The sequence below is a fragment of the Melanerpes formicivorus genome, unplaced genomic scaffold, assembly GCF_026170545.1.
Source record: "Melanerpes formicivorus ecotype bairdi unplaced genomic scaffold, bMelFor1.0.p_v2 SCAF_23, whole genome shotgun sequence".
Taxonomy (NCBI): Eukaryota; Metazoa; Chordata; class Aves; order Piciformes; family Picidae; genus Melanerpes; species Melanerpes formicivorus.
In genome coordinates, this window is record NW_027142375.1 from 10,425,533 (window position 1) to 10,497,621 (window position 72,089).

Sequence of the window (72,089 nt, forward strand, 5' to 3'; positions counted from 1 at the left end):
TTACTATTTTCTTCAACTAGGGCAAAGGTACAAAGTTCTTCTAATTCTTGTCTCAGTGCTTCTCAGTATCATCCAAAAAGAACAATTTTGTTTTTCAAGGGAGGAATCTGAGACCAGGACTCTCACTTACTGTACACTCATTTTCAATGTTTTACAAGTGTCAAACATACAGATACCTCGGGCTGTACTAAAATAGAATGAGACTCGTGAGGTACAAAAAGACTGAGGGAGAAACTGCGTAGGTCCATTTCTGGCCATCTCTTTAAAATACTAGCAAGAAAAAAGTTGAATTAATATGGATACAATACTTGGGGTACACTTTTTTTTACTTCAAAGCATAGCCATGAAATAATATTCTAATAAATGATAGTTATATTGTCCACTACACAACCAAGTCTTTAAGGCACATGTTCCACTGTCCTTTCTGCTTTAGGCATTACAGAACATCAAGAGATTGAATAATTAAGTTCAACAGAACCATGGGGGATTAAAACTGTGTTGCTGGGAGGTCATAGATTATGGCTGGGGACTGAGAGGTATATAACTGAGTTTTCAACAAAAAGCAACTGCAAATGCTTCATATGAAGAGTTCTGTGTATTCTCTTTCCTTCTTGCTTTCACTCTCTGTTCCCTTCCTACAGACAATAACACTTAAGAGTAAGTACAAAATTGGTTTTGAGTATTCATATGCAAATCAATAATTATACAACTTAAAGTGAGTCAGCCAATATTGAAGACATTTTTGTTCTGGGGGCATGAGCACTGCAAATAACAGAGCAGTGCAGATCTTAATTGATTGCTTCATGTCACAAGTGTTGTATCGTTTGTTTATCTGTGGCACCTAGAAATGTAAGCATGAGGGCAACCATATTAATGATGGTGTTTTATTCTAGTCACAGTGACTTCATGTCCTTTGCAGGCAAAATATCCTTTTCAAAATGCTGAGATGGTTAAAAAAAATAAAAATCACAGTGCCTGATAGTTCAAGAAGCGTGAGTTACATGATACTTTTTAAGTAAATCTATCTTCTCCACAATAATTTAGGATGCTTTTCTATGTATGGTGTTTCAGGCTGTGATGGCATTAGAGACACATTCAGGGGCTGCTTAAATTTTGAGCAGACAGTAGCTGAAATTAACAGATTTCACACTATTGTAAAAGGAGTTACAGAGTGGTCCTCATAGGGGGCCACTGACTGTACTAAAATACCTCTATAAGAATTGCCCTCACATCAAGGATCTGTGCCAGTTTTTAAAGACTTTGTATATTGTTGCTAAGGTTTTATTATAGAGGTAGAAATTCATGCAGTTTTCTTTGTTTCTTAGTGTTTACTGTGTTTCCATTTTGTTGCATACTTGTCTCATGATTCAGCTCCTAGAAATAGCCATATTCTTCTGGGCTTCTAATGCTCTAACATCTTGGCTCTCACAGCAAACAAACTTATTTAGAACCAAGTTGCCCTGCCTTCAAAAAACATTTTTGAAAGTTTTTTTTGAGTTGGAGTTGCATTAATCTGAAGGATAGAGTCCCCTCAGCCTGTTTAGCATTATACCTCATTCAATAGACAGTTTAATGGATGATCCACAGCAGTACATTACATTTTTGAGCTCTGGGAATTACTCTGCACAGCCCAAGATTGGGGACTGGATTTGGTGGCTGAAATCCAAAAGCTTTTTCCTTTTTTTTAAGTACCAAATGTTGCCTCTTGCCAAGTGGGATCATTTTTCCATCTGTTGAAGGGTTTTCTGCCCTTGGTAACAATATTCAGTTTCTCTGGCTCCCTTAGTCTCACACTAGTATAAAATACAAGTAACAGAAGTTAGTGGTGATGGCAGTAAGCAACGGAAGTCAATGGCAATGGGGAATCAGACCTCTAGGTGTGAAGGACAGGAGAAAGCCTGTCTGCACCTTGAGTGGTTTAATATAATCTCCATTGTCTCCATCTCCTTTTAGTACATGATGACTCATGTGAAAATGATTGGGAGATCTTTTGCTGTGATGCTTTCTTGACTAACATTTCAGCTGTCTTTGAAAAGTTGGGAGAGAATTGTGCTCTGATGGGAGCCCTCAAGAACAGCATTTATTCCATATCCTGAAGGACTCTTGAGTACAAACCCCTAGTTTTCAGTGTGCAGTGTGCTAGGCCCAAAGTCATCACTGGATCTTGACAAGCCCTGACCTTCACAGAGCAATAATGTGAGCAACAGGAGAATCAACTGTAGATGGGCTGGGCTGGTGACAGCTGAGCTTGGCCAGGCACAGCTGGCTGCCCCAGAGGGGGATCGGGTTGGGACAGCAAGTACATCAAGCTGACATACTGGGAATTGTCGAGCTACTGAACGGGGCACAGAACTTGCCACAACTCAGTCTCAGGAAGACTATTTTGTCTTGGGTCCACAGAGTTTAAATCTCCACAGTGGAAGACAGAAAAGTCTTTATAATGTTTATAAATGCAGATATACCAAAATGTCAGAGATGTATATTAGTATGTGAAATGTACAGGCGCCAAAGAAATTGCTGCCCTGGATATTCCCCAATAGCTGGAAAATGTATTAAGGAATAATTGTGTGTGGCTATTTTTGTCACAACACATTTCAGAACAGCTGTCATAACACTGGGAATTTACTTCCAAAAATGTATTAAAAAAAAAATCCCCATCATCTAGCAGCAAATGACTTAAAATCAGAGACTACAGTGTGCAGAGGCATGTTCCAAAAGCACACAATAGAATAAACTTCTGGTTATTATTGGGTTAATCAGCAGTGTTCTGGAAAGTACCAAAAATTGCATGTAACTGTTTCAAAAATCACAGGGATATTTTGAACATTTCCACTGGGTCAAAGAAAAAATAGCTATACATCCTTTTTAGGTGACTGCATTCAGGAGATTGGTCTTGCCAGAGTGACTTAACATATCCATTATTGCAATTACAATTCAGTGATAATTACTCTGTAGAATTCCAGTGTTCTATTACCACAGGTGAGAACCCACAGAGAAAGCCAGCATCCTGCATCTCCAGGGCCCTGGGATGAGTGTCTGTGATTTTATAATTTCCAGACTTGTTACATTGGGTAGGTTAAAGAGCCCTTTCTTTGCTGATTAAAATGAAGGACTGTCATTGATATATCAGATCCAATGCATCTAATTAACATGGAAAATATGTTTGACCTGCACTGGTTATAAATATTTGCAGGCACTACACCAAAACTTAAAAGCAATTTGTGCTTTATGAAAGTCTATTTAAGGTTCCCCTTTGAATAGAAAACAACCAACCAAACAAAAAACCAAACAGAAAACAAACCCCTCACACAACACTCATCTTTAGAATTGGAATATCAAGCCTCTGGGATCAGTATGTGACCAAATCCATCTTTGCAAACAGCATTCCTTCATAACGATGACCATGATAAGGCCTACATTTCTGTTTAGGAGATTGCACAACAGTGTAAAGGGCAAATGCACTTCAATTTCCCAACACTATTTTCTGTCTTCTAGTTCTCAAATGTAGCCCCATATAGGAAGACAAAATATTTGTCACCTAGAAAATGAAGGAAATAACAACTGATGGATAAAGGAAGTGAAGAGCTGAGGTTCTTATGGGTCAACGTGGGCATCAAAGCTCTTTGAAGTTAGTGGAAAACTCTCAGCAGAATTCAAAGGACTTTCAATTCAGGACAATTTCTTCTACACTGCTTTACAGTATTGCACTTTGCTTTTGAGTTGAGTTTTGAGTTTAGTGTAGGAAAATAAACTAACAGCAGGCTGTATACAACCCAAGGCCAGAGAAATGGTGGGCCAAGTCCTCATCATTGCTCTGTGGCTGGCAAGGGGGGAAATACTTAAAATACTTCTCCAAATCTGGTGATTCGGTGGTTTGAACAGCCAAGTGAAATCTCTGAATGGTATCAATGGATCAAGAGGTACAACTGAGTGATACTCAGCAGCACTCAGCTGCTGACACAATGCTTCGAGGCTGTAGCCATCAGTGCTATAGAGACCATCACCAGTGCAGGAGTTCAGACAGACTTGTAGACTGTTTTAGGACCAAGAAGACAGAAACATGAGATAACAAAACCTTTCTTTCTGTGTATTGGTCTCTGAATATGATAAAATCAGGAGAAGCCTTGCATTTGTCCATTAAGAAGACCTGAGAGAGGCATATTGTAGGGATATGGTACTTCTTTCAGATACCTTTCTGGTTCTGACAGTAACAAGCTTTTGAACCAAGGAAAGAGACAAAACAAACCAAGTACTCTCTGTAATTACCTTCACAAAAAACCAAATCAGCCAAATAAATCAGTTTTTCCACGACGATCTAGAAGCTAGATGAATAGCTTCACTTTCCATCTTGTGGCTCTAAGAAGGAGGTCTGGGGAGGAGGACAGGCTTGTTAGCCTTTCACACTTACCTGTGGCTTGCCTGTACTTGAAATGACAAAGATTGGCTGTTTCAGCTAATTCCCAGTTCTTGCTTATTGTTACTGAGGTAAAAGTGATATGACAGAACATCAAGCTCTGTGTTACAAAGTTTTTTGTTAGAGTACTCTGGTCCTAGCTCCTATCCCTTCTTTGAGGGAATTGACAACTGCAGGAAGAAGAGGAAGGACACTTCCCATTATGGCATTTGGGGTAGAAGAGTACCATGCCATAAATAAAAGAGGAGAGTTGAAAGAGAAAGAAAAAAGGTAGTACTTTTAATAACTGTCACTCAAAATCTGACATTCTTTCCATTATGCCCTCATCTGCACCACATGGGAGGATCTGTTTTGCCTTCTTTATAAACTTTGGCCACCCTCAGTGTAATGTTGATGCTCTAAATGTGGCAAAAGTCAGTGTTGCCTGCACTGATAGAGAGATCTAAGACAGCTCTGCAATAGACTTTGATTTCCAAAAAATACTGAGCTGCAACACTTAGAGGGTCTTCAGGTTATCCAAAAATAACTAATAATTTATTTCCAAATGTTGATGTGCCTTTGTTCAGTGACAGCTTTCTGGAGGCGAATGCTACAGGATAAACTAATGAGCCATTTCTTGCAACACTTTCAGTTTGGGTTCAAACCGGAAAGCACAGATCCAAGTTCTGCTGCCTTGGGGACTTTTTTCAATGTGAGGTTTGGATCCAGCCCACTATAAAGAGCCACTGTACATGCAAAATTCTGAGACTGCTGTAGGTTTGGACTCTATCCGCTGTCAAAGTTCAGAAGGTTCTGTCTGAGTATTTTGATACAGGCCTGTCTCCATTTTAGTTTTGGAAACACACCAAACAAACACACACACAAACAAAAATACCCTCCAAAAACTCAATTCCAAATACACATACAAAAGAAAACCCCCTGGCAAATATGCATGTGCAGAAACAATTTCAGGACTCCGTCCTCCAGCCCTCATGCACTGACACCCATTGTTTTCAATGGGCTTCATGTGCGAGCAATTGTGCACCTGGGAACTACTGTTTGCAGGATCAGGCTGATGCAAAATAATATGCTGATGAAAACTTAAAAGGTAGCTATAACATTTGATTGGATTGGTAGAGACTTAGTAAAGAGGCTGTCTGGATGCAAGCTATTGTCACTCTCATTTTAAGAGGCATTTTTACACGGTTACATTTCTCTGCCCTTGCTTTCCAGGGCATCTCCTGCTTCCTCTTCTAGGAGAAGACAGCTTGCAAATGCATGTTAACAAATTCAAATGCTACAAATGAATTTTACAGTCCTCGGTGCTGGTTTTTCTCACCTCATGAATCCAGCAGTGTCTATGAATTTGTCGGGTTGTTTTGGGGGGATGATCTCATCTCCCAGCTTTACATATTCTCTAGTTTCGTTTTTCCTCTGCAACTCCTTCCATACACTCAGCTAGTGAGCCAGACTTTCCAGAAAAAGACAAACTACTATTGCATGTCTTCCTCCTCCTTTCTTTACGTTTGCTGCTTGAGTTCATCATCTCATTGTGGGGCAGTAGCTTTTTTTTTCCAGGGGTAGTATTTATTCCTTATCTTTTTATACTTTACATACTTTTTACGCTCTCAAAAGCAGAATTTTACTATTCCACGGAACAAATAAATCCCAGGCTTCCAAAAGGGATACAATGGAAGCTTCAGCTTCACAAGCACAGCTGCAAATGAGGCTCTAATTGCCAGCTTAGGAAAAGGGCTGAAAATCTCTTGCCAGTGAGAGTGCAGTAGATTGGAGAGGTCAAAGCAATAGAGAATGTGCTTGTCTTCCACAGGGTATTGTATAGAATGTTAGGAAACATTCCCAGGAATCATAATGTATGTGATGTGTGACCAAATTTATTTCCATTTTTCCTTGTAGAGACAATGAAAAGCAAACCAGTACTTCTTCCTTTTGTTATCAAATCTTTAGTTGGTGAGTGTTTTACTACCTGTGGGCTCTTTGTTTTGTACAGGTTTTTTTTCTTCAAAAAAGTGAAGGGAAACATTTGTAAAAAATATTTGTTGCAAACTTTTTTTTTTGTTGGTGTGAAGCTCAGAAAAAACCTTTGAAAGTGTCAGGAAATAGTTCTGGAAGTTAAAACAGTTGCTGGATCAATTATAAAAGACCTTAAGGAGAGCTGCTAAAAAAGCCTCCCTCAAATTTCCCTTTAGCCCAAATTTCCTATTTCTGTTTCAAAGCATGAGTGTCAGAGAGATTCTCAACATGAGTCCACCAGGCCTTATTTCACAGGAATGAAACAGCATTTCTTTTTCCTCTGAAGAGCTTTTCTTGGAAAGAAACACAGTGTTTTGTTAGTTTGAAAAAACAAATGAACAAACCAAACCACCCTCCCCCCAAAAAAAACCAAAACCCAACAATGCACAAACAAACAAGCAAACAACCCAGCCAAAAAAAGTTTCACAGGGAAAACAAACAAACAAGCAAGAAATGTACAACCACAAATGGTTAAAGATTTACAAGCCTATAACCAGCTCGCAGGAGGGTCAGATATTGGGGTATGTTATTGCAGTTTCCATAATAGGGGATATTATTAGCTCAGCCTATTCTGGTATTCCAATGGGATGTCAAACGAGATATTAAGGAAATATTTAATTATATAGCAGACAGGCTTCTCTGAACTAAATCTCTCAACCTTTTGCAGCTGACTCATGGCTTGATCCTGAAACATTGTGTCTTTGACACTGCTGCGGAGACTGCCAAGAGCTGGATCAAGCTGTGCCAGCTGTTAGGGTAGTTGTGATATGAATGTATTCCCAGAGGCCATTTGCTTTATTTTGAGTTTCACTATACCCTAGTTACGTATTCATTCAGGTTGTCTGCTCTGTGCACTTAAGGGCAATGCAGTTCAGGAAAGCTATGACAAGAAGTGTCTCAAAAGTCAAAATAAGTAATTACATCAAGAAAACATTGCCAGGACTTTTTTAATGATTTTTTTTTTTTTTTGGCTGTGGCTTGTTACCTATATTTAATAATGATCAAAAAACCCCAGGAAAAGGCAGAAAGCAAAAACCCCACAAACATCCAGACAACATCAACAAAACAACACAGCAGTGTAACAATAGTTTGGTTTAGTTATAACACAGAAAAATGCAAAAACTATTTCACTGCTAATTTTGCAGACAATAGAGAGTGTGATAACATTCGGTATTCTATTACGTTATGAAAAGCCTGGGTGCTGCTTTTCTCACTCAGAAGTGTTTGGAAGGAGACAGAAGAAATAGAAATCACAAGGCCTATAGCGCTTCTGACTCTCCTGCTAAGAACTGTCAACATGAAACAGGAACTACAAGGCCAAAGAGCAGGCATGAACTTTTAATGACTGTCAGCCAAAGAAGGCAGAATAACTGACATAAAATTTTGACTGTGTTTCATCGGTGAAAAAAGTAACACTTCATTTTACCATCAGCCTGGGGGATTTATTGTCATAGAATGCCAAAACTCTACACAGGTTAAAAATTAGAGTAATTAATTCAAAGAAGAAGAGTCCATCAAGGGCTATGAAACATGAAGGTAATAACTATCCCTCAAGAACTCCTTAAAGACATCATCTAAGAAGAATGTTGTGTGACAAACATCACAACATACTACTTCTTATACAGGAACAGGAGAAGAGAGAGTGTTCTTCCTAGTGCTGTTGGTGTGGGGAGGTGTATAACAGTTCCTAAGTGACAAAGAAGCAAAACTGAACATGATTGTGTTAATACAAAGAGGAGAGAGAGGGAAATCATTGCTCTGGCTGCTGGCTCAATAATAAGGTCCTTGAGGTGTTTGCTGCTTGTTCTTCCATCCCATTTCCCTAGACAAGATATACCAAGGTCTCTTGACTGTCTAGGCAGTTATTCTTTCTGTGGCACCAGTCCAAACAGCCTAGTGACAGAAAAGATTTTGTTTATCTCCTTTCAGTGTGTACCTGTACTGTCTTTATGGTTTGTGAACTTGTTTCTGTTGGTATTTTATTGCTAGCTAGGCTTCTGCAGCAGGGGATATCCATAGACCACATCAAAGAAGAGCAAAATGTTATTTACAAGTGGGAACTACTACTCTAGCAGTAGTAACTACTTCTGTAACATCTGTTGTTCTTGAAAGCAAGGTCTGCATTTTATACACAACCTATGTATGAGAAGGGGTTGATTCTTCCTGAAAATTTCTGCATCTCAGCAAAGCCAGCAAGGTGTAAGCTAACCCCTAGAAAAGGAAAATGAGAGGAGTCTCAGAGATGGTCCTGCATGGGTATCTTCCAGAGAATAAAACACGCTGTGCAGCGCATTGCCAGGGCTCCTTGCTTCATTTCTTCCCATTCCTTCCTCATGCTGTTTGCCTGACCCTCATGCCCACATGGGCCAAATGCACACACTCAAATAAAAATCAAGGACACAACAGTGGTGAACAACTGCTGTTTCCTTTTGCCATCTGATCACAGTTTAGCCATTGCTGCATACTGTTTTCTGCCAGTTGTTAACAAAGGTCCAATTAACAACATTCATTCTCATGTTGCCTAATTGGTCATGTCTTTGGTGAAAATAACTGATCCTGTATTTCAGACAGAAGTTATTTTCAGTAACAATTATCATCCCATTTGTGTGGTAGATGGGGAGTAGGAACTGACACAATTTATTTCTCTGGCAACAAATAATGGTTGATAAGTAAATATTTGAGGATATTATTCAAAAGTTCAAATTAATTTTTGCCTTTGTCTTTTCCACATCTTACTGGCTATTATGATCTTGATGCTTAACTGCTTTATATATAGCCTCCTCCCACTCTCAAGAAGTTCTGTTGCATTTTCGTGACCGAGTAATGCCATTCATTGCTTGAGGTAGGTAACAAGAACTGTGCATTCCTTCAAGAACAGGAACATCCCCAAAGGCTTCAAATTCTGCTTTGAATTTGGAGTTGAAGTTTAAAATCTGATTATAGCATCTTCTTTTTAAATGTGCTTTTAAGTCTGTTAGCATGTGGAAAATGTTTTCAGTTAGAAAAACATAGTTAATGTATTTATTCCTACAAACCGAATACGTAACACGTGGTACAAGAAACCTTTGTATGTATGAAAGCTAGCCATATGAATTTGATTGCTCCTGCTGTTTCTTATGTGGGCTTGCTGCTGATGTGGCTAAACACAGTGATGTGGCTAAGTATAATTGGGTCCATTGCTTGGCCATAGTCAAGGGTTTGTGAATGCATATCTCTTCCTACAGGCTCATGGAACTACTCATATCTCTTTCTCTATGGTCATGGAACCACTTATGTTCACGTAAGGACCACGCTTTACATTCCTTTTAATTTTATTTTCTTTCCCTCTGGGTCATCTTAATGTCACCTTGTTAAAGAGTCTGTTACTCTACATGGGATTAGTCAAATTCTTGCCTCATCTTAGAAAGTGTAATCTTCATATAGTTCCTTGGAGGTATGTGGAGCTTCTTCAAATTTATGACAATAAAAGGAAAGGGAAAATTCTGCCTTTTAATGCTCAATCTATTTTGTATGAGCTCCCTTAACTTGCAGATAAAATCTTAAATGTACATTCAGTTTACTGAATGGTATTGAACCTTGTTAAGAAATACTTCTTCTCCTTCTTGTTGTTACTATTATTGTTGTTGTTATTCTTTATTATTACTTTTAAATAGAGTTAAGCTGAGGAGGCCATGGCCACATGCCCCTTTTGGGCCACTGACATCAGAAAACCTGGTACGTGGATTAAGACAAGAGTAAGAAAGGGGAGTGCTAGGACAGGGGCATTCAAGGTCAGGGCTGTTTTGATGAGTTCATCTTGATTCCTTGAGTCCTCTTCACTGTGGGTGGTAACTGAGTGACCCTAAGTGTTTACAGCTGAAGTCATCTTTAGACAGGTGGACTTATTTTGATTCAATTTCCTTGAATTCCACTATAGTTCACATTTTTCTGTTGCAGCTTCATGTAGATAGATACTTACCAGACACATTCCAGTATCTCTTTTATGATTTCCTACATTTAAGAGGTGTTGCATAGTGACTCATAGATGCTTTATTAAAAGAACACAACAAAACAAGCAAAAGGCAACAAACCCCACAAACCTCAAAGACTTTGGGTTATGTCTCTAGGGTAGTACTCATGTGGGGAACAAAATCTCTCAAACAAGATGATCAGTCAATATCTAGATGGTGATTGTAGGCTGCATTGCATGGTGCATCTTTAGCTGGATTAGGTGGAACTGCCCAAACTGTGAGAGATTTGGTCCTGTGTGACCACTCCAGCATGTTCTGATCCATTGGTAGTGATTATCTTAAACTACTTGCCAAACATCTCCCAGTTGGTTTAACTACATGACCAATTATGCAGCTGCAGTTTCTACTGTTTATAAGTATCTTGTCTAGGTACAGTTTGGACACTTCTGCTGCAGGAATTGCCTAAAGGGGGCTCCTTAGTGTCCATGTTCTTCACCCAGTGTATTAATGAACTATTAAAGCATGCCAGCAGTGCCTATCTGTTGGTCTAGGCACAGTAGGAACTTCTTGGTGGGATCTCAGGACTCCCAAAAATTTGTCCCAGGAAGTACTTTGTAAATGTCATGGAGGCACCCACAAAACCAGACACAATATCTACCCAAACTGTGAACTTTTGTAATCAAAATTGCTCGATGCTGCTTCCAACAAAACTTGGATATGGGTTGGGAATAGACTGATATGCAACCAATTCTTTAAGCTTTCTCAAGCTTTAAGGAACATTCTTTCTAGAAAGATGAAGCAAAATGTACACACACTCACTTGTAAAGGGAAAAACCTCCCACTATGCCTTCTCTGGGAGGGTTTGTGTAGACAAAAGAAATGCTGAGCAGCTCTGCAAGGGACTGTTTTGATACAGACTGGAATTTTAGCTGTCTTTGTACTGAAATTTGGAGATGGCTCATACACATTCTTCTCACTGCCCAGAAGTTAGGCAAAGAAGAGAAAGGCAGTCAAGCTTCAGAGCAGAATAGAGACAATAAAAAAAGGCAGAGGTTAGAAAATAACAGAAACACCATTTGAGAGAAAATGAAAACAGTTGCTACATAACTTGAAGGCATTTCAGCTTCTCAACTGGTTGCATGTGTAGACAGCTTTGACACAAATATTTGCACGCTTAGATTTATAACAAAATGTTGCCCGCAAGGATGACGTGCGTTATTGTAGACTCAGGCACTGAGGTAACCAAGCCAAAATAGCAGCAATAGAAGGCATTTTGGGGGCACATGAGTAGCATGTGTGCACAGCTGTGCTTACCCATCGTCCCATCTACACGCAAGCACGCTCACGTGTAATTCAAATGTGCCTGCCCTGGGATTGTTCCCAAGCTCCTCACACCTTACGTGATCTATACAGAAATGTGGATGCATGAATATATGCATATAGGTGCTTGTGTGTTGGTAGTAAATGTGTATTCACATGTTCCATGGCTGGTCCTGGTGTACTTCCCTCTTGGACCTGTAACCTCTCTTACTGTGTGCCAGGGACAGCAGGGGCCACTAGTAGAGTAGTGCGGGGGTCTGGGGCTGCGTCCACTGGGATTTGGGCTTCCTTATCACAAATGGCAGCAGATCTGAATGCAGGGCCACTGGTGGCTACAGGTTGGACTTGATGATCTTTGAGGTCTCTTCCAACCTTGGTGATACTGTGATATTCAGCCACAGCTACTCACATGTGCTGCTGCCTTCTTTTGCCAAACAGTACCCGAGAGTGAGCAATGCTGCTGCACAGAAGGGCAACAAAACTGGTGAATGGTCTAGAGAGCAAATCTGGGATTGGTACATCTGGAGAAGAGAAGGATGAGTGGAGACCTTGCTGCTCTCTACAACTCCCTGAAAGGAGGTTGTAGTGAGGTGAGGGTTCAGTCTCTTCTGTCTAGTATCAAGTGATAAGATGAGAGGAAATAGCCTGAAATTGTGCCAGGGGAAGTTTAGATTGGATTTAGGAAAAAATTCTATACTTGAAAGAGTGATCAGGCACTGGAACAGGCTGCCCAGGGAGGTGGTAGAGTCATCATCCCTGAAGGTGATGAAGAAATATGTGGACATGGCACTTCAGAACATGGTTTAATGGCCATGGTGGTGTTAGGCTGATGGTTGGACTTGATGACCTTAGAGGTCTTTTCTGTGTTCATATATTAAAGAAGCCCTACTTTCTGTTGGGGGTGGGGTTAGCTGAGAGCTGTTAGCTGGGAAATTTGGAAGAGGATGTACAATTTAATGAAATTTAAAATCATTTAAATGCCTAAGGCATGCAGAATGGGAAGTGACTTTATAGGTTGGATATGTATGTGACATATGGCTTCCAACACAGAAGTGACTGTGTGTCTGCAGGATGAGCGCTTGGAAAAGCTGGTGCTGGGTTGGAGGTGGGCCAGGCCCCCACTGCCCCTGCCATGGTGTGGAGGAATCTTTGCATCTAGGGCTGACACGAAGCACAGCTCCAGGTTCAGCTTCCCCAGCTGCTGAGCTTTCTAAATCTGGAGTTTTGTTTTGAAGCCACCTCCTGTAATGACGAGAAGATTACCTGCTGTGCCTTACACGTGTTTTTTCTATGACACAAAAAGGATTGGCAATACTGCAGATTGTTTCTGTTTCTCTTTTTTTTTATTCTGGTCTTTTGGCTTTTTCTCTTGTTTGGTTGGTTTTTTGTGGGTTTTGTTTAGAGTTTTGTTGTTGTTGTTTTTACAAGCCTGTCAGTTTTTCTTCATGCTTTTCCATTTTTTCTTTTTCCTTTTCTCTTTCTACTGTAAGGGTGGACATGAGTGAGACTCCTAATACTTAAACCCTAAATTTGAGGTCACTTACTAAAATATTTACTGAGCTTCAAAGTCTGGCCTATTTAAAAATTCCTCTATCATGACAAGACCTTAAAGCACAGATGTCATGATGCTGTTTATTAAAATCTGCTCTTGCAAAATTGAAATCAATATAAACACTACTCAACTACAACCTAAGCTTGATCATTAATTTACTCCATGAAAAGTTACCTTAAAGGAAAATTGGATTGGCTTCAGCTCACCTTGCTTAAATCATCTCCAGTGTAGAAATTCACCTCAGGCTTGTCACCATAGCCTCCTTATATGGTCAAGAGAGTGAGAGAGGCACATTCTTTATGAGATTTATTTGGCCAATTTTAGACTAAGAGAAATTTCACCATGGAAGATCCCACTCTGTTGCATGACTTGCTGTGAGGTGACTTGCTCTTAAAGCTGAACAAAACTGAAATGGAAAGACATCAGTAGTTTGAAATCTGATTCATTAAAATCAGTCATAGAATAGAACTTAAAGAGTTGATTTGATCTGATTGCCATCATGTAGTTTGATTGTTTAACACTTTCTGACACTGATTTCTGCATTGTCTTTTTTAATCCCAACAGAAGATCAGCTACAGAAAGGTGTCATTTATTTTTCTTATCTATTATTTGAAGTAAACATATTTGGGTCCATTATGCTCACTGCAAAAAGCCTATCAAGCATCATTTTCCCACCATCCAGATGCACTTCTTTAAAATCTTGGTTGAATAATTGTTTAGTGTGATTTATCTTACATTTATAGACCTTTACCTAGGTAACTTTTAACTAGTCTTAGTAGAACAAGCTCCTGAAATCTCTCATTGAAAACAAGGTAGGTTGGATAAAGAGACATGATCATCAATAGATTTTTTTAACCAGTGGTTTGACTGACAGCTGTCAGGAGCCATTGATTTGCTGTGTTATGAACATTTTTCCTAGTTTTTTTCTTGGATAAAATCTGTGTATAACTAAAGTCTGTACCTATTTGTCAACTTTATGAACCTACATCCTAGCAAAGGCATGGAAATCAACAAAATAACTCACCAATGTCGAGATTTAAACTCAGATGCTCCAATATACACATGTGCATAAGAGAAACCCTGCTCATGACTGCAGTGCCTTTTGGTTCTTGTGACAGTTTAAAACTGTTAAACTGTCTTCTAAACGTCATGCTTTTCTCAAGTGTGTCACAAGTGGTCAAACAGTAACAATGGAGTAAGAATAAGCTGTTATATGCTGACAAACATTGGAGAACCACTAACCTGCTGTCACAGGTGAAGAGAAAGGCTGTGGTGTAGGGTGCAGGCAAGGAGAGCATTTGGTTCACAGTCTCCTTGATGGAAATTTAATGTCCTTCAGCTCCACTTTTGTGTGAGATGTTAAAGGTGCCCTGATTATTACAGCTGGTTGAAAAGTTTCCACTGTAACACTTCTCTGTTGGAAAATGCTGATTTTACAGAATTGAAACGTTTCACAGGAACATGTTGATTCCATTCAAGGTTTCAATGGAAAGCAGGCAGGCAGGCTGTTCAGGAGCCCTGTACTCCTCTGGCTCCCCTCTCACCAGACAACTGCTTATTCAGCTTCCTAACACCCAACTAGTCCATACCTTGGGAATAGGGTACCTGAGGGGAGGAAAATTTAAACAGGGGACCACTGACCCTCAGGTAGCCTTTCTTGAGTAGTATTTATTTGGAAATTTTCTTTACAAAACCATAAATTCTTAAAGAACAATTACAATCACTTCTTTCCACAGGAGAGAAACTCTCTTTGCTAGCCTGACCTACCAGTGGGGTGGCAGTATTGTCATTCTCTGCTTTCTTTTGCTTGTGCATGACATGTTCACAAGTGTGATCTTAGGTGGCAAGTATCCAGTACAGTCACACTGAAACAGTGATGCAGTTGTCAGTGCCAGAAGTGTTTATTCTCTCTGATGGGCACAAAAAAGGGATGTATTCACTGGGCAGAATGTTGTTGTGATGAAATGAATTCACAATTTCATCTCTGGGTGAACTCAGAATTATCCCAGCAGAAACATACCAAATTAATATTATTAATTTAATTATTCCAAAATTGCTCAGGTGAGGATAGCTAAGCTCATTTCTCCCTCATCCAGCCTAGGAAAATAGATTAAAAAAATTAAATTGTTTAATAAGAAGTGTGTTTTAATAATTGCGATATACACCATCAGAATTTCTAGGCTCAGCTGAAAGAACTGTTTCTAAATTGTGGTTAATATGTCTGCTGGGTTGAGCTTTGCTGTTATGGTCATAACTTGAGCTTAGAATCCTGGTTGGAGTCATGTATGATGGACACCTGTAGAAATCCACCATTGCTCATGTATCTCTTAAGACTGTGTCTTCATGCTCTTGGGATATGCCAGTTGTCTCACTCTACAGTCAGACTGCTAACATGTAACTAATGCACAAGCCCTGTGAGGAGAGGCTGAGGGAGCTGGGATTGTTTAGCCTGGAGAAGAGGAGGCTCAGGGGTGACCTCACTGCCCTCTACAACTACCTGAAAGGTGGTTGTAGCCAGGACAGGGTTGGTCTCTTCTCCCAGGCAACCAGCACCAGAACAAGGGGACACAGTCTCAAGCTGCACCAGGGGAAGTTTAGACTTGAGGTGAGGAGAAAGTTCTTCACGGAGAGAGTCATTTGTCATTGGAATGTGCTGCCCAGGGAGGTGGTGGAGTCACCATCCCTGGAGGTGTTCAAGAGGGGCTCGGACGTGGCACTTGGTGCCATGGTCTAGCCATGAGGTCTGTGCTGACAGGTTGGACTCGATGATCCTCGAGGTCTCTTCCAACCTTAGTGATACTGTGATACTGTGATACTGTGATTTTAAAAAATAGAGGTGATATGAACCCACCTGTGGGGAAATACACAAGCTATGGGTGTTTATGTGGACACTGAGATGTCACACTGCTGATCCTTTCTGTGCTGTTTCCTCAGGTTTGGTAGATGGCGTACTTACAGTGCATCCAATCAGTCATTCAATAAATAATGAAGCCTGCATATTAAGAAAAGTTTAACAAATAAGTGCTCATAATGAAAGTCAGTGTTGTGGGTTGTTTTTTTTTTTCTTTTCATGGTTTTGCTGGTAGTCTTGCCTTTTGATCTGGGAGCTGTTAGGAGCCATTCCACCACAGATGAAAGGAGTTTAGAAAATTCCATATCATAATGCAGTTAGATCAGTAATTCATGGAGCAGGTAATTCAAAATGACTTGCCAGTCCTTTGATTACACACGGTTTATGACTATTAGCAGTTTCCCCTTTCAAATTTGTATGCTTCCATACTTCCTTTCTGACCTTTTTTTCATCATTTATAGTCCAATTTGGTAGTGAAAAACCATAACTGGTGCTCAAGTGCATGGCTGTCATTCAAACCCCAATGCATTACTGAGCAGTCTGACATTTGTGACTATGAAAAAAACAAAACATTAAGCAGGTGTACAGAACACTAACCAGGTCCCTCCAACAATGCTTTATGGGATTCACAACTTGCCTCCAGGCTATAAACCCGATTCAGCCTGAGTTTTCAAGGTATATTTAATCTTGATATTTACACTCCCAAACATATCTTGCAGTAGAACACAACTGCAGTATAAATGACACAAACACATTTCAAACGGAAGGTCACAGGAAGAGAAGTGTTACTGTAAGAGCTTTGCTATGACCTGTGTTCTTTGAGGTTTAACAATTATCTGTCCTCAGTTTGCAAAATCAAGGGCTGCATCCTTAGCTTCAGTAAACTAGTTTGCTCACAGGGGTTCTGGCTCTAACAGCTTCTGACTAGAGGTATAAGGGAGTAAGGTTCAAATTAAAAGAAACCAAAAGAAATGCTGTTTAATCACTTTCAACGTAGTCATCTGCTGTACAGGTGTGCACATATCACATTTTATTTCAGTTATACTTACCAGGTTTCTGGAAACTGATGTTGCAGCTTCACAAAGGTAGAGAGGGTTCTACAAGCTGGATGAATAACATCAGGAAATCTGTTAAAAGTAGTTACAGCTTTGCCTCTAAAAGGCTAATAGAATGTTCAAGTTGCTGAAAATGGACCCCTAAAAATATTGCAAATATTAAAGCATTCAAGTAGGAATAAGAACTGTGAGTCTGAGAAATAAATAATTCTCTAAGGTGCTCAATTAAAAGATTCTCTCTCTTTCTCTCTTTATTTTTTTTTTTTTTAGTACATGAACATTAAAACTGTTCACAAAGTCCTCCCATGGTATCCCTTCTAGCTTCCAGTAGTCAGTGCTAGGAACTTCCTTTGCCAGAGGTGCATCCGGATCACCGTGCTTAATAGCCATTGATAGACATATCCTTCATGAATTAGTCTAATCTCCTTTTGAATTCTGTTATAGTTTTGGCTTCTGCAGCATCCTGTGTTAATGAGTTCCATGATTTAATTGTGCATTGTAATGAAAAGTGCTTCCTTTTGTTTGCCTGAAAATTGCTGCTTAAAGACAGCGGGGACACTTGCCGGCTGTATATACTCCCTTTTGTGCAGCAGCCAGAGCTGGTTACTCCGTTTATAGTCTTAACAAGGTTTTTGTTTCTTATGAAGGCAAAATCCATAGCCAATAAGGGTCAGAGAATGGCATGTTGAGATTGCTTCAGTATTGATGTATAAATAGCAGAATATACAGGCAATTCAACTGTCAATATTTTATTTTGGTATTACACCTGGGTTTGGCATGGCACTTGTGAATAAAAAGGCAGTAGTTCTGTAGAGGACTGATGCTTTCAGCACATGCACATATGCGCTTACATACTCATCACACAGCTTTTAAAGTGATGTCTGCTCGTGCAATTTGTGTACCAATTTTTGCAGAGATGCAGGGAGGAGATTTTGTGGGCAAAAATGTGAAAAGTGCATGGAAAGTGTGGAAAAGACCACACAGAAAAACCATTTGGAAAGTAAGCGCTGGTGGCAGCTCATGAGCCAAACCAGAGAAAAGTAAGTGGATGTTTGCCTCCTTCTCACCTTCTCTTTTGCTTTGTACAGGGTTGCTAGCTGGTGTCCATGCCCTTCATGAAATTTCTGACACATGGACAGCTCCACATCAGCAACAGAAAACGTGAGATAACTTACATGTTCACTGCTCATGTGATGATATGAATTCATCATCTCTGCCTTTTTGGTTTCTTGGAAAAGATGAAAAAGTTTTGTTCAACTGTATGGGTAAAAAAGTGTGTTGTTTTAGGATTATAGCATATTTTTTGTGGTTCCAGATAAAGGCTTCCCTGGGTTTGCCATTTTCTTCCTCTATTAATACGAAAAATTAAGAAGATGGAAGAAGAAATATACAACCAAAGATCTTAAATTTAAAATTCAAATAAATAAAATGCATAAAATACTTCAATATTTTTTTCTAGAGTCTCTTTAAAATGAAGCACAAGGCCTTAGTGAAATATAACATTTTGATAATTTTTGGACAAACCTTTTTCCAAATCTAAGTGACCTAAGTATAAGATTGTTATTAAAGATTTTTTTCATTCTCTCTTCAGCTGTTCCCCTGCCTCACTGTATGTTGCTCTTTCCTTTTTCCCTAAGTTCCAGTCATTTTTACCCACAGGCCTACCAAACATTCAATATGGAGCCTTGGTCTGCCTGTGTCAAAGCCTTGCTGAACAACCTGGATGGAGGTCTCTAGGTACAGATGAAACCAAGCCAAAATTTGCTCCTAACTTGAGAGGAAAAGGCTTGTTTCCAAGAAGTCAAAAGCTAAGTATAAAACTACAGGAGGGTTGGACTAGATGATCTTTCGAGGTCCTTTCCAGACCCTAACATTCTGTGCTTCTGTGCTTCTGTGTTTTACTCTTTTTCCCCCTTTCTTACCTGATTTCCTTTTAGAATAGAATAGAATAAACCAGGTTGGAAGAGACCTTCAAGATCATCACGTCCAACCTATCATCCAACCCACCTAATCAACTAAACCATGCAACCAAGCACCCTATCAAGGAGGGCACTATCACTAGGTAGTGATAGGACTAGGGGAAATGGAATGAAGCTGGAGGTGGGGAGATTCAGGCTGGATGTGAGGAGGAGGTTCTTCACCATGAGAGTGGTGAAACCCTGGAATGGGTTGTCCAGGGATGTGGTCGAGGCCCCGTCCCTGGAGGTGTTTAAGCCCAGGCTGGATGAGGCTCTGGGCAGCCTGATCTAGTGTGGGGTGTCCCTGCCCATGGCAGGGGGGTTGGAACTAGATGATCCTTGTGGTCCCTTCCAACCCTGACTGATACTATGATACTATGATACTATGATAAATTCAAAGACTGTTGTTGTTAGAAGACCTTAAATTTATCTCCTCTTCAAAGCAAGTAATATTTGATTTCTTAATGTTTCTACACCTCCTACCACAGCAAAGCCCTAGTCCTCACTAATGGTGAATGCAATTCTGCAGAAGAGTAAGAGGTTGGACAATCTGAGGCTGACCTTAGTGCTTTGGACCTCACTCTACTCCATTAAACTGGTTCCTGGGGGCTGAGGGTGGTGAATCAGAACTGGAACAGCTGAGTAAGGAGCTGTACAGAAAGATCATTAGCCCTCTGAGCTGGGCTCCTTTTCTGTCCAAATGAACAATCTTAGGGAGTAAACTGTCTGATAAATCCCAACTGCCCAAAGGCCCTCAGGTTCCTGACACAGCAGAGTTAAAATCTGGTTCTGCATAAGAAAGAGATCATCTTCAGGAAAGAAAGGAGTGCCATTCTATTAAATCTACTTACTAGTTATAGTATTTTAGTAGATATTCTCTTACAGGAAAAGGGGAAATTAAGGTTTTCAAGAATTACACTAAATTAAAATAAAAAGTATTATAGCTTCACCAAGTGGAAAAGAAGTAAACAACAAAAGGAGAGCTTCTATAATAATATGATAATGCAATAAGATGAAATATAATGCATAAAAAGAGGTAAGCAGTGTCTTTTTTTCCAAGGTACAGAAAATGTTTACTTGGTTTGACAGAACAACTTTATACTCTCAGAAAAAAAAAAAATGCCTTTTTTCATGCCTTGGAGCCTAGCAAGCTTAAAGCAAAACATTTCCTAAACCTAAAATTCAAAGTTTTTAAATATATATTTATTTTTTTAATGGTAAAAAAATAAACCCAGAAGGCCTAGGCTTCTGTTCAGGTTATTTGGTTGCTCCTTGCAGGTGTTTGGGTTTTTAAATGTTTGGGCAGAACACCAATAATTTGGTTTACAGATTACAGTGTTCTCCAGTTTCCTGCACGTTATTGCAGTGTGGAACAATGACATTACAACAACCCATGTCTGCTAGTAACCTTTTTTTTCCCCCCCCAGTCTTGTTACACCGTGTGTCTCTTTGCAAACCATTGAAATGCGTCTTGGCCAGTTACTTCAGCTGTTTACCTAAGTAGCTACAGGACATCTGTTTCAAGATAGGTTACAGGCACGTCACATTTCACCTTCCTGAAGGGGAAGAGCACAGGAAACTTAATTTTCAAGTTCAGCATTGCCAAAGTTTTCTGATTTCCATAAAGATGCCAGAGAGTGACATCATAGCTAGTGCCTCCCTTTGCTTAATGGCTGGAACTCCATTGCGTGGTGGAAATGTTGCGGGAGGACGACTGATCTTGACTTTCACCAGTGCCACACTAAGCAAAAGTAACAAATGCTGTCATTGCTTAAGCTTGTGAAAAAATATTTGTAGTCATGGTTGTAGCTGGAGCCAAAGTCAGAGGCACTGAACCAGAACCTCCATAGAACCCAAACTTTTCTGAGGTCACATGTTATTTTATTTATTTGTTTTAACGTGACTAAGTAGGGTTTTAATCATTTACCATGATCCATGTTCATAACAGTCCTGTGGGTTCATGAGAAAACAATTCCTTGGTGTTTTAAAATATGATTTCAATTAAATATAATTATTCAGAACAAATGTCTTCACCTACCATATCATGTAACTGCAAACTGTGCTTCTGCTCTCAAGTCTGTTATAGTGAACATAGGTTAACTGACCACGAGAAGCAATTGACAGTGGCTTTGTGACAAACAAATACATTCAGAAACAAGACTGAAAAATCAGCCAAATCCTAAAATACTGGATTTTGGGCCACAACTGTGACAAGTATCACAGTATCACAGTATCACTAAGGTTGGAAGAGACCTCGAGGATCATCGAGTCCAACCTATCAACACAGACCTCTTGACTAGACCATGGCACCAAGTGCCACGTCCAATCCCCTCTTGAACACCTCCAGGGATGGTGACTCCACCACCTCCCTGGGCAACCCGTTCCAATGCCGAATGACTCGCTCGGTAAAGAACTTTCTCCTCACCTCGAGTCTAAACCTCCCCTGGTGCAGCTTGAGACTGTGTCCCCTTGTTCTGGTGCTGGTTGCTAGAGAGAAGAGACCAACCCCTTCCTGGCTACAACCACCTTTCAGATAGTTGTAGAGGGCAATGAGGTCACCCCTGAGCCTCCTCTTCTCCTGGCTAAACAATCCCAGCTCCCTCAGCCTCTCCTCATAGGGCTTGTGCTCAAGGCTTCTCACCAGCCTTGTTGCCCTTCTCTGGACACATTCAAGTGTTTTGATGTCCTTCTTAAACTGAGGGGCCCACAACTGGACACAGTACTCAAGGTGTAGCCTAACCAATGCAGAGTCCAGGGGCACAATGACTTCCCTGCTCCTGCTGGCCACACTATTCCTAATGCAGGCCAGGATGCCATTGGCCTTCTTGGACACCTGGGCACACTACTGGCTCATGTTCAGGCGGCTGTCTCTACAACTGAACATAGGCCACTTGCTGCAAGGATGCCTTCTCAACTGAATGGTGCATGGTGGAACTGATTATTAGTGATTTTAGTTATAGCATGGCAAGCACTGTAGGAACTAGATACATTTTTGTTTCCTTTTTTTTTTTCCCCAGTGCCTCTTCTCAGCCACTCAGTCTGTGGAAAGATGTGGCCATGTTCTGCTCAATACCTGACATGCTTCTCAGAAATGGCTCCATTTCAAATGTAAGTGAAGTGATCCTTGCACAGAAGGCCTAATTTACAGAACTACTGAACCTTCACATTTCTGATGGACATCAAGGTGAATTGTTGTTTTTAATCCCCTTCTGGATGATTCTGTCTTATATAGAATAGAATAGAATAGAATAGAATAGAATAGAATAGAATAGAATAGAATAGAATAGAATAGAATAGAATAGAATATACCAGGTTGGAGGAGACCTTCAAGATCATCGCATCCAACCTATCATCCAACCCACCTAATCAACTAAACCATGCAACCAAGCACCCTATCAAGTCTCCTCCTGAACACCTCTAATGATGGTGACTCCACCACCTCCCTGGGCAGCCCATTCCAATGGGCAATCACTCTCTCTGTGTAGAACTTCTTCCTCACCTCCAGCCTAAACCTCCCCTGGTGCAGCCTGAGACTGTGTCCTCTTGTTCTGGTGCTGGCTGCCTGGGAGAAGTGACCAACCTCCGCCTGTCTACAACCTTCCTTATGGTAGGTTGTATTGGTGATTCTTTGGGTAGAAAAGGGCTACATGGTACATCTATGTACCACATAGATGTTAAATCACAGTGAAAATCCTAATGAAAAATACAAAAGAACAAGGAATAGTGCAACTTGTAAAATAAAGCTTTCACAAAGCACTATAAGTTATCCCAGCTTTACAAGAAGAGTTGTCATGAGCCATCTTTTTAATAACTTTAGGAAATATTATGTTACAAATGTTACAAACATATATAAAGACACACTGAATGTTATGTCAAAGTTAAGGGTCTGGCTTTTTTAACCTCAAAACTAAAGATGATGTGACCAGACTGCATTCATAAAGGAAATCCTGATAGACCCTTAACTCTTGTGAAGCCAGTGATTACTGGCATAAAGAAAAGAAGCAACACGTTCTGAAATAAAGCTACATAGTTTATAGATTTCTAAGATTTAGATTAAACCAGGACCTTTTTCTGTGTTTATCAACAGCATTTAAAAAAACAAAACCAAAACAACAACAAACCTCAGCCAGTAAGCAAACCTGCAATACCACAAACCAATCAATAAAGTTTAAAAGCTTCAGTGAATCTAACCTATAACAGGTCCTTGTTTGGAGAACATGCTCAAGAAACACATGTGCCTTTAAGAGGTCTTGAAAGAATTTACACCCATGGACCATTACCATTTCCAAACACCCTGCAGCTTTACCAGCCCAACATGTGCTGACTGTATATCACCCTGACCCTTTCACTAAAGCTCTTTTGACTGGAGTGCTTTTAATACCCACTTTCTCAGCTGAGCTCAGGAGTGATTTGTTTTACATGCCACATTAATCCTTTCCACATTTTCTGGATGAGGCAACCACAATTCCACTTGTGAGGTGTTTCTAAAACATAGTTATAGGAATAAAGCAGCAGGGTCCCAGACTTGACAACTTCCCTTTGGGCAGCTGACAAAGTGGGCTATCATGGCTGGTGCTGGAGCTAGCAGTTGTGCCCAGCAGCGAGGGTGGGCTGCTCTCCGTGGTTAGTTGGAGGCCCAATTATTGTTGGCAATTCAGTCACAATTAAAACCCTGTAGGGATCTTTGTAGATTTAATGTCCAATGAATGCTGATGCGGATTAATAAAATCCAGTTCGTCTTTTATAAGCTTAAGATGAAATGCAACAGGGAGAAGCAGAACTGAAAGTATAAATCGCAGCTCCGTAAAATCCAAGAAGTTTATGCCTCACACCTACGTGATTGGAGGAAAAGAGCTTTTCATAAATGGGCAATTAGTGTTCAGTGTACTGGCTTTTATTATGTGGTAATTTTACAGTTTTCACTTTAAAGACACCACCCCCCCCCCCCCCAAAAAAAAAAATATAAAAATCAAAGGCCAAATGAATTTCTGCTGTATGCATTTATGAGCTTTCTGCATTTATAATGTTAGCTCAATGTTACTAATGTAGGGGTTTGAAAATTTAGTGTTGTCAACAAGGCTAACAGAGTGGACCAACCAATTATAAAACTGTTTTTACATGTCAGCGCTGTGCACATTTTATTAACAAGTTAGTATTATACTCCATTTTTTATGTGTTACATCTAACTGTACAAGTAACTGGAGGACAAAAATTATGTTTCTACCCAATTTAATTTATTGCTCTTCCCCCATAAATTTTACTTGCAAGTTCAATGGGCTGAGCTGAACTATAAATTAGAGTGAGGTGAGTCTGATATATAACTTGATTTACTCTGGTAATTTCTGAATGAAGTATCTGAATCTGCATGCCTGTCTATGATTTTCTTTACAGCAAGCTATAGCAGCAGAACAAAAGGAAAAAAAACAAACAAAAAACCCCACTGGCTAATTAAGAGTTTTCTGTTTCAGGCTTTCATGGTCATACACCAGGCTGCTCAACAGAACTACAAATAACCAGCTTCATCAGTACTGATGTGCAGCCATTCATACCGCATGGCAGGTGTCAGAAGGTGTGTCACAAGGTGGTGTCGGTTCAGGCTTCCAGACTAATGTAAAACAATGTTTTCTTTTATTTAAGCATGCAGGTAAATATTTACTCATGGGAAGACACATTCATCCTTTTAGTTTGCATTATGTGCAGTTGTGTGTGAAGGGAGCTGTATTATTGGAAGGCAAGTCTGTTATTTGCCTTGATCTTGTATTAAAAATCTGTTCTTCAGGTGGAATTTTTGTTTGTGATTCCAGTTTTAGTGATGAGCTGACATTCCTAAACAAAGGAATTGCTTGCATGCAGTTTGAGTCTCTCTTATTCTAGGTCTTATTCGTATATGTAAAACAATACTTGGAATATAGCCAGAGGCCACATTTCTGATTTCCCCGATCTGCCAAGACATCTGCAACTGCTCTGCAGGGTGACAACCATGATATTTACACAACATCTCTCTCTTCAGTATGCAATGAGATGTTCATTGATCTGACTTTGCAGATATGCTATCAACCTGCAGCTGGGAGCTGTGGGCACCCAGCATTTTTACAGGTCTCAGGTTGGGGCCCTGACTGCATTCCTCATCATCAAGTAGGACTTCTCAGAGAGCTTCACCAGCTTTAGAGTGATTTTGTTGACTGACTACTTTTTCAGTGTGTTTTTGGTTGTTTTGTCCTTTTTTTTTTCCTCTCTTCTCCCATGGTATGCTGGTAGAGACCTCAGTAACATGGAAACACCAACAGATCTTCTTCACCTCTTCTTCTTGAGAGACAGAGGACTGTAGTTCAGTTGAGGAAAAGTGTTTAGAAGAAATGTCAGAAGTCCTTCCTTTCACATTTAATCTGGATTCACTATTGAGAGTATAGAAAGCCTGTCCCTAAGCCTGATCTTCCCACTTTGTCTGCCTAGCTGTTTCAAATACTTCTTGAAGCTTGTGGGTGAGGAGAGGTATGAGTGAGACACTATTTGTTGCCAGTAGGATAATAGAGAGGGCTGTGTGAAGTATCCAAGAAATACATTTTGCTGCCATTGAGGAAGTATTGCAGCTAGTGAGGAAGAGAGAGGATACCTCACTTATGGCACTTCCCACCACCATTCCCTCAGCACACATAGCATGTTCTAATATCATGTGTGGGCAGAATGTACCAGAAACCCAGGAGCTGAGCTCAGGTTGTGTCTGCATTTGAGCAAGACTGCATGTGTAGCAGCAGTCTGCACCTCAGAAGGAGAAGGCCTACCTTTCATACAAAAACCAGCCAGATGGACATTGCCAGCCATGCAGTGGGTATATTTACTGAAGGGTACCCTCTAAGGTACCTTTTAAAGGCTTGATATTTTTCTCTGGCAGGGAAATACTTCATTTTTTTTTCTGGCAAGGATTCCTATGGGAACAAGGTAGAGTGTATGGCCCTCAGATCATCATGTTCCTTATGGCTGTACAAGTGTTTCACAGGACTTCCTCAGGCAGGCTCCAGGCTGGCTGGCACAACTCTGCAAGACTGTGCAAATCCACTCATGCCAAACCAGTGGAGTTCTGGCCACACAGCATCACATTGACATGGCTCAGCCTTGTTCACTTAACCTTTCATAGAGCACTGCAATGATACATCAATAGCCTGTCTGGCCTTGGAGCTGTCTGGTTCTACATGAGCTTGGCTCCTTGCAGAGCACAGGATTTTCTTCTGCCCTATGGGATTGATATGCATTGGTTTGACCACTATACCCATTCCCACATCTGTACTTTTGGCTCTTGAGGAATAATTTAATTCCCTGAATTTCCACTCTTTTAAAAGTTTTTCTGCATCAAAAAGAAATTTCATATACATAGTGGGATAAGCCCTCCCTCCAGATAAGGCACAGAACAAGAGAATGGTGGGAGCTGGAAGGGACCTTTGGAGATCACTCGGTCCAAACCCCCCATGCCAATGCAGGTTCACCTAGAGCAGGTGGGGTGTGAATCTCTCCAGACTCCACAACCTTTCTGGGCAGCCTGGTCCAGTCCTCTGTCAATCCTGTTAAAATCAGTTGTAGCCACACTTACTGTATGCACAGAAAATGAGTCACAGAAAACACAGGGATGTAAATACTATCCTGACAAATAGCTTTTCAAGATGATGGTCCAAATTATATGATACAAATGGCAACTGATTCCTTTAGCAAGACAACTTCCTGAAGCTTTGAGTGTTTGTTGTTTTGGATGGTTGGTGGTTTTGTTTGTTTGCTTGCTTTATTCATTTTTTAAATATCTACTCAAATTTGGAACATTTTAGGATAGATTAGAATAGAATAGAATAGAATAGAATAGAATAGAATAGAATAGAATAGAATAGAATAGAATAGAATAGAATAGAATAGAAATAGACCAGGTTGGAAGAGACCTTCAAAATCATCGCATCCAACCTATCAACCAATCCAACCCACCTAAACAACTAACCCATGGCACCAAGCACCCCAGCAAGTCTCCTCCTGAACACCTCCAATGATGGTGACTCCACCACCTCCCCAGGCAGCCCATTCCAATGGGCAATCACTCTCTCTGTATAGAACTTCTTCCTCACATCCAGCCTAAAGCTTCCCTGGTGCAGCCTGAGATTGTGTCCTCTTGTTCTGGTGCTGGCTGCCTGGGAGAAGAGACCAACCTCTGCCTGTCTACAACCTCCCTTCAGGTAGTTGTAGAGAGCAAATGTTTGAATGTCTCCAGACTCCACAACCTTTCTGGGCAGCCTGGTCCAGTCCTCTGTCAATCCTGTTAAAATCAGCTGTAGCCACACTTACTGCACGCACAGGGATGTAAACACTATCCTGACAAATAGCTTTTCAAGACGGTCCAAATTATATGATACAAATGGCAACTGATTCCTTTAGCAAGACAACTTCCTGAAGCTTTGAGTGTTTGTTGTTTTGGTTGTTTTAGTAAACTATTTGTTTTGTAGAGCAAACAGAAGCATGCTTTCATCTGCTCTTCTTTGGAAAAAGCTACTGATGGGCTTGGGTTGCTTTTATTTTTAATGTTTTAAGTAGCCATTTAATAAGAGCTTTCTACCTGTATCTCAGGATACAGCCAGCACCAGAACAAGAGGACACAGTCTCAGGCTGCGCCAGGGGAAGTTCAGGCTGGAGGTCAGGAGGAAGTTTTACACAGAGAGAGTGATTGCCCATTGGAATGGACTGCCTGGAGAGGTGGTGGAATTGCCATCACTGGAGGTGTTCAGGAGGAGACTTGACAGGGTGCTTGGTTGCATGGGTTAGTTGATTAGGTGGTGTTGGGTGATAGGTTGGATGCGATGATCTTGAAGGTCTCTTCCAACCTGGTTTATTCTATTCTATTCTATACAGATTTTGGCTGTGAAGAAGACAACAGGAAAGAAACAGCTCTTGAGCTTTTTAAAAAAACCTCAGACAGCTTTTGATCATTTTTAAGATCCCATACTTCCAAAATTCTTTTATATGCCAGGAAAAAAAAAATAATAAAAAGAATCAACTCAGCTGCATTTTGTGTTGGTATATGGTCTGTTGGTATATGGTCTGAGCCACAAAAATTGCCTACTTCTTTTTTGCCTTTGGGCAATTTTTCAATCTTAACTAAACCAAGTCCATAATGTATGCCTGCTGGCCAACATTCCAGGTAAATGAATAGCTTTTAAGGAAAAAATGATGCTATTTTTCAAAAGCTTGACATTTTTAAAATACAAGTCCAGAATTGAAACCTTCAATAATTTTTCCATGCCTATACGTTGCAAGCAGAAAAATGTTACACAAATGAATACATCTGGGATTATTTCAAGCTGTTATTTCCCACTAGGGGAAATATTTAGAAATAAGGCCCAATTTTTTTTGTGTGTGTGTGCTGAAACTACAAAGAGGCCAGCCATCTTGATGCTTTTCCAGATTTTTTTAATGGCTTTCCTGATATTGTATAGTGACTTTACTGCCCTGTTTTGTGTGCCCTTTACATCCACCAATAGTATGCATTTGTGTTGGGCTTATTCCAGTTTTTTAAATCTGTTTTGTGGCATTTATGGCCTAAAGCTAACAAGGATATTCAGTATTTTCTTGTAAAATATTGAAAATACCTTTTACCATGAAAATAAAGGGGAAATGTTTTTTAAGATGAAGGAAAAAAAAAAAAGGGAAAAAAAATAACCACCACCACCAACAACAAATCCACTTATTTCAAACTCTGGCAGGCTTTGCCACAGTGGTAAAGTGCTGTTTCCTAGGCATCAGGGAACTGGCAGAAAGTCATCGAGACGAAAAAAAAACAGAACCTGCTTGCTGACCTCACCTCACTGGGCATCAGAGGAGAGTCCAGCAGAAGTTTGGCAGTACCTGGGTTGAAAGTAGTACTACTGGACTAGGCTAGGTGGAAAACATTTAATGAAATGTATCTTTATAAACATGCCAACTGGTTAAAACCAAAACTTCCCCCCACCACCACCAGAAAAGGGCTTGAATGCATTTTTGTACATGAAAAAATCTGGAAGACTTTTTCATTGATCAAAACTTTCCATTTCTATCCTCTTTAGAAAAATAGCATCCTTCTCTTCTGGCTTGAAATTGCTTTGCATTTTGGAAAACAAACCAAGTGGAGCATAAAAATCCCTCAAACCAAATAGTTTCTCACATGAAATCTTTTAGGATGAGGTAAGTACAATGCTGCTTAAGAGAACACATCTAGTTAAAGAAATATTTATGGATTTCAAGTTGTTTATTTTTCACATTGGCTTTTTTCCCTCAGAAATGTGAATAGTGTCCTGGAGCAGAAATCTGATTCCTGCCTCTATGTGTCCAGTGCTTTCATATCATGCGAGGGTCTTTTCTGAGGCTTCTGTAAGGGCATGATCATCATGATGCCCATTTTACATCCTGGAACCTGAGGTGTACAGCTGCTGTGCTACCCAGGTCAGTGGCAGAATTACTGTCCCTGAGCTCCGGTTTTAAATGCAGATATTGGCTAGCGCTGGCCAGGTGATGCGCAGGACCCATCCTGCTCCCTACTGTATAAACGCTTTGCTATCTGGCATTCCCACGGCAGTGCTTCCTCCGCAGCTTGTGTTTTCTCTGTATAATAGAGGGTTAATTTGAATAAAAGCCTTATTTACATTCACAACTGTAAAAAATTGCCTACGAAGACCCAAGGTGCCCCAGCGTGCCGCTCGGTGAAATCACGTAACATTGAAATCATTATTCTGACAGGAACCCAGCCAGCCAGACGCCTACAGAAGCGCTTTTCCTCTCCTTCGCTCTGGGAAGCACGGCCCGCAGCCCTCTCCAGAAAGCTCTCCAGCTCCATTCATTTATTTATTTGCTGCATCGCCAGGTCACTAAATTCTTGCTTCTGCGGCCCAGGGCGGGGGGAGTGAGCTGCCGGGGCGGCGCGGCGGCGGGGAGGCCCTGCCAGCTGCCCCCTCCTGCAGAGCCAGCGGTGGGGAGGGCGGCAGCTGCAGCTGGAGCTGAATCGTCTCCCCAGGGAAGGGGGGCCATCGCCACACATCCGACACCACCAGATCTTCCTGGCCAGCCACCTCGTCCCCTTGTTTACAAGGAATTGCAGGTATTTGAGAGGAAAATGCGACAGCGCTGGCCTGGCTCCACACAGGTCTGCTTCACGTGGAATATGTAGGATTTGGGTAGAATTAGAGGTTTTGGAAATTTTTAATTGAAAGTGCATTGCAAACTAGGAAAAGGAAGAAGAAAAATACATCTATAATGAATATCACTTTGAGAGTCACATAACTTACACAGCATTGCTAGCCAGTAGCTAATTCTTACCCAGCTCTCCCCCCACCCCTTCTTATTAGGAAAGTTTAGATATTAGTTCCCATTTGCTGTTCAGAATAGCACAGATGGAAGGAAATGAATATGCCATTTGCTTCTTGTGACCTCAGGGGAGTTGAGCAAAAAATGGATGTGAAAACATTGCCAGAACCCTGAAAGTTATATTCTCTCATTCATTAGTTTTCCTGCTTCTCTATTCCATATGCCCTCCTTTCCTTTGGCTCCATGGAAAAGTATTGACGAGCCAAATGAGCAATACAATTAGACCTTATGTATGACCTGAATGGTCTATGTGGCTTGCCTGGCCTGTTAGCCAGGGTGGCTGCTCTGCTTCCAGAACTACTGGGAATAGCACAGACCATGGGCATGAAAGTCCACAACTCCCCTACTCTCCAAAAGATCTTTTGATGTATTATTTGTGTATTAGTGCATGTGAACGGTTCAATATAGCAAGAAGTCACAATGAATAAACAGAAGGGACCAGATTCTTCGTAAGGATGTACACATGGTTCTCATTTTAAGGCCTGAACCAATCCACTTAAGTTAATGTAAATCCTTCTCTTGACTTCAATGAGAATCTTGCCTTTCTGGCTCGCTCTGGTAATGGACTTCAGCACCTAAGGCAGGATATAGGTGGAACAGTATCCAAAAGTGCTCTGCAGAAACCCATTCTTGGCTGCTGCCTAATCCGTGAGGCGCCTAGTCTTGCAAGGCACCTCCCTTTTTGATTTTAAAGTTCTGTAGGTGACAATAGTTGTCCAGATCATCCTGATCTGAGCAGCTCATCAACTAGTTCTTCCTCAGACTGGTATAAAGCCAGGAACTAAGCAGAAGACGCCTCAGACTTTTGAGGGCCACATCTGGTAGGCGTTTGCAGAGCATCCTAGCATACACTGATGGATCAAATGCTCTTCATATCACTCTGCTTTAATACTGAAATGCCAAAAAGCATTTCTTCTAAACCCATCTGAGAAGAACAGAAGACAGGCTGCTTTTTGGGGGGCTTGGGGGTTTTTAGTATTTTTGTTGTTGTGTTTTTTTGGTGAAAGTAAAAAGAGTTAATTGATATAGATTGGAACCATGTTTAATTAATCAAGGTATCTTCATATTGCATCTTTTCTCTCCTAAGCATTTAAGGCTCTGACTGGGGTGAAAAATAGTCACCTAAGCCCTAAATAATCTAACCCTAAACACTAGGAGTGTTTGCATTCCCTAAATGAAGTTGAATGGAATATATGTCAAATATAGACTCCCCTACCGCCCCAACTTCTGAGTTTGGAAAGAAAACCTTCTGTTTATCTTAAGACTGCAAGTCTTTAACAGAAAGGAAAACTATTTGAGATGGACCCTGCTTTTTGTACAGGTAAAGCTTGGTTCCATTGAGGCACAGAGGAATGCTGTCCATTATATGAACACTGCAAGGTGGAAGTGTTAACTCTGTGTCAGACATTTGGCAGAATAGAAATACAGCAACAGAAATAGAACATTTTCAACACATCCTGCTTTGAAAATAAAATAACTTGGCTTCTTAGTGGTATTTTTTCATTAAAACAGGGGCTTTGCTGCGGCATTTATGTGTCAGGAGGAGCCCATTATGCCATGATAATATTCCTTTTCTGTTGACATTATCTTTTAATTATATCATCCTGAGCCACATCTCTAGTGGAGGATCGATTTTTACAGCCCAGTTTACATATCGCTTCAGGATCTAATCCTGAGGAGGTGTTACACACTTTGAGGTTTCTGCTTCCCTTTTTCAAAATAATTTGGAACTCATGACTGCTTAAAAAGGCATCAACAAAGGTGCCTGTCTTGCCTTTGAAGTCATTTTTTGCGGAAATCACAGTCACTGACCAAAAGGTTTCAAAAGATTAAATTGTGCTTATTTTACGACATTTTAAAACAGCAGGGTTAAATGCTGGGCCAGCTGCCAGGCAGTCAGCAGCACCCATACTTTCATGTTCAGCAGCCAGACACATCTACAGCAGTTATTTCTGAGTAGTTATTCCTGAAATATGTCACTCAGAACAGCAGAGGGGTTTTAAGATTTGCGTTCTTTGATGACGGGCTAATGAAAATGTATTTTATATGTATGCCGTGAGTGTAATGAATTTCAGAGTTAAAAAATATATACAGTGGGAAAATCAGATATTTGTAACTCTCTTTGTCAACACTGGATTCTCCCTATGGTTAGAATCAGTTTGGAGAGCCACAAAATCATGGGTATCAGACATTCGTGTCCAATAGCGTTTTATCCACACGCAGCAAAACACTTTGCTTTGCTGCTCTCTCCTCTATACAGGGACTGTAATGGACTGAGGCCCAGTTTAAGCTCCCAGAACTGCTCAGGGAGACACAAATCTTGACATCATCTTTGATGAGGAACCAGAGGAGAGGGAGTGCACTCACACAGTCTCTCCTGGGCAGCAGCACTGTGGGCTTAGTAGATTTTTTTGAAGTTTAGCTCTGTTGCAGTCAGGAAGTGATCTGCTCCGTTTTATAAATTTTCATTCTGGCCTTTTCTGTCTAATCCTCCCGTGCTGCCTGGTTTCCCCTGCCTTGGTGTGTTGCTTTTTTTTTCATCTGCCTTTTTTCCATTTTGAGGACATACGGGCCAGACTGTGCTGGTTTCCGTCACTTTGTATTGTGCAGGTGTTGCAGAGCTCTGGATTAACTGGCCCCCGGGGGATGCTCCCTGTGTAGGGAGCCTTGCAGCCAGGTCAAGGCGGTATAAACAGTCTCAATTCTTCTCCCTGTGCTGGCACAAGGAGGAACTGAGAGACCTACAGAAGCAGAATAGAGTGCTCTTGGTTCTTAACAGGTACATCTTGGGGACTAAACCAAACTGGGACTGGTACTTGAACTGCACACGCTTGTCTAAGTTCTGCTGTGGCTCTGGCTGACACGGGAGCAGCCACTGAGTTGAATCACCATAACCAGCTCCAAACCAACTCCTCATCTCCTGCTCTGAGTGGATCTTGGCACAAGGCAGAATATGGGTCTTTTATTCTTGTCCTGCTGGCTGGATGAAACCCCACTGTCTATGGATCAAAGGGGTTTGATGGACTGCCAAAAATAGTAACCTATATGTAAAACATGTGCTCCATTTATAGCAATCATTTGGAAAGTTTCCTGCTACTGCAGAAATGCAGATTACATTGATTTACAGTCCAGTACTGCAAAATACTGAGGAGCTTTTCAATGCCTTCTATTGTATGCATTTGCAGAAAGGCTGGGGAGATTTCTTCTTCCTTCCTTCCTTTCCCCATTGGTATGTAATACATAATCATGTGAAGTACATCTCTCTGAGTTTTTGCATAGCTTTAGTGAAGTGGCTTCCTATCTGCTCTACTCTTTGAGAGACGCTGTCACCTGTGCTGACATCTTAGCCTTTGAAAAATGAAGTGCTGCTTCTTTTGATGTAAAGAATCTCTCTTCAGTATTTATGGGACCATTTTATTTCTGATAGGTATGGAGTATGTTTTGCATGTTTTTTTTCAGGCACTTGAATGGATTTGTAGGACACACCAGTGATTAACACAGCGATTAAACATGAAGGTACACAAGTACAGCCACCCTGTGTTTTGAGCACAAGTTTGAATCTGCACATGAGCCCAATTGTGCTGTGGTCAGCACACTCTTTCCCAGCCCCATCCGTGGCTTTTTGGACAAAAGAAGCTACTTTGAATCCTTCCTAGAATGGTCTTGGTATCACTGAACAGGCACAAAGGTGCTGCATTTATAGACCGCCTGGGCTCAGGTTGTTGTTACAGCAAGGAAGACAGGCTACACTAGGCAGTATGAACTGATGTGGGCACTTGGAGGTATACCAAGAATTATAATGGTACCAAATCCTCAGGCAGGCCAGCCTATGAAGATCTAGTCTCTTTGTTAACCAAACAGGATTTGATCTAGTTTACAAACAAGGCTGGAAAGACACTAGAGCATCTTATGACTCATGAAAAAGCTTGTTATTCCATGTACTCATATATGTATAGTGAAAAGAGTAAATTTACTGGAAAGTTCAGTCATGCAAGAAGAGAATAAAAGCTCGAGAAATGAGCAGTGACAGTCAGCAGTGTAGTATAACCTTTCAGCCCATTTGCAAACAGTTATCCTCTTTGGTGGATAATAAAGAAGATGAACTTGGCCTTCATTTCATGACTCATATTGAGGAAGGATGTCATAATTTTCTCTCCAATAACTTATATACCTAACAATATTCAGAAATTACTCTTTCCCCTTCCTGGTTGGATCTTTCTAAATCCTTTTCCTTCAGAGCCTAGCTGTTAATAGGCACCATAAGAGTTAATGATTCTATCTCTGGATACTATTAAATTCACCCTAATTCACTCCTCCGCTTCCCGTCTGTTGATGTCCTAAGGATCAAAGCTCAATATACTATTTGAGACAAAGAGTTCAAAATACTGCCATGAAAACATCAGTTGCTTTACCTCCTAATAAATAGAAATTCTTGGACTTATGGTTTGCTTTTGACTGGTTGGGTTTTGTTTGTTTGTTTTGGTTGGGTGTTCATTGGTTGGTGTTTTGTTTGGGGTTTTTTGTTTGTTTGTGGGGACTTTTGTTTGGGAGCCTGCCGCCCCCCCCCCCCCCCCCCCTTTCTTTTTTTACCAATGAGTTTTTTCTATTTTATTATTGTACAGCCCCGGGATCCTAATCTCCAGGACTGCGCCAATCTCCTTCCAACCACCATTACATGTCAATTATTTGAGGCATAGGCACGAATCACCTAAAAATACTAAGAAGTTAGATACATTCCGAAAGCAACATGGGTTTAGAGTGGCAGGGAAAAAGGCCTTTCCTCAGCTCTTTTTCCTTTGCTTGTGAGCTACGAAGACATTGTTCTTTGGCACTCTGCTGAACCCCTCGCAAGTGCTCCTGAATGCCGCACGAAGGCTAAGCAGGGAAGGAGCAATAACTTTGTTTGGTACTGTTCGGTGCTCTGTGTAACAGCTGTTAGTTGCGCTCATCGCCTCAGCAATGGCCATGGTGGGTTTCGCGCCTCGCCTGGAAGTGGCGGCTGAGGGCTGGGCTCTACCCCGAAGCCATTTTCCCTCCATAACGCCGCTGGCCCGGGCCCGCCCCGCCGCGCGCGCGCACCCACCCACCCGCGCTCGTGCGCGCGGCGCACCCGGCTCCACGTGTCTCGCGCCGCCAGGTGTCCGCGCAGCCGTTGTCGCGGCTCCCCCTAGCGGTCGCGCGGCGCAGCCCGGGCAGCGGCTGCTGGCGGGGGAACACCTGAGGTCACCGAGGTAACCTGAGGCTCGCCTCGGCGCTCTGCCTTCTGCGCTCCCTCGTCACGGGTGTCCGGCCGAAGGGCTTGACGCACACCTGCTTCTGAGAGTGATGGCAGGCGCCTTCCCTAAGCGGCGGTGAAGAAACGTTGAGGGTTTGCATGATGTCGCCAGTTAAAGAAAGAAGAGAGGAACTTTGCACAGGTGAGCACACGAGTGATCATGGCCAGGGCATCATTGCAACAGAAAGTGAGGGTGAAAAGGGTTAGTTTAAGTGACGGCCTCCAAGTACATATTTAAAGCTTTTCATTCTAAGATCATATTACATGCCTGAGCGTTGTGATTTCATGCCCGTAATACCCCAACCTTTGCACCAGGGTTGTGGATGCTCCCCCAGAAGCAGGGCACTGGAGTGCAGGTGTGAGGTGAGAGGTTGCTAATTCCTAATTCATTTGTGTAGCTTGCAAAGTCCGTGTGGCAAACTTACCTCTGTTGTTTATGAAAAGCTATTGCTTTTGTCTCAGGTCATACAGAATGCCCTCAGATGGAAGTCTAGCCCTTTGCAGAAACAAACAGGCACTTCTGAGGTAGTGCTGCTCAAGCTGTGTAGCGTGACTGGCACTGGCTGCAGCTCAAGGACTGACAAGTCCCCCTGCACAGCCCACCATGCCAGCCCCTCTCCCCTCCTGTTTCCACCCACAGCACCAGACCTTTCCTTTCCCCCTTTTAAGTTGATGCCTGGAACTTTTTATTAGGCATTTAGCCCTGCTCAGCTGTACAGTGTAAAAAAATTAATCTTTTTCCTTATGCATAGTGTTGTCTTTATCAGTAAAATTTAGCTGGAGCTTGATGTCAGAGGAGTGAAGAGATGATGAGAAAGGGGAATAACCCAGGCCAGCTGTGTGTATTTTGTATGCTCATTTAAACAAAGGCAAGGAAAGCAGTCTGGCTGCTAAAGGTAAAATATTACAGGCTATATCATAAGGTTTGGATATGGGAATACGTACACAATACTTCTTTCACAGGATTCCTACTGTAAACTTTGTCCTTTACTGGGTGAGTCAATCCTCTGTAATGAAAAAGTTGCCCCACTCTGAACTTTCCTGCCTTTTTTTTTTCTTCTCTTCATTCTGAAGAATAGCAATAACAGAGACTAAAACAAAAGACAGAAGAAAATATACTCCAGCTTGTGTTAAAAGAATCCTTCTTAGAAAATGAAAAGCCATGGTACCACTGGGATCAGCCATTCAAAGTCTCTGAAACTTTGCCACAGCTCCACAGCTGCTACAGAAATTCGTTTGATACAGTGCTGCATTCCCTGTAAGGTTAATTCACACTTACTTGATAGGTACTCTATCCAGCTTATGGACTGACAGGGCAGCAAGTATGAAGACATCAGAATCCAGGAGCAGTACAGCTATATTTCTGTCATCTATATGCCCTAGTTCAGAGAGATGCCATATGAGACCGTCAGCGTTTTTCCCCTCTCTGTCTGAGCTGATCTTGCTGTGTAAGTGTTGCACTGTCTGTGTTTTTGGCTGGTCTGGTACCCCACTCATATATTATGTAGCCCTGGATTACAGAAACCTAACCAAACCACAGATAGCATGTGCATATGGAAACACCAGGCAATAATCCTCATTTTATTGCTGTTATGCTTCCAAATTTGCTACTTCTCTCAGAGATATAATTTACTTGCTGTGTGCAAATCTCCTACAATAAGCATGCCTGCTTCCCCTCCCCCCCCACCTTTGTGTGCAAGGTATGCATGTATTAATATGCATGTGCATGCAAATGGCTCCCTAAATTCCTAAGTAGCTTAGGACACTTTGCTGCTGGAATCCTGGCTATATTAGGTAGGCACATAAACTCACTGGTCCATATTTTAATGTTGATTATCATCACCCAGCTTGACAAACACCTACTTTCTGCATCAAATCATTATGTCTAAATTCTAAAACCAGAAGTGGTGTGAAGAGAGCCCAGGATATTTATTCTTCAAGTACGGTGGGGTGCTTTGTTTGGTGCTGTTTGGTACTTTGTATAACAGCTGTTAGTTATGCTCAAAGAATTACTTTGTAATTGCATTCTCACAGGATGTCCTTTTGTTTTTCCAAGGAATATTCCCCAGTGTTTCTCTTTTCCATCAGATTCCTCCAGCATGACCACAGGAAGACATTATTTCCCCCTTTACTATACAGGAATATGTATCAACATAGGACCCATTCCATGCTGTTAAACTAACCAATGCTCAGTAATTCATTTATCTCTTTTCAGTGGAAATATCTGATCCAAACCTGACTGAACTGACTGCAGACATTTTTGTTGACTTTATAGACACTGGTTCAGACTCTGTGATACAAGAGAATCAGCCATGCAGGTGAGGGGTGTAATTCCATCAAGGACTTCTGGTGACCTCATAAACCATGAGAGCTGGCACTGACTTTAATGGGCACCACGTGGTTAAGTTCCCATGGATCACTTTGAAAATGCAGGGCTTCATTTGATATTGCAGAGGGATACCAGACCTACCATGTCAAATTGTTTCTCTTTCTTCTAAAGGAGCAACTAGCTTTATGTAACAATTAGCCCTTTTTGGTAGCACATGAAATATGTCATTCTGGAAAATGAGTATTTTCTCTGGCAAAATGAACTTGAAAAGTACATTTCATAGCAAAGTACATATTTGGGTTACCTTCTTTTAAATAAACTCTCTAAAAAGATGCCAATAAATTCAAGGAAAGGTGTGGTTTGTACAGCATTGGCTTTCCTCACACATTTTTAAGTATGAGACATTTAAAAAAGAATTTGTAGATCAGTTAGGAAAATGTAGTAATGGAATTGTTTTGGGTCAGCTGATGATAAACTAGATTATGTTAAACCTAGCAAATCTTGTTAAACCTGGTAAATCATGTTAAATTAGGTAAGTTGGCTCAAATTGCTAATGTTGAACAACCTCAGTTAAAAGTTACCTTTGAGCTGCCAAACAGAGAGGGACCTGGGGTTGCTGGTTGACAGCCACCTAAACATGAGCCAGCAGTGTACCCAGGTGGCCAAGAAGGCCAATGGCATCCTGGCCTGCATTAGGAATAGTGTGGCCAGCAGGAGCAGGGAAGTCATTGTGCCCCTGTACTCTGCATTGGTTAGGCCACACCTTGAGTACTGTGTCCAGTTCTGGGCCCCCCAGTTTAAGAAGGACATCGAAACACTTGAGCGTGTCCCGAGAAGGGCAACAAGGCTGGGGAGAGGCCTTGAACACAAGCCCTATGAGGAGAGGCTGAGGGAGCTGGGGTTGTTTAGCCTGGAGAAGAGGAGGCTCAGGGGTGACCTCATTGCCCTCTACAACTACCTGAAAGGTGGTTGTAGCCAGGAAGGGGTTGGTCTCTTCTCTCTAGCAACCAGCACCAGAACAAGAGGACACAGTCTCAAGCTGCGCCAGGGGAAGTTTAGGCTCAAGGTGAGGAGAAAGTTCTTCACCGAGCGAGCTGTTCGTCATTGGAATGGGCTGCCCAGGGAGGTGGTGGAGTCACCATTCCTGGAGGTGTTCAAGAGGGGATTGGACGTGGCACTTAGTGCCATGGTCTAGTCATGAGGTCTGTGGTGCCAGGTTGGACTCGATGATCTTTGAGGTCTCTTCCAACCTTGGTGATACTGTGATACCTAGAGCGCTTTAGCTGTATTCAGAACACCTGTTTAAGACTTTGTTGTTAAGAATTTCCAGGAGGTCAGTAAGGTTCACTTGAAGTTTCAGTTTGTGAAATTTGTTCTATCACCTTTGTAAGGCACTTGCTGATTTTTTCCCTTGCTTTTTCTCAACCTAGATTTTGGCCGTTGAAACCAATGCGCCGCTGTTGTGCGTATCTATAAAATGTTGGCAGTTATCAGTCTAGAAATAAGATCTGGCAGTGTGGCTTTAAATCAAAGAAATGTGGTAGTAGAGACGTTTGTCAGCTTATCTTTTTCATCATGTGTGACATCACTATATAGTAAGGAGATGCTCTAAAAATTGCTCACTGTGATGGATGCATACCATGAAAGGATCTGATCCTTCTAGATTCTGGGAGTGCAGATCAGTGAACTGCCTAATTTCTGTTTTGCTTTCAACGTTGTAAGTAGTTTTGTTGTTAGCTTGCTTCATAAATAAAATCTTTGTGGAACAGCTGGATAATGCCCCTGTATTAGATACATTTGAGGTATTCAGCTTCAGGTAACAAATCACCTTGAGACTGAAGGGGGAAGGAGGATACCTTCTAGACAGATTATTCAAAAACTACTTACTCTGGCCTTCCTGCTGCCTTAATGTGAAGTCCCTGGTGTTTGTCATTCTCTGGGATGCATCACAGCTCTCCATGCTGTGTTGCACTGAAAAGTACATGTTTTTGAGCATGTGCACAGCCTAGACACAGGCTACAGCATGTGCACTCTTCACTGGAGGTATATCCTGTGTCCTATAGGTGGAATAATTGCATATCTTTAATTTAGAAATCTTCTTAAAGAACCACAAATGTGAATGCATGGGAGAAGGCTGGGTCTGTGGTGTTGGTGTTATAACAAAGTGTATGTAGCTTTTATTCAACAAACTCCTTAATGACACTCAGAATTATTCCAGTTGTAATCTCATAGCTGAAATAGTTAATAAATTACAGGCTGTGATAGCCTTGGGATGCAAGTTGTATTATAGTATGGTAGATAGTTTTTACAGGAAGAGGATCCCTAAGGATTCTTGAATAAATAGATGGATCTTCTTTGTGCCCTGTGGAAAATGATGTATGTTTTTGGTTTGTTTCTACTACTTTCTCCACATGAAACGTGTGTTTGGTCCAACAATTCTGTGGTTTCCTCACTTTGTGATAATAATTAACACCCTCACTGAAGTCTAAGCAGCGATGACATTTGTTCAGAGGCCTGACTCTGATTTTTGTTGCTGTTTTGCCTTATGGTACTTTCAATATGCAGTTGAAACCATTTTGGAAAATCAAAAGGTTCATAAATTGTGGGGTGGTTGTTTGTTTGCTTGTTTTGTCTTACTGACCATCTAGAAAGTCTTTTGTGCAACTCATCCTTCAGCTTTTGAGGATGTACTACCTGTCCAGGGGTGTGGGTCTGGGCTGACAGTAGCAAGCTGAAACTAAAGCCAGCCACACAGTGCTCTAAATGAAGTAGGCTGGGAAAGATTTTATTTTATTTTTCCTCCTGAAAAAACAGATCAATAAATACAATTAATACAAAAGGAACTCAGTCAGAATGCAGCTAATGTTTTAGAAGGTAAATGTGTTAATATAGGGAAAAAAGGAGGAATCTCTTAAACCTTACTTTTAAAGAGTTCCTGAAGCTTCAGGGAAAATTTATTTTAGGAAAGATGACAATAGTTCTCTACTGCCCTCAATAATCTTGTAAAAGAGATTAATAGCTTTGGAGCAGATATACATATTTTGAACTTCCTTTCTGGACAGAGCACAAAGAAAACCTGGTTTGTGTGTGGTTGCAGAGGAATCATAGGTGGCTTTGTGTAGGAAAGGCAGGTAGCTGCCAGGGACACACAAGCCTCCTTCCCTTTCTCTGCTCTTTTTATTCCTTTTCCCCCCACAATAACGTTTTTCAATATATTGTCATTCTCCAACCCACCTCTATTCTCCCTAAATAAAGTTAAATGTCAAATCAGCAGAGAATTAAAATGTATTTATAAAAAAACAACCAAAAGGGCATCTGATGTTTTACAGACATTCCAACACCTTCAGGAAATTTGAACTCACACCAAAGGGTCTGATATTCATTTGAATCTCCATCTGTGCTGAAGCACATGTGTGCTCACAACACACATTGAACCACTACAGTGGAAAAAAAAAATCCCTGCTCTTAAATTATAGCAGCTCTCTACAATTCTTCTGTGACCACAAAGGCTTTGGTAGTTTTGAGACATTGCAGTGGCTTTGGGTGATCTGATCACAGAGTTCAGTTTTGTTAAAGAAATCCCTCTGCTGAAAGGTACGGAAAAGCTGTAGGAGAAACATGGGGAGCTACAAGCTCACAGCGTGAGGGTAGTTTGGAGTCAAGGGGAAGGGTTCAAGAAGCTGATGTGACAGCAGACACCCTACAGCCAGAGTTAATGCTGGAAACATTGCAGTTTTAGTTCCCTCACCAGAAATCCCCATGCTTGCAGGAACGGATATAGTCATTAGTCCTCAATGGGAATATGACCTTTCCCTTTAAGTATCTGTGTGATGCTTTTGATCCTTTTGACTCTCTCTAAGGGATAGATTAAATATGTGGCACAATGTCTACTCCTGAGTGAGGATTAAGCCCAGCTTTTGGAAGCAGAACTATATTGCCTAGCCCATCATCATTTGTCACATTCTTAAGGGACTTGTTCTCCACTTTTCTTCCCCTCCCCCTACACTTTTAGAAAATCCCTTTCTCAGGATTTAATATTGATCTCAGCTGCATTGGTCTTGGCTTCTCTCTAATAACTTCTGATTTTACATTTAAATAGGTCTTATGTCTCAGATATCTTTTTGAATAAAGTACTGTTCTGAGGTCTCAGAACCCACACTCCTCTTAGCGCAGTTTTTGTGCATGCATTTTAATAATAAATACCTTTAAATGATTTATAAGTTTGTATCACCCTGTATTTCAATGGAATTCCCTGGGGATAAACTTTGCCCTATAATATTTTCATTCAGATGTAATGAAGCAGTGAAGCATGTGATTACCTTCAGGACCTGTGTAAATCCCATTAACTTCAATTAAGCCCAAGACCATGCTTTAATGCTTCTCTAAACAGGGATGCTTGAGGCTAGCATGCCCATAAATGCTTGTGCTGAATCAAGTCTTAGCATTTTACCCATTTTTGGTCCTCTTTCTCCTCTACTCTCTCTGATGATGTGATAATTTTAGTTTTGTAGTAGCCTTGCACACTGCTTCCAAGTTAGAAGCTACAGTGGGACTGAAGGTCTCATTCAGAAGAGGATAAAATTAATCCATTCTGCAGCTGTGAACCAGAGAAGTCCCTGCAAGCTTCACAGTAAAATGAAAAAGTGATGGTATGCCACGCTGGCTCATAAAAATGTAATTTAAGCACTGCCCTCTCAATAAAAATATCACATTTAGGACACAGTAATCCCCTTCTGAACCTTATCTTACTTTTCAACAGCTCTTTGGACTCTTACAATTGATGCGCTTTGAATTTCCTGTTGGTCAGGTAGCAGGACTTTCTGTACCTCCCTCACACAGCCACAGCTTTGCGCTTCCTTCTGAGCAAGCAATATCCACACACAGCTGGAAAACTGAATCCGTGGCCTAAAATTCAGTAAGTTCGGGAGCTTTTAGGTCCTTAGCTGGCAGACTTCAAAACTACTAGCGCTCAGAGCTGTGGCCTTTGTGCATATTGAACCAAAATGAATGAAACTTCAAAAATCCTTTTCAGTTGTTTTCTCAAGACTCCTGCCAGAATCTTTGCCTTCTTTTCATACTTTCTTTCTTTTTAACAGGCTCCTGATTTATGACAAGGAATCACCAGACACCTAGGATCTATGGGCTTATTAAAATAGACAAATTCTTTGGTGTTAAAAAGTCCTTGTAAGAATATATATTTTTTTCCATACTAGATTGAATCATTGCAGGCAAGTGCCCCAGTCCTCCTCCCAGCTATGGTCTGGAGGTTATGTTTCAGCACAATGGAAAAATAACCCTTTCCAGTTCCTGGCTCAGTAAAGCCAATGTTTTCACTGGGGGCAGGATGATTCTTTTCTTGTCTGTGCTGTATTCTGCATTTTTTATATATCAAAAGATTTGCTTGCTCTGCCTTAGCATATACGGTGTAGTTAATCTTCCAAATAGGAGTCCTCTTCCTAGCTTCCATGTCTGAATTGCGCTGGTGATTTATACGCTCACAGTCTGTTTTCACAATGTCTTTCCTGGCTGTCTTGCATCTCTCCCCTGTGGAGCACTGGGCCTTAAAAATTGTTGCAGTAAGGACAGGCAATCAGTCTTCTTCAGATATGTATTGGATTTTACTGGTGCCTGAGCCTATAGAATGTGCCAATGTCTTTTGTGGTTCTGGCAAGGAAACATCAGGAAAGTGTGGAGTTTTGGTTTGGATAGCAGAGAGCTGGTTAGGACTTTTTAAACAAAGTGTTCTTTTTTATTGTTCTTTTCATCAGATAATGCTGGGAATATATGAACAAACTTCAGAAGGAGTTTTGGAACTGCAGGGTGGTGTTTCTGCTCAAAATCACAGGGCCATTATGTTAGCTTCTGATTCTTTCTCTGGAAGCAGCTTTGTTGCAAAGTGCAGCTCTACTTCATTCAGGTAAGGGAATGAATAAGAGGAATAGGAATATAAGGAATGGCCACATTCCTTTAGGAATATAAGAATGGCCACATTAAACAGACCAAAGGCCTCTCCAGCCCAACAGCCTGTGGGACCATAGTCAGTAGTATGTGCTTGGGGACTGCATCTGCTTAAGGCCAAGCATATACTGAGATTTTCTCTCCTAATGCAAACTGGAGTCAATCACATGCCATTTCAGTCTGAAATCAAGAGTCCTTGATATTTTTTTACATTAACATTTCTAATTGCTTTTCACACAATTAAAAATTCTGACACCTGCAACACCTGCTAAAAAGGATTCACAGAGCTTGCATGTGCCTTACATAAAGTGTTTTGCATGAAGAATACCTGCTTTTGGCTTGCCAGCCACCACTTCTATTTGATAATCTGTAGTTCTTGCATAGGAAGAATTCACAAGTCATTTTTCTGTCTATTTTCTTGCCATTCAATATTTTCTAGACCTTTATTACTACTTCCATAGTCTGCTCATCAAGCAGAGTAGTCCTGATCTGCCCAACCTTTCATACAGCAACTATTCCACACCTTTCTCTTTCACTGAAATTTATCAGAAACAATTCCAGTACAGTCTCTTGTCTGCACCGTATCAACCATGCATGATTTAACCTCAGGCTGCTGTGGAGCTTTTCTTGGTGAATAAAGATTTAAATATTAACTGCAGCAAGGTTTGGTCTCTGGTTTCAGAAAAGGTGAATACTCCGGTCACAGAACATGTGAGTAGTCTCCTCCTTACAGTGCTTCAATGAATATTATGTAAAACAAAGAAGGGTATTATTTGATACCCAGAGAGAAAGATGGAAGTGTCTGGGATCACTTCTGTAGCCAAAAGCACTTGGCATGGAAGTAGAAATCTTAGGACTGTCTGGGATGCATGTATTGCCAGGTTATTGCTTTCTGTCTGGAATGAGTGATGAGGCCTCCCTTCGCCTCTCTCTTTGAAAGGCCCTTGCTTCATCCCACCGTAGCATGAGGGGTGAGGAGGGTAAGGTGAGAAATATAACATGGGACTGCAAACCACCGTCTCCAACCTGTGCAATGACAAGTGGGATAAGTTTACACTAATTTTACATTCAGTCTGAGCAACTTGGGTTCAGTTTACTTGCCTAAATTAGATGATTATTATTTGATACACAGCAGGCTACCTGGAACAACTGTATGGGGCTGGCAGATAAGGAAAAGGTGTCCTTCTGGAGTGACAGCTGGTGAGCTGAATAGGTATCTTCAGGCTTTCAAATTCCACAAAATATGTGTGTTTGTCAGTTGCCAAAACATCTGATTTCTGCCATCTTGGTTCTCATTGTCTGTGCCCTGCAGAATTGTCTCAAGTTGTAGAAGTCAGGTACAACACTTGTTTTGGTACAAATCTGCTTATTTGTAAAAGTGTGCACAAAATCCTGCTTCTTAAGAAAATGGAATAAACAACTAGTAACATTTTTAGCTTGAGTATCTGAATTGGTTTTGGCACTCAGGTCAGTGTCCCATATTTCTTCTCAAGTCTACACTAATGTGACTCTTTTCTTTAAGGACTTCTGGTATCTTACCTATTTTACTGACCTTACGGCAGTCATTCAACCCTACAGTAGATTCAAGGAATCTCTAGGTCCACTTGACTTTACCTAGGGTTAGACCTTACACTTTCTTTGACCATCCTTATCTGGATGACATACCTCTAGAAGCCTTTCTTGCTCTTTTCATCCCTTGCCAAATTCAGCTCCATCCATGCCTTGGCCTTCCTGGCTCCACCCTTGCGCAACTGGGCAATGTCCCTATACGCTTTGCAGAATACCTGATGATGGTAGTGTTCAATTTTCTCTTCTCAGTTTACCATAATTACAAGAAAAATTTGCTTCTCAGAGGTGTGAAATCTCTCTTCTCTGCAACTAACAGTTACTGATTTGCTACCATCACTGAAATAGGAATGAGAGATATATAGAATTCCATTCATGCAGAATGCTGAAAATTTTGGGATTCAATGCCAGGAGCTAGCTTCCTAACTCATATTCATTTGGCACCACAATGAACTTGCATTAATGTGTTGAGCATGTGAATGTCTAGTCCTTGGAGAGTTAAGGACTTGGGACTCATACCTCTAATTGTCTTTAGGGACATCACTTGTCCTTTTGGATCTAAATTTTTGAAATGTCAATAGTTTAAAATTATAATTATATTTCTTCTGTTCTGTATGAGAATATCTAACCTCCTAAGTATCTAGATTCTCAACACGTGCTTCAAACCATGATCTTGAATAGTTAACCAGCTGGCCAAGGAAGTGCCTAAAGTCAAAAGAAAAACAGGGAACTGCCTAGAGCAAGTGAACAGGTAGTACCCATTTCTTGAAGGCTGGAGGGTGCCTTTAAACTATTTTCAATGATAGAAGCAGTCTTGAGTCTTTTGAGCTACTGCAGAGTAAAAATAGAGGCTAGCACTATCTTTGTTTTAAAACATGGTTAGAATTGTACTAATCTGAAGCAAACCATGTCAAATCCCAGGGAGAAGAATTACTTCTCCTGTGTTTCTGTTGGCATTGTCAAAGACCGTATTTTTAGGGAGACATGTCTTGCTGGTCTTTTACTAAAAGAACCAGCTGAGTTGTGCCCTCAGGAGATTTGGACATGTCTGAGTGACACAGATGTGTGACATAGTGCAGCTAACAAAGGAAACCAGGACACAGAATTATAGAATCATAGAATCAACCGGGTTGGAAGAGATCTCCAAGATAATCCAGTCCAACCTATCGCCCCCCCCTCTATCCAATCAATGAGACCATAGCACTAAGTCCCTCATCCAGTCTTTCCTTGAAGATCTCCAGGGATGGCAACTCCACCACCTCCCTGGGCAGCTCATTCCAATGGCAAATCACTCTCTCTGTGAAGAACGTCTTCCTAATATCCAGTCTGAACCTCCCCTGGCACAACTTGAGACTGTGTCCCCTCATTCTGTTGCTGGTTGCCTGGGAGAACAGACTGACCCCCACGTGGCTACAACCTCTGTTCAGGTAGTTGGAGAGATAAATGAGGTCTCCCCTGAGATCTCTTCTCCAGGCTAAACAACCCCAGCTCCCTCAGCCTCTCCTCATAGGGCATGTGTTCCAAGCCCCTCACCAGTTTCGTTGCCCTTCTCTGGACACATTCCAGTACCTCAACATCTCTCTTGAACTGAGGTGCTCAGAAGTGACAAGCAGAGTCACTGGTGTCAGAGACCTGTATGATGGTGTAGGTTCCAAGCTTCTGATTTCTAAAATCAGGGAAATGGTTTCTGCTCTGCCCACAAATCTGGAGCTACAAAAAAATGTAGTGTCCTGGTGCAGACAAGGGTTTAGGAGCTGTGCATATAGCATACCCTGAGCTTGCTGAACCTGAGTCCCAGCAGAAAAAGAAGAAATCAATACTCTGGAACAGAAGAAATTGTTTAGGCATAAGACAAAGCTCTTCCACTGTCAGAGTAGTCAAACATTAGAACAGGATGCCCAGAAAGTTTGTGGAGTGTCTATATTTGGAGATATTTCAAAATGCACCTGAACATGAACCTGAGCAATCTGCTCTAGCTGACCTTGCTTTGAGTTAAGTTTCATAGTAAATGATCTTCAGAGGCCCCTTCCAACCTCAGCAATTCTGGTTTTGTTTGACATAGTGGAAGGTCATGAAGACAAATCAAAAGAGGATAAATTAGTCAGTGGGGTGATAAATTATGAACTCCTGGTACCCAGACTAGTTCATTAAGAGCTTGCTGTGCAAGCATGTTCGTGTGTGGAAAACATGTAGTTTCCGGATCCAGATGAGGCTGAAGAAAAGTCTAACCAGGGCAGCTCTAGCATCAACAGTGTGATTCAAGAAACACATTTGAATATTGAAAAAGAAAGTACTTAGGACAATTTAGCTGTAAATCAGGCCTTTTTGGATGATTTTTCTTTACTTAGGTTCCTGAATTTTCTGTGTGTCTGTACTTTCAAGTGCGCAGGTTATTAATAATTTTCCATCTCCAGGCCTACCCATGTGCAGCTAAGAGAGGAGTAAAAGTGTTCCCATCTATCTCCAAAGGAGAAAACAAAAAGTGATACTTATTTTTAATTTTCTTTATGTATGTTTTTACCTTTGAGGCCATATCATTGCTGTTGCCCTCTACCAGCAGCCCTGCATTCTTCATTTGAATATGTACGTAAAATGGATGACCCTCACCTTCCCACAGCTGTGCAACTGTTATAACCTTATAGCTTCAAATAATGTTTTGCAGCTGGGGCACAGGGCTTAAATAGTACATGTGTACTTGCTTCTTTATATATGGTATCCTTCAGTTCCAGTATGTGTCTGCTGTTCTTCAGTAGGGCAAGTACTGACACAGAGTGTTTTGCTCCCCTTTAACTCTTACACTTCCCTTTTAACCAGATGGAGAAACTCTTTCCTAAGCTATTCTGTCTCTACTGATATGTATGTTGACACCAATGGACTTGTGAGTGAGTAGGCCTGTCAGCAGTGGGTATTTTTCTCCTCTACTGTCATTGGAATAATGACATCTCTTGCTTTATATGGTTTTGTGTCCTACAACTCAGTAATCCAGTACAGACCTCAGTGTCTGACTGCAAGACACCAGTCTAATTCTCTAGTAAGCCTAAACAAAGGAAATCCCTTGACTTTAGGACAAGAATGTGGCTTGTGTTCTTAGTACTCTGCAGAGTGGAGAGCAAAATCGCTATCTTACTTAGTTTCTCTTTAAAGTCAGCCATTCCACATACCTGCATGACCAGATTCCTTTAAACTGAAGCAAACAACATAATACATAATTGTTTTACAACAGCGAGATTTTATGTGCTATTTTAAATGTTTTCCTTGTTTTTTGTTTTAAGAGGAGAAGAATATAAACCTCCTAGAACTGAACGTGCTGAGGATGACTTTCAGCTGCTGTGTTCTTAGCTGAAGCCAAGTGCTTTGGAAATGCAGGTATGTTTACATCTGGGTTTTATTTCAGGCCCACCTTTAATAAAGATGCAACAACGATAAAGCAAAACACAACATAACATGATAATATATGGCACATAATAAAGAACTGCCCTAAGTACACAGGGGGCTCAGTTTTGCTTTCACTCTATCTCTGTGAAACTCCATTGTTCAAGACTAAACCTTTGCAATTGTCAGAGTTCCTTGTGGTTCAAAAGGAGACATTTTCCAGAATAATGAGGTCACTGGTTCCCGTTTGCCATTCCACAATATTCTGTTTATTCCTAGAATCCCTGTTCTTTCAGCAATAGTTGATGTTCTCTATAGCTGTTTTTCCTGGGGGAATTGAGACTTTAAACATTCATTAAAAAGTGAATTGCTATTGTTGACAAAATACAGATGGCCAAGCATGAACTACTGACACCTAGGAGTACACTTCCAGTGCAGTGCATGGTGCTATGGCCATGTGAACGTTCTGGTTGCTTTTACCAAATCAGTGTGTCCTTTGTTACCAGACTGGCTCTGCTATATGCTGTATTCCTTTGCCTAAGTATGGCACAAGCTGTTAAAGTGATTTCTTTAAAACACCAGCTGAACTTATTTCTGCTTTTGAGAGTGAGAAAAGATTTGCTCTTTCACAGAAAAACTATTAGTGGATAATACTTGTATGAGGTTCAGCTCACAAAGTAATTACCTTGAGTCAAAACTCTCCTTCAGCCTGCTGCAAATGTAACACTCGATGGCTCCCAGAGGCTCTGTCTAAACTGTGGGGTGTGCGCCACAGCCATGTCCCTGATCATCCAGGGGGGACCTGGCTGGGCCGGAAACTGAGGTGTGGGGGCGGAGGGTGGAAGGGAGTTATTGTGGAGCCAGGGTGCAGCTGGGGCACACACACATGCACACACACACATGGCTGTGGGAGCTGGAAAGTACGCCTGGATTCCACAGGTTAGACATAGTCATAGCTTTAAGTCAGCCATGGATTGAAATAGTTTATTAAGCTGCAGTCGCCAGACTCGGTCTCTGTAGGCTGCAGTTAGATGCTACACCAGGATGCAGCATTACACTTGTGTAATCACTTCTATTGCACTCATGTTAAGTTTGTGTGGATAAAGCTGGGGGAAGGCCCCAGCATTTGTTTTCCACTTCAGGAATACTGGGTGATAAACTAAGACTGAGATGATAACGTTAAACATGGTGGGGTTTTGTACATCTTTTAAGCACTGCTAGAGATAGATGTTTTTGGCAGATAGGTAGAAATTTCAGGTTTAGGTTATTTGAGGCTTAATGTTTTTTGGTTTTTTTTTTTCCTGTTTTTACATTTTCTGTTCATCTTCAATGTGTCTTACCATATATATATTATTAATGTTTTTTAAACTGTTTTTCCTACTTTTTAACAAAAGTCTTCTGGCTTTTCAGTCCAACTTCTTTATTAAAGCTTTATGGTCTTCCTTTCTCCCTCATACTCTCTGGCATTTTTTACCATCCGTTCGGTTCATTCCCTTCACTTCTATATGTGGAAAATGGTGATTTGCCATTGTTTCTCTCCAAACAGTTGTGGTATTTCCCATTCTATTGTGTGTGTGTTTGTGTATGTAAAAGAGAGAGAAGAGGAGATACTGTGAGGCTGCCAGCAAAAATCAAAATTGGAGGAGACAGGAGAGCAGAGGGAGTAAGAGACTGTCTTATTGAACTTGGAGAGGAATGAGGCCCACCTGGGGCTGAACCAGCCATTGAGAAGATTAAGGAAATAAAATAATTATGGAAAGTTAGTGCTGGAATTGTGAATGGGCCTGAGAGACCTGGCTGAGGCTCAGGAACTGGGAGTGGTGGCTGCATGAGCTGAATCAAATACTCAGTCACTCAAAAACAGAACAAATAAGGACAGAGCAGACACACCAAGAAATTGTACTTTTGTATTTTGACTTGCAATGACTTGATTTGAAAGAAGATGATTTCTTTTTTTTCCTTTTCCAAAGAGTGGAATTTGAAATATACAACCCCAGGTTTGTTTAGTGAACATTTAAAAAGTACTGTGATCAAATAGGCAGAAGCAAGAACACAGTCTGTAAAAAAAAATAGCTCCTCAAATCTCTGACCTTTCAAATCGAAGCAAGGCTCTCAGCATCCATGCAGTGAAATACAAATGGAGTATGCACAGTTGAAACAGCCATAGTTGTGAGCTTAAGGTTGCTACTTCTCCCTGTTTTTTTCATAATGAAGACTTAAGGTAATCTCTTTCTAACTGAGTGTGTATTGTCTGCTTCTGAAATGCATAATCCTGAAGCTAATGTTAAAATGTAAAGAATGGGGCAGTAGCTTGGAAATTCATTTTTCACATCATCACAACTCTGCTGTACATCAAAACAAGATTGTACTGCTCTGTCTTTTGTTCTGTGGGTTCAGTGTTGCTATTTCTTTGAACTTTAAAAAGTTCATAGAAAAAAAAAAAAAAAGCACTTTAATAAATGAAACTATTTTCCAGCATGATTTTTTCTTTAAAAAGCCTGCTGAACACTCTAGAAATTAGATAATTTTAGTCTCCGAATACACTTCTTGTAATATCAAATAGATCTGTTTGGTAGGACATGTATTTTAAAATCTTAAATGAGATGTGGCTAGAACTTCAGAAACAAATCCTCAGATAGCATAAATTGTCACAGCCATTAACTCACTTCAAATTCTAGTAAGTAATAAGTAATGGAAATAGCCCAAATTGAAGTTGGAGGATAAGATCAAAATGAGATGAGCAGTACAAACTTTCATTACCATTTGTGTGGATCGTGGTATCACTTTGAATACATAAACATGCTACATAACTCTTGTTTCCCATATTTATTCATGGATATCCCTTACTAGCTACTAATAAGAAATTAGCTTCTATCAGAATGACTGGGCTTATGGTCTGATGTTGTCTGTATAAGCAGCTATTTTAGTCTAATAGCATCTAAAAAGTTTGTCAATAATGGGATATTTTAAGTCTGGTGTTGTTTAATAATATGATAAACAGGACAAAACTTTCTTATGAGTGGGAAGCAAGTTTAATGTGATAAGTGCAATGGAAAGTCCCATTTTTGTGTTCTGAGTATTGAATAAAATCAACACTTTATGACTGAGGGCTCTGAGGAAGGATAAAAGCATAAAGAAGAGAAACATCTCTTAATCACTGCATGCTATTTATTCTTTTTTTAATCAAAGATTGCATCTCTGATGTAGTAAACAAAACTGACATGAGAATACATCACTGTGAGATGTCACAACTCATGCTACCAATTTTTGTAGGTCATACAGTTTTTACCAGATCACTGCAGAACATATACTATTTTGAAATGCTTGGAGGGGCCCACCAGATATTAACTTAAGAATTATTGGTTGTGGGTAGAAATAGGCTGAAGGCATTTCCTGCTGTGAACAAAACTTGGAAGTTCTCCTTTTGCAGTAGTGTAGAAAACAACGGTAGAATTTATGCAGCATTCATAGACAGCAGATTTCCCCAGATGCTTCAGAAATGCTGTCAAATTAAAACTGCTCTTCAGTAGGGCTTCATATTTTTGTTTTTATTGGCCATACACCAATAATTCAAGTGTGACTGTAACATAAATCCTATTTACTTGCTGGTGGAACTGTGGATATTGTGGGATACTGTAGTGAATTTCTTTCTGTTTTCTTTCTGTTTTGGTGGTGGTTAAATAGACTTTCTAAATAATAGCTTCTGGAGGCATAGTCAAGAGCTATGGGCATTACCTACCTGGAGATCACAAGCAAGGGTCCATATCTCTCTGACCTGACTCATGACCAGATGCTGTTGAACCTGTATGTTCTCTTTCCCTGATGCATTTACTTTTATAAATCTTATCAAACACTTCTGTACCTAGGAGGTGCAATGCAAAAAATCTGGTTGTATATTTGGGAAGAGCTTGCTTTCTAGCTGTGTATGTTTGCTGATCACTCCATACCTCTGCGTTTGAGTCCAGATTGTATTTTACTTAATGTGATAGCTTTGATGTATATTGGCCCTCAGCCTCTGGAGGAAGTTTAATGCTATCCTATCCTAACAGTCTTTACACTGGGATAGACAGAGAGATGGAAAATTATCAGAGCTTTCCTCACCTCTGTACCAGCCCAGGCAATAGCAGATGAGCAAGCCCTGGATGCCTACTTTCCTTTTCTCTTTGTCAGTAGAAGCTGAAGTTGGCTAGTAGCAATGGGAGGTGAGCAAAGGTTTCAGTGGACAACCATAATAACTATAGTTATAAAGGAGCTAGCATGAAGATCAGTGTGCTGACTGCTCAAGGGGGAGCAGTTCAAGTGTTCACTGAAATAGGTAGGAAGACCTTTTTTCAGTTGCTCTAGGGAAGTAGCTGCTGAGGTACCTGTCACACAGGGCCATGATAGTGAGACAGGCTTAGCCCTCTGTGATGTTATTCACATGTTTCTTTAAAAGCACAGAGGAGGTCGTTAGAAAGCTTCTGAATGTTTTGATCTGAATGTACTTAAGACTGAAAATTGTGCTCCGTTCCTGTGAAAGGCTGCTGAGAAGTGCTGTGACATGTTGTATTAATTATGCTGTCCTTTAATTTAAAATAAGTGGGGTAGACTTCTAAATGATTTTTCATTATCATGGTAAGCCATGAATTGAGTGGGTACTGTATGACTGGCTGGCTGCAAAAAAAAGGGATTGGAAAAAAAATCTTAAAGATTGATTTAATGAGGTAGCAATTGCTTGATGAATGAGCAATAAGTCAGTTCTCAAGCTCTTTTTCCTTCTGTTTGAAGACAGGAAAGGAGAGACTGGTTGCCTTCTGTGTGTCCAAATATATTCATGTACGTGAAATAAGAAATTCTAAGTTCTCTTCAACTTCATAACTGTATAACTTTTATGTAACTGTAGACAACACTGAAACTTCATCTGGATGATGTTAATGAGATTAGTGAACTGGATTTGACATAATTCCCGTCTATCCCCATTGAAGTATGAAGCTCCACTAAAGACAGGTTCACTTTCTCACTAAACCTAAGAAATAGATGAACACTTTATTAATCTTAAAATATTTTGTATACACAAGGAATCAGATAATTCAAGTTGGTTATATTACTAATTTTTGGTGTGCCATCTAACTCCTTTGCACGGGAAGTCGAACCTGCTTTCATTGGTCTGTATCAATTTGCATCATGCTAAACAGAACGAGAAAGTAATTGGTAATGTTAGTACTACTTCTAAGGAGTTGTTAGAATTTACTTGATGTTACACAGTAGGATGGATTTAGACTTGGTAGCTCCTAAAGCTGGAAATAAAAGAAACTTTGTTTTTCAAAGTACAGGGAGAAAAATACTTCCTGAGCTCTACCATAACCTCAAAACCAAATATGCATGATTAGCAAAAGCAAATCAACATGTTATGTCAAAGCTGTATCGATTTTAGCCAAATGAGGAAAAGCTTCTTTTATTAGATAGGTGAAAAAGGAGTATTACATTTGCAGGAGATAGGGGAAAGAGAGGATGGTTGACTGTCAATGCACAAATTTAGTTTCTGTCTCTGATTATCAGTAAGACATAATAACTCTTGAAGTTACGGAGCAGATGGAGAATATTTCCCTGAAGCTATTCCAACCAGCGGCTGGAAAAGGCCACACAAGGTCCTCATCTGTCCCAAGTCTTGAGCTGTGACCAAGCCCACTCCATGAAATGTTCAGGTGTATTGCATTTGCCCAAGTTCAAACCCCTTTCCACTAGGAAAGGAGAAGGTTTCCACAGATTTTGGGGAGTCTTTGTGTCAGGACCATACAGTCCCTCAAGTAGGACTTACTGTAATGTTTGAAAATGTAGGAGGCAATGAAATCTGATGTGCTGGATATTTTAAAGAGTTAATGAACTGACATATGTTTATACTTACTACTGATAATCTTTCTTTGGAAAACCCATCTAGCTTCTAAACTGTACAAAATTGGCGTGCTATATAACCTAAATTGGATTTGAAAATGACATTGGGATAAAAATAAAGAATAGATCCTACTGGCCATATATGATCACTTTATTATATTTGATAAGAATGAAAAGCCAGAGGATTTGACAGTCCCAGAACTTGGCATAGAAAATGAAATTCCTGAATGTAAATTAGACAGATAAAGCTATCTTTTAAAAGACCCTTGATGGAGAAAAGGAGGCATTTAAAATCCAATAAACTTTAGACCTCCTTCAAATGGCTTAAAATAAAGTCCAGAACACTTACTAAATAGAAACTCTACTGGTTTTGATTTAATAAAAAAAATCATATAGTCTAATTTGAAAAAATCCTGTCACTCTATTCACCTTGCAGAAATAAATATGAAGCCATATGGAGAAGTGTATTTCCACAAATGTACTCCAATTCAAGATGAATTAACTGTATGCTCCATTTAGTAATCAGACAACTGCAAATCTCTTGAATTTCTCTACAATTATTACAGAACATGATTTCAACTTCTGTATGACTTCTCAGAAGCAATGCACAGAAAATAATGTGCTTTTGGTAGTAATTCTAAGTGGATGTCTTAATAATATTTTATAAGGTAGAGGTGTCATAAATAGAGATGAGGTATTTTTATGTTACTGAGTTGCATATATGATTGGCTGTGCTGCTAAAAACGCACAAAAGAACCTTTGTTATGCTCTCAGTAGAGCTATTTATACGTTGTGACTTACCGTGTCCAAGGACTGCTTCCTGCTTCCATTAAAAAGTAGTCCCTCCAAATAAAATGAAAGCCATAAAACCTGACATTACTCAAGCCCTGTCTGTTGAAACAACAACAATAACAACAAAAATCACACATGATTTTGTATCACCTATACAGAATGTTCTCCTCTGAGTTTACTTAAATACAGTTCCAGATGAAGTACACCGCAAAAGTGATGCCTTCCATACTCACAGAAGCAGAAAGATATTTTATTTGCTTTAAAAATAGTGATAGTCTAAGCAATTAGGTGCATCTGGATGGTATAGCTGGAGCTGGGGAGAACTGCAGCGGTTCTGGTTGTTGTGTAGAGCATAAGCTCTCTAGGCAGCAATTACTCTTTCTGTCTTTTGCTTGAACAGGCTGGGAGGAGACCTGATAAGGCTTCCATCTTCATAAACAACTAATGCAATAAAATCTAATGCAGACAATATCTATTTCTGCACATCTGTTCTTGTTCCCCATGCCCATGATGAACCACAGCTGCTTAGGTAAGTGGTGCAAATTAAAGCAGCCCTTGCACTCCTCTAAGATTGGGCAATTAATTTTAGCTGCCTAATGCTTGTTCTGTCAGACTAGCAGTGCCAGACCTCTTGTATGTTCTCCTTAGCTTTTTTTGATACCTTCTTGTCTCTTGTATGTGACAGTGTTTCAGTGTGTTCAGGAAAGTACCTGGCTAATGGGCTTGTGCTAGTGACAGGGAAAAATTTTGCCGCATGTGGGAAAATTTATCTTAGCCAAAGCTAAATTCCTGCTAGGGATTGCCTTCTAATGAGGTTGGGATGTGGCGAGAAGCATTAGCCCCTATTTCTTTCTCTTTCTACATTACAGCTGTAATGCATAGCCCTTGCTAGTATTACACTGTACTGTGAAATGTGTCCTCAGTTGCAGGAGCATGCAATGGAGAGACCACTGCCCAAGTCCTGCTGACTGCTCAGACTTGACAGGTCTACTGGTTTTATTTAGCTTGGAAATGTGTGTCCTATGTGTCTCGAAGCCGAAGAGCTGGCTGCATCAGCTAAGTCTCACCTTCTAGAAAAGAGGACCTCCTACTGATGTCTTCATTTAGACACGGATAGGGTCAGGATGAGTCTACATCATTCTATCTGCATATCCAGGGGCCAACTATGAATCCTTCTAAGGTTAATTCACCACCATCCTCTCTCTTTCTCTCATATCTATAAGTGCTCACTAATAGGTTTCACTTTGATTTTGTGATATTTTTTAATGTGATATGTCAGGTTTCCTACAACCTTTATGTAAGTCTAGGAAGAAACCCAACAAACAGAAAAACAAAACAAAAGAACAGAAAAGAAGGAAATAATCAGATGAGATTTCTGTTCTTCCCAGTTGTGGAAGACTCATTACTTTTTGTAGCCTCATAGTGTTGGGCAATAACCTTACTCCAGAAAGACAGAAGGAAAATCTCCTCTCTTATCAGTATAAGCACAAATAACAATGAATAAAAAAGCGTGAAAGTAAAAAAAAATAGAAAGTGTCTAAAAATGTTCAGTATAACATGAAAATAAAAGGTCAACTAAATTGAACACAGCTTTTTTATTAGGAGAGTAGAGATTCCACTGTTCCAGAGTTCCCAATCTTTTCCCTCATACTGGGAATTTTTAATTGTAGTAGGATGAATGTATATATTTGTATTTCACACAAAAATGATTCTGCTACCTCAGCTGTCTGTCTCACCAGCTCTTTTTTTTCCAAAACACTCAAATGTGGCCTTTGATTTTGCTGTCTATAATTATGCTATAGGGTGCCAGAGGAACTGAATTCAGGAACTGAATCACTGTTTCCTTGACAGGAGCAGTGTTTGTGGATGGCAGTATTGGTATGAATGGGAATGAAGTGAAAATTGGAACTCTTTAACTGCACCTAAACCAACCCTTGTGTACATAGAGGAACATATGCGTCTCTGTCCCCAGAGCACCTTCAAATCTCTTATTTTAAATGTGTTAATAGCATTTCAGGACTAATTTGGTTTAATTAGTACTATTTCATTTTGAAGCTAAAACAAACCAGAATTTAGCACAATCTCTGAAAAGCCTTGATTCCTTTGCAAACATTTCTACACCAAGGAAGACAGGCTCCATTTAGTCTAAGCTTTCTGTAATTTACATTGAAATGCCTCACTGATATTTAATGAAGAAAAGGGGGAAATGCTGTTGCTTATATTATGTGTTTTTTAAGAGCAGCTTCTGATACTGTTCCCACGCTTAAATGGCAAAGCATACTTAAACTTTAATTTTCATTGCACTATTTTAGTAGTTTCTATTTGTGTTTTTACAGATAAATCCTGAAGCTTTTGGTTATTTTTCCCTTGTGTCAGGGTGAGCTCCCAATAATGTGAATGGAAGTTCAACTTTAGTAATGATAGAGTAATAAAAGCGGGATCCGGATCTCAGGATTTGGCACATGGACACTAGATCTATTAAGTCATCTTGTCCATACTCCTGCCAATGCAGAATTGTTCCCTTCAGCATAATCTCCAGTGCCTGATTCAATCCAATTCTAAATTACTTGGGTGAAGTGGTTTCCATTACTTCACTTGGTTGAAGTATTACTTATTCCACAGACTAATATAATGCTTTTCAAGCTGCTTCATTCTCATGGATCACTTCCCAATCCCAGCATTTCCCCCAGACGAATGAGTATGAGTACGGGTAAGGAAAATGTGTGTAGAGTATAAAGGCCAAAAGGAAAAAGTGGCACAAAGTCCTTCCCCTCACTCCATTTTTTTAATGTCTTTCTCCTTGCTTCATATTTCTGAAGTCTGTCTCTTCACTCTTGCCTGTGAGACTTGGACCAAATTCCCTGAGAGGCAGATCTACCGTGAATTTTTCCCCATGTTTTTTGGACATGAGTCATTCCAAAACAGTCTGTGAGGTTCTGCCCCCCCTCAGTTATATCCTATTATTTTTACTTTGTATTTTATTTATTTTTAGTAAGGCACTGACTTTTACTGCTTACTGAAGATGCTTCATTATTCATTATGTGTAACTTGACTTGTACTGTATTATCCTGATTAGAAGGATATTGTCATGGAGGATCCATGGAATATATTTTTTTGCAGGTTAATATCACAGTGTCACAGTATAACTAAGGTTCGAAGAGACCTCGAGGATCATCAAGCCCAACCTATCAAAACAGACCTCTTGACTAGACCATGGCACCAAGTGCCACGTCCAATCTCCTCTTGAACACCTCCAGGGATGGTGACTCCACCACCTCCCTGGGCAGCCCATTCCAATGACGAACAGCTCGCTCAGTGAAGAACTTTCTCCTCACCTTGAGCCTAAACCTCCCCTGGTGCAGCTTGAGACTGTGTCCCCTTGTTCTGGTGCTGGTTGCTAGGGAGAAGAGACCAACCCCTTCCTGGCTACAACCACCTTTCAGGTAGTTGTAGAGGGCAATGAGGTCACCCCTGAGCCTTCTCTTCTCCAGGCTAAACAATCCCAGCTCCCTCAGCCTCTCCTCATAGGGCTTGTGCTCAAGGCCTCTCCCCAGCCTTGTTGCCCTTCTCTGGACACGTTCAAGTGTTTCGATGTTCTTCTTAAACTGAGGGGCCCAGAACTGGACACAGTACTCAAGGTGCGGCCTAACCAATGCAGAGTACAGGGGCACAATGACTTCCCACCATGACACATATGAGTGTGTGTAATAAAAATGACATTTTACAAATTGTCAGGGATGCTAAAAACAATTGTAATAATAGAAAAGAGTGATTTAGAAAATCACTGAGAAAGTGAACAAAAGTTTGTGAGTTCTGTTTTGCAGTGTGTCGCATGTAAAGAAAAAACCAAGGCTTTAAATCACTGTGCCTGCAGAATGAAGTTGAAATATTTGGTGTTGTAACTGAAATTCCATGCTAAGATCTTTGTTTCAGTTTTCAGCTATATGCACAGTAGATGTTGCAAGAACAAAGACTGAATTTGGCACTTTATTGAGATGTGGAAATTCAACAGCAGGAAATAATCTTTTTTGAAAGCACCCCCTATTTATGGCCTCTTTTTATTTATATATATATATCTATATCTCCTTTAGTAGCTGATCACTTAAAACAGGTGCTGTAATTCATGATTGGACATTAAACATTTATGACAGGTAGTGTCTGTGTTTAGAGACAACTTTATGTACCAGTGCTGGTAAGGCACTTCCTCTCAGGAATCAAGTGGAAATAAGATCCTATAACACGCTGGCAAATTATAGATTCGAATATTACAGCTCCTTGAATTATTCATTGGAATTCAATTACTCAGTTAATTTTCATAGATGTAATTATGTTCTTTATATAGAAGTGTGTAATAAAAGCAGTAAAGAAAGGATGCCACATGGGTACAAACATGCCTAAGTCTCATGTGCTACCAGTAGTGCCCATGTTTCTGGGCTGTGACAGCTGTAGTGGAAACATCTGGAAGAAGTTGCCAGTCGTTCAACAGGGAGAGCATGGCAGGGAAAGTCTGGCCATGCTGGGAAGAAAGTGAGGGCAGGCCCTGAGGCAATGGTAAGAAATAGTGCCTGAGCACCAAAAAGCCTTATTGAGGCTTTATTTGACTAGTTTAGATTCTCAAACAGAAATGAACTGCTAATGAATCCCATCCATGTGAGTCTGTTCCATGCAGCACAATTACTGTCACGGGCATGTATTCACCTTTATGGGTTTACAAACCATTCTCTTCACTGAGATAGAACTGTATTTGCCTCCAAAAGAATCAGCATCTGTGATTTCACCTGTGTAGAGATCAGGATCCCCACTCAGACCAGACACCACTGTACTGAGTGCAATCAGACACAGATTTAGTGACAGGGTAGCGATGTGTCCCCCCAGCATTAACTTCTGAGCCAGATCAACTCAGTTAGAAGCAAATGAAGCTGTATTTACAAGCAAAAACTTGCAGCACTGTCCCATGGCATGTTTGCATTTGTGCAACCCTTCTCTTTGCTCAGATGAAGTCTGTGTCTACTCTGATACTTGTGCAGCAGTCAAAAGGTTACCTGTTTTGGGGAGCTTGTAATGTAGAGAGAAAACAAGGTCTTTTCCAAAGAAAAGACACAGAGGAATTTTGAAAGGTATTCTGCAGCATGTAGATTTTCCTCCAAGACTTGTGAAATGTCTGTGTACCTGGAATGTATCCTCCAGAGACAGAGATGCTTTGATAGCTAGACATGCTTTGGCTGCTGGGCTGTTGTGCCACTCCCAGTAACTACCTCTTAGCAGTAGATAATGATTGTTCATCAGACACAATGGATCTGTGGCACCTCTTCTGAGCACAGCAGAGGTAGCTTCAGCTGGGCATACTTGACTTTGCCCCTCCAGAACATGTAAGTGAGCTGCCCATTTTTCCTGTCCTTATTTTGGGTAGATAGAACCTGTAGGAATATACAATGCCTAGGATGAACAACAAAGAAAATCTTAGATTCAAATGCCATGTCTGGCACATAACTGAATATTCATGATGAACCACACAGAGAGCTTGATATACCGAACAAGAAAAGCTCTAGTGCCAAACATCTAATGTTTCTTTAATATATTTGGTTTTTCACTGGATTTGGATACTTAAGAAACTTCTTTACATTTTAGTCTCAATTCTGCATAAGCCCAACATTTTTCCAACATGTAATATAAATGATCTGCTGTTCTTAATGACAAAAATCAATGAAACAAAAATGGGATATCACCCAAGAAAAGATTTGAGAGGCAAATAGAAGCTGGAAAAGAGAGAACACAGGAAAACAAGACACAATGCAGAAGGTATGTCATGTAGGAAACCTTACATCCTCCTGAAGACAGATATTGTCAAACCTGCTATTACCAAAACAGAAACTTCTTTGACCATAATTGGTCATAAAGAAGTTGGATCTTTTTTAGGCTAGCCCTGTGTTAAGCTGACATTTGGATTATTCTTACTTTTTCATCAAAACTGCTCTTACCAATGGGAACAAGGCAGCACCCAGATCTATTCCCAGACTGGTGTACTGTCATCAGAATATGGACTTGTTGAGCATGTCCTCAAAGCAAAACTCATACTGAAGTCTTTTAATTGTCCAGAGAATGAGCCCAGAGAGAAGGTTGTAAACTGCATTCTTATTCACTATCAAATTACCCAGGGTACTGGCAACATGTAGTCTGATTCTGGATCATAGACTCGTAAAATCAGAGCGTTTTGCACTGGAAGAGACTTCTAATGGTCATGTAGTCCAACCCCCCCTGCAATAAGCAGGGATATCTTTAACTAGATCAGGTTCCTCAGAGCCCCATCTGACCTGACCTTGAAAGTTTTCAGGGATGGGTCTACCACCTTTCTGGTACCCTGTGCCCGTGTTTTACCAAGCTCAATGTAAAACCATCACTCCTTGTCCTTTTGCCACAGACCCTGCTAAAAAAGATTATTCCCTGTCTTTCTCATAGGTCCCCTTTGATGTATGTTCAGGTTCCTCAGGTGGTTCTGAACCAGATTCTCTCTTACCATGGAAGAAAGAATCCTCTGGTCACCATCTTGTAGTCTGTCCAGTTGGAAGGTGTGGGAAGAGAGGCTGCCAGTGAAGATGTGAGGCAAAAAACTTGCTGAGTACTTCAGCTTTCTCTTTGTTTGTAGTTACCAGCTTGCCACTCTTGCTTATCACAGGGGTACACTTTCTTTGACCTTCCTTTTCTGGCTGACATACCTGTAGATGCTCTTCTTGGCAAGGGATGTAAAGAATAACAAGTTTAGCTCCATCTGTACCTTGGCCTTCCTGACTCCATCCCTACACAGCCAAACAGTATCCCTGTACTTTTACCCAAGATAGCTGTCCCTGCTTTACCCAAGATACCTGTCTATTTCTTGATTTAAAAGCCAGTGCTTCTGCCACTCCATCCTTGCTCATCCCTTTTGAACACCCTGTAGGTGTTTGTTTTCCACATTCCTGCCCTAGAACAAGACTGAATCAAGCAAAACTTTCAAGCATTATTACCTAGGCTGTAGTTAAATGCTATTGTCTTCAGCTGAAGGAACACAATATATAGAGTCTTAGCTCCCCATGATCTGGCTTGCTTAACAGCTGTCAACTTAACAATTTATCACACAAGCAGAGACACTGGCAGGTTTTCTTTGATAACTTAAAGAAAAAAAAACCCAACATCTGATCAGGTATATGGTAGTTACTGTTTTATTTTTGCTAGTTTTCCTTGCTTTTTTTCCTATATACTTCATGTGAGCACCAAAAACATCAGCCAGACCTTCTTTCAAGAAGCCTTTAAAAAACAACAACAAAAAAACCCCACAAATCAATAACAACAAAAAACCAAACCCTTACAACAACAACCCAAATATTTTTATACTAGGATCTGGAGTGCTGTAAGATCACTATGCAGAGCTCTGGCTGGAAGCCCACTACTGAGCAGAGCTGAAGGATATCTTTGCATTGTAGGTGGCAGAGTGCCTTCATAAAGTTCTGAAGTACTTTGCAGCAGTCTTTGTTGTGATGCACACACTTCAGTTCTAGAGTATAAAAAAGATGGCAGAAAGTGGTAGCAGAGAAAAAACCATCTTGAATACTGTCCAAGTCTCGGGGAGCTTAGGGGTCTTGTCTCAGTAAGGGGAAATGAGACCTCTTTGGATCAAAACAACACAGGTGATCCTCTCTTATGTGTTCTCCAGAATCTGCAGATGTGAACTTTGAGAAGGCATTTTAAACATCCTCCTTGAGGTGATGGAGAATTTGAATGACTATTAAAAATGGCAGAGGTGATATAAAGCGTGATATAATACTTGCCTGAAAGGAATGATGGTTCCACCAAAGCCCAGCTATGCTACTGATGGCCACTGTGGTTTTGGCTTGCAACAGAGGATGCTGTGCTGTGGGTAGGTTTAGAGAACAAACAGGAACCTTTGTTTCCTTTCATTGAGGGAAAAGAAAACAAGGTAGGGGGAAGAATGCTGAGTAGCTGCCTGAAAGCTGCTTTGTTTCAGCTTCATTATGACATGATCCCTGAACTGCTTTTTAAAAAGTTTTATTATATTGGAAGAAATCACTGAGCTCTAGCTGTAGAGAACACTTTTATTTAGAATTTGTTCTGTCCCTTGACTAGAGATAGCAGTGTAAACTCTGAGACGCAGATGCTGTGCTCTTTGAATCAGGGCCCTGTAACCTGATACAGTGCTTAATATTGGAATTAACAGTAGCTACGATAAGGCAAATGCACAGTTGTCAAAATCTGCTTTTCACCTATTCCATCGTATGCAGAGCAAAGACATCATGACAGTCCAACATACAGGCAGCATGATAATCTGTCTCATTTAACATCATGCTGTTGTTGTCAGTTGGGAGAGTTACTTAGTTTGGTGCTCTCCACTGAATATTCAGGATCATTTGAAGTTTGTGGAAATGTGAGTGCTTTGTAGTGTCTGCTTTTTACATTGTGCTGTTCTGCAACCTTAAAACCAGATGTCTGAAATAGTTTATTGTGCTTTTCCTCAAATATTATACAGCACTGGTATGTGCAGAGGACAAAGGATTACCTCAACAGCATTGTGTAGGTCTTTGTCTTTGGTTTCTGATCTCTGTGATCTATTGTATGTAAAGCTTTTTATGGGATGGGGAAAGGATGGTAGCCTAAGTAAAATTAAACACTGTGCTATGCAAAACTTTTAAGTCTCTCCTGTTCCTTAAATGGACACCCTCAAAATAGAAAGCCTTTGGAAACAGAGATTTTTGTCAAGAAATTTTGACCCAGAGAAATATTTTACACTAGACTGCAGAAGATGTTTGGTTTGGTGCTGGCAATAACAGGACTGATTTTTCCCAAGGGATGGAGGAAGTGTTCTCTCCATTCTCTCACAGTTTGAAATTTCAATGGGGAAAGCATAGCTATTTTTATCTTATTGTCTTCCAGTTTCTGCATCACTTTCTTCTGTGAAAGATAGTAAAAGTTAGTCAAGCACCAGTGTGGCTACTATCCAAAGAGGGGAAGATGCTTCTCAGAGAAATGAGTGACATATTGCAATGTTTGGTTCAGGCATCTGTACCATTGTTGAGTACAACACATTCTTGTCTTCATGCCTAATGAATCATGCTGGCAGTAAACCCTTATACTGAATAAAGAAGCATGCTATTTCCCTATAGGAAAATGCTAATATAATCTAATTTACTTCTTGGTTTAATGATCAGATCACCAATGAACATGTCCAGAGTATTGTAAATAACATGGAACCAGTAAGTCTATAAGCCAGATTGTGAATTCTTACATGAGTGCACTGAACACCAGGATGTGATGAGTTTTAAGGACAAGATTCTCAAAGATACAAGAGAGAGAGATAAGAGTCCCATTAAAGGAGCCACACAGGGTTATTTGAAAGGCATTGAAGAGCAAAAGTCCTTGAATTCATTCCCTTCGTTTGTCCTTTCTCTGAAGTTTATTGGTAGCTGGGAATTGGTGAAGCTGTTTGATGGTCTGCTCTCATCTGATGAACCTCATCTTGATACATCTTTAAGTGAAGAGATAAGAATGTGCTGAATTTTCATAGCTTGTCACTTTGCTAAAAGATGGAATGCATAAATTCAAGGTTTTACAGGTTAGGGCAGAGTTTCCCTCAGGCATCCTGTACTTCGGGATTAATAGAAACAATATGTAAAATTTAGCATTTCCGCTCACAATAAGGGTTTTTAAGAAGATGGCCTTAGCTCTGCACCTTATGAGGAGTTCAGGTTTGTGTTTTAGAGGGAATGCAGAGTTGATCTGGCTTGGTGGGGTGCAGGTACAAACGGATCCTGCATAACTGAGCCATGTTAAGATGGTGACAATTTGGGGAAGACGTAGTAAAAAATCCTAAGGAGCGTAAGATACATCCTTATTGAAGTTGTCAGTATCTAAGCTCTTCTCTTAAATCCTACACTATGTATCATAGGCCACATTCAGCAAAAGATGAGAGAATTTCTGGCATGGGATTGAGCCACATGAAGCCTGGGGCCTGACTCTTCTTCAGTGCCATCTAGTCCTAGAATTGCATAAGTTTAGGTGGCCTTTCACTGTAAATTTTAATTTTTCCATGTGGTTAGAAATCTGGTTGTCTGTATTGCTGCACCTGCTTAACCCTGAGCAGGTGGGTACTCATCTTCCTCCAGAGCTTCGTCAGATCTATCATATAATACATTCCCCTCTCATCTCTTCTGAAAGGCAGATTGCATGTAGCTTAAAGCATTCTCCTACAGGGAAGAACCCACATACTATACGCAGCTCACCTGAAGGGATTTATTGCTGCCTACTATACTGTGAAGTCACCTGGATGAGAATAGTTGCCCTTCTCATTTGTCCTTTTCTACTAAGTGCAATGAAAGAAGTTGTAAGCAATGTTGTAAGTCTCATTAACATAAGGCTGCCATTTGTCACAGTTTACCTTGATATCTCTTCTTCTTCTACCTGGAAACTTTGGAGTAGTCCAGGAATCCCAGACATGCATTTTGCTTGTGTGTATCAAATCTAGCCCACGTGCACAAATCAGCTGTCCGGGACAAATACAGAAAGTTCAAAGCTTCTTGGAGACATCTGGCCTACTGTGCATGTGGCATACACATTTCATGCACGGAAAAGGCAGGCAGCAGGCTCAAGTATATGCAATAAATGTTCGAGTGTATGCAAATACTTCTGTCTAGGTTAAACAACCTCACGTTCCAGGATCATCATCCCACATACACAGAACTGTGGTTGCCACCAAAGCTCCAGGGAAAGTGAAAGGGCTTCTGTCAGTGTGTTACTTCTTGGCTGATACTGGGTAGGCTGTACACACAGGGGCTTTTCCTGTCCCCTTCCAAAGAGCTCAGTGCCCACATTGGATCTAGATCTAGATGGCCACCTGCACTTCCAGGTACCTTTTTTGCATAAATACCTCCAAAAATCTTGTCTCGGTTCCTTTACAAGCTCTGAATAAATGTCAGGTTATATAAAGGCCAAAAGCAAAGTGGTTTGACTTGCAGTTCCTCTGATAATGAGAACTGCAGTTTATTGCAGAGAATCTCTAGAAGATCACACCAGCAGTATTTAAGTGTTTCAACAGGGAATTAGGTTTCAGATTTTAGATATCAGAAGTTTAATGTTGTGGTCACAGTTTGTGTGTATTGCAGAACTCATGGGTAAAACATTGAATAAAAAGTCTTTTTTATCTGCTAGATGTCTTAGAAATCATGTTTCATTAGAGCAGTGCAAAATGTTCACAATGAAACACCAGACCACACAAAAGTCACCTGGTGTGAAGTTTCGTTACAAACTAGTAATGCAAACCACATTTATCAGAAGATTTGCTTAGCATTGTGGAACTCCCGAATGACCTGAACTCAATTTTAAGCATATATGGTGTGTAGCTTTGGATCAGAATCATGCAAAATTCATAGCTTTGTATGGTTTTGATGTGAGGTGTGAATAAACACCAGGTGAAGCACAGCAATTTCAATTGAATTTCAATTTGATCAGGATCTGATCCTCACCCGGTGTTAATCGGTGTAGCTCCATTGAAGTCAGTATTTTACTCACTGGTGGAGCTACACCGATTTACTTTAGCTGAGGAGCTGATTGAAATTTTTGGTTGGCTCAAACCTGAAAATCAAAGTCTAACTCAGTGGGTGTGAAACTATTTGGATCAAAATGAAAGAAAATGTTTGGACAAATCCTTGTGAAGTAAAACTCATTCTATATTTTGCAGCTGGAAGGTCGCAGGCCTGAAATATATATTCCTAATGATATAACCATAAGTTAAATCCATTGTTACTTTTCCTGTTAACCAGTCAAATGGCTTTTGCTACATCTACCTTGTGATATAAGTTTAAAAGGAAAAAAAGGTGGTACTTCTTCAGTCCTATAATAATCCCAAATCAAACAAGGTTTGGTGATATCTAAGACAACTCAAGTGCAAAGGAATACCTAAGAAACCTGTATTTTGTTTTTCTACTTATACATTTAATGTAGAGAAGTTAAAGGCCTGCAAGTACTACAAAGGATTACAAACATAATGCTAAAAATAACCTTTTCCAGGGCAGCCCTGGAAAGAACTGAAAAGTGACATCTTTAGCTTGCATTTCAATTCTGCTTCCTTTTTTAATTGTTTCCTTTCCAATGATTCCATCAATTCAAACGACAACTTTCCATTGACTTGCTCTTTTCCTTGAGCATACTAAATAAAGAGAAAACAGATAGTAGTGCAGTGGGCTGTGTCTCTCAAACATTGTTAATGTTTTTCACAGAACCAGAAGGATGAAATCCTATATCTATTTTTAATGATCAGTGTGGCTTCACTGGCTGCATCCACACTCACAAGTCAAGGCAGTGTTCCTGGGTGCTTGATCAGTTGTGCTGCTGAACTGCTATAACTGCCCTAACACGGTTTTAGACCTGGGCCACTTAGCACTGCTGGGCAATTTCTGGACACAGTTTAGGAGCTGGAATGCACACTGACCTTATTCAAATTGTACATTGCATGCAGTGGTGTGATTGCAAGGTGAGAGAATTTAACGATACAGCCCAGGACACGCCATTTGTTTGCAGCAGCCAGAATCATTCTGCTGTAGTGCCGCTATAGTCATTGTGTCTCAGTCTTGGCCTGCCAGCCATCTTATGCATTTCAATATTTTTTTTTTCCTTTTCTTTCATATTAATCTATTTGTTTTGGTCTTGTTTTATTTATCTAACAAATTCTAGACACCACATGGCATAAGCAGTGTCAGTTCAGATGTGTTGGAATATGTTTGTTGCACTCGTTAGTAAGACAAATTTCTGGCAGTACTTAAATCTTTTGAAATCTGCCAAAAAACCCAACCCAAACAAACCTCAAAAAAACCCTTCTCAAGAGACTAGCATTTCTTGCTTTTCATACAGACTAATTCAAGATCTTAAATATCAAGATATTAAATATAATAAATAGGTGGGGCTACAGTACATTACAAAAGAAAAATGAAGGTGGATTTCTAGTATGAAAAGAATCCTCTTGGAAAATGTTTTAGGAGTAAGTAAGGGTGATGAGGAAATCTACTTTTCTCAGTGGAACAAGTGAAAATTCTGTTAGGATTGACAGTGGTAAAACACTATAGCTCCTTTCTCACTTTGTCAATATTCACACTCCTTTTCCTTTTCTTTAGGTATACAAGTGTTTAAGGTGTGCTGAATCTTTTACCATTTTCTTCTGCCATTGCTTTTGATTATTAGTAAGAAACAAGAGGGAGAATGTATAAACTTATCAAAACTTTTATGGGAAGAGTGGAAATAAATACCAAAAGCTTCCCACAAATTCTGAAATCTGAACAGTCTCTTGGCTTAACAGATGACTTGTGGAGAACAACTTTTTCTCTTTTTTTTTTTCTTTTCTGTAATAAACAACTGACAGCATTTACCCAAACCGTAGTGTTTTATGGCAAATGAGAATCGGGGGGAAGAGTGGCATTTCCCTGGAACGACTTTCCGTGAACGTATTCCATTTGGTCACTTTTAAGTGGAAAAATAATAGTCAACTCTTTCCAGAGTGGCTTCCATTGCAAAATTGAGAATATTCTGTCCACAGACACAGGCTGTGCAGTGAGAAAAATCTTTTAAACTGAGTGCAGAGTTGATGATGATGAGCTAGGAAAGTGGCTTGGTGCAAGATCGTTTCCAGGTGTAGAACTGCTTCTATTTTGCTGTATCTGAGAACATATTAGTAAAAAGTAACAATCTTCTTTTCCTCCCTGTTTACTTATACTACTCATTGTCAATACTTATACTACATGTCATGGTTGTTAAACTATAGTAGGCTAGATAAATAGGTCTGAATGTTGTACGTTTGAGAAACAAAACTGTTGTAAAGCTGGGAAGTCTCAAACTCATCTCTTTTCCCTGGAGTGGGTGAATGAGGGAGACCTGGATCCTGTAGAGAACAGTGGAATAAAAAAGTGAGGTTTTAAACAGTGAGGAGAGTGTCAAGAGGAATCCCCCAGGACATCCCATTAGAACAGAAACACTGGAAACCACTAGCGTAGAGGGATGATCCAGTGGTTGACAAAAGGTCCAGGCTGAGAGCAGGGAGATCTATGGCAGCCCAAGGTAGTTCTGGAGAAGTTGGCTGCTTGCCTGTCTGCCTGTCTGGGGTGAAGTTTAAGCCCCAGACCTGTCAAATTCTGCAGGCAGCTCTGTGCTGTTTTGTGAGTTGGGACCGGGAGTTCTGACTCAGGGCCAAGGGCATGTATGCTCTGCACCTACTGAAATATTTGGGGTCTTGTCAGGCATTGTAAACTTATTCTTGGGGTGTGTTCATACAGAGCTGTTCTCACTCACATTCTGTGCAGAAATATCATTTTAAGAGGTGTTGTGAAAAAGATCACTGGCTGAAAAGTTAATTTCCTGCCTAAATGGATGATGCTTGCAAGGTAAAAGAAAGGTATTTAAAGAAATCAGTTATCTAAATCAGGCTGTTTCACAAAGAGTCTACTTTTGTCAAGAAGGCAGAATCTTGTGAATCTACACACTTCATAATTTGCACACAAAGTTGGCAGTTTTTCTCCACTTTTTGGCAATGATTTAATAGCAGAGAGCTGTAGTGAGGGCTCAGATTACTAGATTATATTATATTACACAATACACTGCAGCCTATTTTACAGAACCTTATTCATTTGTATTAGTATGAACCCACCTACTGTAAATTACTGTTTTGTTGTTTGGATTTGTTTGGCTTGGTTGTTTTTAGTTTGTTTTGTTTTGTTTCTTTGGTTGTTTTATACCAGAACAAAGAGCACGTTTCAAACCAGCATCCCGAACAGAAAGCTAGCTGATATGATGGTGGAAGGTGGGGAAGGGGCCAGATGTGAGAAATTGTCCTGTTTGTTCCAGAAGATGACAGTGCTATTAGATTAGTAGTCAGAAGACTTGTATTTTGCTCCTGAATCAGGAATGGATTTGCTGTGTGACTAAGTAACACTTAATTTTTCTTAATCAGTTTTGTAACAGTCTGTGAAATGACAATGAGACTTTGATGCCTTTGATATTCTTTGCTTTAAGGTCTTGCATACAGATTGTATGAGGTAGCATAACTTGCTCTTAAGATGTATCCAGCATTTGCTCACACAGCAGTTGGGTTGGAGTCACTGAAAATTGAAGTGGCTTAAAATACCTTTTACATAGCGTGCAAAAAGGACAAGAATTTGGGTCTGAAAGAATGTCTAAATGGAATTTGAGACAAAATCCAAGTTGTGGAGAAAGTGGTTGTCTTTAGTTTAAACAAAGCAGTTCTTGAATCCAGAATCAGTTGGAAAACATTTTTGTTGATCTGGAAAATTACTAAGAATAGAAAAGAACAGAACCTGGCCATGTATTATACTTCCTAATTTCAAAGACAAGATGATATTTATTCCATCTTAAAAGGTGTTTCTTGTTAATTACCTGATTAAAAATTTGGCTTGGCATTATCTGAGCTTGTACAGCAAACCTGACTTTGTGTTATATAGGATTCTAAATAGGATTACTGTGAAGTAGAAACCGACTAATTAAAAGATGGCAGGTTTCCAGTTTCCAGTTGATGACCTGCTGCTGTTGCTTGTTGCTGTCCCCAGAGTAGGTGGAGCAATACGATCCTCTGCTCTGGGATGTACAGAATGTTCTGTGGTGTTCGAGTCAGGCGCTCTGTGGAAACTTAGCAGGATCTTGCATCCTCAGTGCTTTTCATGTGCTCTAGTTGGGGAAAACTGCCAGAAAGCCAAACCAAACATTTTTATGGGTTTCCTCAGGCCCTACCTCCACATCTTGTCAAAAAATTAAAGCACACAATCATGGGTGGGTCTGTTGAAGCATCAGGCACTATTATTCCAGGTTTTCAAGGTTGTTTTTCAGCCTATGGATCCACTCAGTTAAGGAAGAGCACGTCTAAACACTTCTCTGCTGCTTCTCATGAAAAACCCCACTTCAGGAACACTTCCCAAATACCATTCAGCAACTCTCAGAAGGCAGAGATTTTGCTAGAAGCATGAGTATCACAGAAACTTAGCAGTTCAGTTTTATTGATGGAACAGATGAAAAGGTCCCATAACACCCTCATTCCTTACTTTACTCCCACTGTCTGAATTTGTAATGTGCTTAAAACAATTCTTGTCAGAATTATGGCTAGGTAGGAATTTAAATCCTACAACTAAAATGTCAGTTGTGGTAGCTTGGGGTTCAGTGCAGGTTAGCCACCTAAGTATTTGCCCAAATTTCCAGATTAAATTTTCAGTCTGCACTTTGCTCTGCTAAGGCTCTATATTTATCATCATCTGCCCAGCTAGTTGCAGCATGTGCACACATTCTCAAACAAGCTTTAAATGGTACTTCTTGGCTGCTGTGTAGACAGGTTTTAACCCCTGCCGAGCAGTGCCAGACTGTAAGTTTCTTTTCTGATGCAATTTCATTACATTCTTTCTGCATCCTCATCTTTGA

General features: G+C 40.5%; 1 long non-coding RNA gene across 3 annotated transcripts; it reads left to right on the forward strand.

The window, feature by feature from the left end:
• Window positions 1-21,807: 21,807 nt before the first annotated feature.
• On the forward strand, window positions 21,808-34,880 carry LOC137448214 (uncharacterized). 3 transcript variants are annotated; one of them, XR_010989001.1, is made up of 5 exons: window positions 21,808-22,297; window positions 24,582-24,757; window positions 29,184-29,301; window positions 29,396-29,559; window positions 29,854-34,880. It is a non-coding gene; the product is annotated as an uncharacterized lncRNA (long non-coding RNA). The 3 variants fall into 3 exon arrangements; XR_010989000.1 differs by having other exon boundaries at window positions 21,808-22,221; XR_010989002.1 differs by having other exon boundaries at window positions 21,808-22,221; window positions 24,582-24,682.
• The last annotated feature ends 37,209 nt before the right edge of the window (window positions 34,881-72,089 follow it).